Here is a 55,097-nt window from a genome sequence, read left to right as displayed (position 1 = left end):
TCACATGACTACAGAGATCATGTGTACCGATTTGTGTGAGATTTGGATGAAATCTGTGCGACTAACATAAGCAATGTGTTTTGCAGAAATCGGCCTCATGGTAATGTAATTTTTTTACATATATTATACATATATAAATATTTGAAGTTTTTCGGAAGACTTAGGTCAGGCTTTAGAAGGCGTTTTTAGAATCGGCCTTAGGCCTAAATAGGTTGGTGCAGTTGTTGTGAACCCCAGTGAGGCCAATTAAATGCCATGCAGACTAGGACACTGATTGATTCATTTGATTTCTGTTCATTTCAAATGATTCACTACAGCTGCAATGAACCTGGTGATTACTGAAGTTAGACAATGTGCACAGTGCACTGAGCTACCCAGCTGAGCTACTGACCTTGTTGGCGATAATTATTATATTAACCAATTGCTACCTTATACTACACAGAGAAAACTACGTTTAAAATAGTTTGTAGAACGTTGTCTGGACGTTGGCTGGTCCGGCCATTCTATCTTAGCATGGACCAGCTAGGTCATTGTTTGATTTTGGATTTCGTTAGATTAACTTCACGCCACACTCCTCACTCAGTTTCAGCCTGGGACCGAGGCTACCTTCACACAGGCCGGTTACATGCAGAACCTGCAGCTCTCACTATACTGAGTAGGCCTACGTACCCTACAACATCACTCTTCTCCGGCCATGCGTACCATGTAAGCCCTTGTTATGCTCTATATTGACTTGAATATTATTTGTATGCAACATGTTGATCTGTTATTGATCACTTTGCCATAATGTGGAGTACTTTGCCATAACATCCATATGTTCTAGTGCCTAATACCAGTGCTATTTGTACCGTTTATTCTGTTAGATTTTGATGAAAGTTACATAATTGACTTGCTTTGCAATGTGGCTTGTAGCCTGTATCTATCATTGATATCCTTGGCATTGCAATATTATTATTCATATGGTTTTATTGTCTGAATGCTATAGTTATGTATTCCATTTCTTATTGTTTCTAGAAAGTAGAAACCAAGGCTTAATGGAGAAATAAAAGTGTCATCTTGTTGAATATACCTTAGGTGTCACAGAACTTCTCTTTGACTGGAGAAACTTGGGTGGTCAGCTGAGCTCATAGCCAACAACCTACCAGCTAATATTTAATAGTGCAGTGTCTGAACAGCATCAGACCAAGAGTGCCAGATGTATCTTTGATGGATGCAGTCTGACATTTGTGTTAGCGTCGACATACAAATGTCTTCACCTTCACCTATCCCGTAACCCCGGAGGGTCGTTGGGGCACCACAGACGATCTTCTGACCAGCTCTCTCCATCCCTCTCTGTCCTCGGCAGCTCTCATTGCCTCGCTGAGTTTCAAGTGTGTCCATTCTCCGATGTTATCTTCCCATCTTTTCTTCTTCTTCTTCTCCTGCCACCTCGTACTGTGCCTTGCAGGATGGTCTTTGCAAGGCCTGAGGATCTGGTGATGTGTCCGTACCACCTCAGTTTACGCTTTATGACAGTGGTCAGAAGGTCATCATATGGGCAAATGTCACACTCGATAAACGACATTTCTGCAGACAGTCATGGTACAATAAGCTAGCTAACCTTCTAACACCCTAAATGTATTATCATAATGTTACTGTAGCATTCTCATAGCCTGGCATATGGCCAGACTAGTATCACTGCGTAGATATCGCCCCAGGGAGAACTTCAATGTTCACCAGTTGATAAACTATCATGTATATTCTTTATGTACCCAAACTGTAATAGAAACTATTTTACCATAGATCTAAGCTACTACTACTCCAGTCCTGAGCTTGAAATGTTAGAATTTACAAAATGCTGTCTGTACTCTATGTATCCCACATTGATCCAGGTATACAACTGAAAGTTAAAGGGAGTTCTAAACTTTAGCAGGTTTGGTGTTAATTGGTACTTTTCTATGTGTCTTGCAGATGAAAATCACAGTGATATATGGGACCTGGAGTGTTGCATCAGAGCTTATAGCTGGCCCTCTGAGGCAGGAAACTGTCACCACGGTACGCCAGTAAAAAGTGTCATCTGTATTCTGTATGTAAAGGTAAACTTGGACGAAGTGATGTGTACAAACATAAAGCTAGTGTTCATTGCTGTAACACCTAATAATGATGGGTAATGCTCTAAATCTAAACTCTGTAAACTGTGCTCTTATTCTCTCAGTACTTCTGAAGCGCCATGGCAACCGACACCGTTATCCAGACTCTCTCAGCTGTTGGTCTCCAACCGTCTCCTCCTGAGAAGCTCTTCAATGTACCCGTATCTGCAACCATCTCCTGTGAGAAACTCTTCAATGTATCTGCAACCATCTCCTGTGAGAAACGCTTCAATGTATCGGCAACCATGCGTACTATGTAAGCCCTTGTTATGCTCTATATTGACTTGAATATTATTTGTATTCAACATGTTGATCTGTTATTGATCACGTTGCCATAATGTGGAGTACTTTGCCATACTACATCCACATATGTTCTAGTGCCTAAATGCCAGTGCTATTTGTACAGTTTATTCTGTTACCAGATGTTGATGAAAGTTACATAATTGACTTGCTTTGCAATGTGGCTTGTAGCCTGTATCATTGACCCTTGCCATTGCAATATTATTATCTATATCCTCCTGTACGCATACCAATGCAACTAGTCAAAACTCCTTGCAACACAACCGTCCGAACCAATTCCTTGCAACTGCCATTGGGTATAATGATTGCAAGTGATGCAACGGTTTTGTTGCGACTAGTTGCATTGGTGTGGTTTGGACTTCAGCCTAAAGTTTATTTACAAACTTGAAACTAGCATCTTTCTAGGCAGGCATTGCCAGGGTGATCGCTCTGACAATACCAGGCTAGTATGTTTTTGTCTATATTTCCCCATTTCTATGCATGTAAGCAGTGTCATCCAGCGCCTCCTGTAGTAGTTCCTCTGATCCTCATCTCTGTGACCGCTGTTCGTTTCTCCTGTGTCTGGCTGCAGCCGTCTCTTCTGTTCCTGTGAGAAACTCTTTAATAGCCTTTTAATGGAAGTTTAACAAACTTGAAACTAGGTTAATTATTTAAGTGTCAATTTATGCCACCTCGTGGCCCATCTACATGGGATTATATCACACCTTTTTCATAGTTACAATATTCAAACACAACACAAATACCGACATAACATTGATATAAAACATATCGGCATAGTTAATATTGAACCAAGTTTTTCCTGACCCTCTAATAAAAAGGACCATTCAACACAAAATGATACTCCTTCTCTATTTAATTGAGCACACAATTGGCAGATTTGATCTTCTTCATCCAACCCAACATGACTAACTGTTTAAATATGAATCATGTCTATACATGATGGATTCATGTTCTCAGTTGCCACGACTGATTTCAGTCATTTGTATTCCATGGAGGTCTTCTATAGTGTGTCCTGCACCAATCTACAAGCACGTCGCAGTGAGACGTTTAGGACACAAGAAACACTTTCCTGGGGTTTTTATGTGTTTTTAGTTGGGTCAATGATGCCATGTTATGACCAAGCTTTGTCATGAAAATGTAGTCTTCACTTCCTTCCTGAACTACAAGTCCCACCTCTACGCAGCCTCCCCCGGGCCTTTCAAAGCATTTTTGGTCATTGTAGGAATTCAGCAATCCAGTCAAACTCTAACACACAGACTTCAATATTTTACTGGCCATGGGGTGCAAATTTAAAATTGTGCTACGGTATGATTCTTTTATGTACATTCTATGCAGTTATTCCTTTGACTAAACTGAAAAAGCAATACAATTTGAATCACAAAAATAAAATAAAATTGTGCTACGGTCATCTACTACAAATACTATTAACATTGAGTGACTGCGGTTTCTTCCAGCGGTGCACTTAAGTGTGTAGGATAGTGATACACAGCTAGTGTGTGTGGTGACTCATTTCACGCTGTTTCACAAATTGCGTATTAGGACTTGGCAACATTTTTCACTTCAGATTTTATTTGGCTTTAATCCATGTATGCCTTTTTTATTTTGTATACATCAGGAAGTGTCTCCTCTGATCCTCCTCTCATCCCTGAGACCTCTGCTGCTCTTGAGTCTCTCCTGTTGGACGACGGACACTTCTGCTTCTGCTGGACAAAAGTACTCAACCCCAATACTTGGAGTCAAAAGTGTATGTGGACAAATATTACTCGGCTACAAGAATACTTAAGTATTCAAAAGTACAAACACAAAGTGTGTTTTTGGTTTTGGGTGGGCCATATGGAAAAATATATCACTGTTTTTTTTTTTTCAAGCAGTCCCACGATATTATCACTGTTTTTAATGCATTACTTAACCGTACAACCCCTTTACTTTAGCATTTTTATGTGAGAACTTTGGGGAACTCGGATTAGGGAAAGGGTGATCCATCATATCAGATTTTTCTTTATCAGGCTCCCAGCCCAGCCTCCCTGGACTCCCAGCATCTTTTCACTTGCAGGATGTATATAGGGCTGCTGTCCCCACCTAGTGGCTGTATATGCATATTACAGGTTCTCTCGCCTTGAGCATACATATTACAGGCACACTTAACTTGTATACTACTATTACTTGTATTTGAAATATGTAGTGGTGGAAGACGTTTTTAACGGTTACGGTGGTAATTACAGGCCACATCATGTGTAAAGGTCCTAAAATGTTGGCATCAAAACAAACGCAATGCAAAAGTAGAACAGTAATGGGTCTTTTTTATTTTATTATATATTTGGGACTTTCTGCCTTGTTTGATAGAGATGGTAGACTGACAAGAAATGGGGGGGGGAGAGATGGGGAGTGACACGTCCGGGCCCATAATCATTTATTAGTCAATGTATGTTTTGAATTAATCAAGTAACTAGTAAGGCCTGGTATAAGTGGGGTGCAGAGACCCTCGGAGACCTGATGGGTTGCATTTGGAACACTCAAGAAACCCTAACTAAGAGTGTGTATGCATATCGGTATTCTAGTGTTTTCAAAGACACTAGAATACCGATATCAGAATGCACAAACAGTAGTTATTTTAGTACATTTCTTGTTAAATGTATTAACCTTTAGCAATACACATTTTTGTTAATTGGCTAATTAGTTACATAGGATATAGCAGTTTTTGGACAACAGTAATTTCACAATAATCCTCTGTAGCCACTAGCCAGTCACCCAAAATTCGAGAGGACCTGTGATGTCTTTTTATTTGTTTTTGGTCGTTAATGTCCACAGAGGTCTGCTCTGCCGGAAACCTTGCGAAAAGACGTTATGGCCATTTTTGTATACAACAACATAGACTGACACATATAAGGCAACATTTTCCAAATTTCATCATGTTTTAAGTAGCATGTGACATGTCAAACTAGGTTCATGAGTCTGAATCCATTCCAAGCATTAGTTATGCACAAAAACACTCATTGGTCTAAAAAAGGAACAGTGTCTATACATTAAATGTGCAATAAATTCAATTCTTATTTGAAAAAGATTACTCCTAAATCTCGAGGGTACATTCTAAATAAACTAATATTTAAACACCTGATCTTGTGGAAAAGTAAAATCGGTTTGGATAAAGCTAGCAGATGGCTTGTTCAGGAAATGTTACTTTTCGTGAGAAAATACGGATGTATTCCAGAAGAATACGGATGAAAACAGTCCTTAGTTTGAAACAATATGATGTCTTGAGTCCATATCTCTAATGGAGCGCATAAATTATTCAGAATGATGAAATGTCACAAACTACTTTATTTTGCCTTATATTGGTTGTCTATGGTGTGGTATACAGAAATGGCCATAACCTTTTTTCGCAATGTTTTCGGCAGAGTGAATGGATGAAACCCAAATAAATCTGGTTAATCTCTATTCCTTGAGCTTTTGGGCCTGTGGCTCCCCGGCTAACTACGAATTATTTCGTATATTTATTTATATATGTATATAAATATCTCTGCTGTCGGGAGGAAACCTCATAACTCCAAAATTATACATTTTTCAGGAAATTAAGAAAACCTCAAGCTTTTAAAACAAAGCAATACAGCGTCATCAAAGTTGGTGTTTTAACTTTATATATTGTCAATTACTTCCAAGAGAGGGGGAGAGGTGGTGCAGTCATCCCCAGCCGCTCGTTGGAGAGCGGCCACCGCGCATCTGCCCTAAAGTAGGATGCTCTCCTCGTGCTGGTCCGCCCCTTTCCCCTGGTACCACCCAAGGGCTCCATTCAGCTCTCTCTGCTCCAGAACGGAGCCTCATGGCACAGACACTCCTTTTCCTGCCCGAAAAGAGCAGATCTACAAGCTTGCCGTGGATAAGCACCGCTTATTTATAACACTTCTCCCTCACATGAGGCTCATGTAGCGGACAGATCAGACGCTGCTTAATAACCACAATTCAGACACATAGTTTCAGGGGTTCAACATTTTATTTGACATTATTGTGTTTCTCCACCTGGACTTTGAGCTTCAAAATGTTGGCGCCCGTGTCTTTGGTCCATGGGAGCTGGCCGTTTTGGGCCGTCAGTTGAGACTGGGGGAGTCCCGGAATATGGGGGTATGCAGAATAGCAGGCAGTGTAGGATGTCCACCGACTCAGTGGGAAGGTCATTGGGAATGGAGACCAAGGAGAATGCGATGCTGGCCCTGGGGATTTTTTTATTTGCGTGCCTCCACAGATTTTTGACAGCCTTAGACATAGCCACACCCGAATATTCCTGTTTAACATCAGGTCCGAAAGACTTTTCGGAGTTTCGCAAGGATTTCTAGATAAGATTATCGCCGCGTGGAGGACGACGCTCTCCTAAAAACGTCGATCTGGACCCTGTGGTCATAAAGCGTGGGAATGGTGTTGAGGTTTTCATCCTCCATTAATATGACGGGCCTGATGCCCTTGATACACCAGTCTCCATCGGGGGTGCCTGAACAGTCTGGCTAGTGGCGGACCTGGCGAAGTGTCTCCTAGTAAGGACTCCCCGGACATGTCCGAATCGCTGGTACTACCAGAGCTGTGGGTCGGCTGTGCCCGGCCCCAGAAGGAGGCAGGGATCATATTTTTTGTTACCATGACCGTATTGGCCGCCGCCCTGTGATTGAGTTTGATATGTGCTATTTGACAGGCCGAAGACCAAGAGGTTTCCAGGTCCTGGCATGGGAGGCTCACTAAAGTGTTCAGGAGGGTGGAAATTTGTTCGGCGTAATATACCTCCAGAGTCCGATAATGCGAGGTCATCCAATGCCGAGTTGCATCCTCGAGGTTCCGTTTAGTGGCGGTATCGGCATCCGAGGGGGTGACCGTCAGTGTGACCTGACACATTTTAGCTTCATGGTCGGCCGGGTAAAGGTGTGACGCCGGTAACCTCCTCAAAGCGGTGACCCGCTTTGAGGAGGGAAACCAGCGTCAGTGGAACGCTATGGAGAAGCAGGTGCCTCTTCAGATTAGTGAAACTGTGACCACACTGCTTACATATTTTTACCAGGTAAAGTTGACGTCTTTCAGCATGGGTAGCCGAGGACGTCGCGGATAGAGCTGGGAAAACTCCATTTCAAGAGCCTGGAACACTCCTCCGTAGACTAGCTGTAGTGTGTGTGTGCTGCGCCCCTTCCACATCAGACATGGGCTGTAGCTCAGCCTGCCCGGTGCCGATACGACCAGGCAGAGAAGCTAAGCTAGCCGAGGAGGTGACGGTCGCCGACAGAGCCGGGAACCCTCCAGTGCCTCCACCAAAATCCCGGAACGCTCTGGAACACGACGCAGTAGCCCCATGTCCTGCAGGCAAAACAGTTACAGCAAAACAGTTACAGCAGCCACATGGACAATCGCCTTCCCAAGCCGCGCTTCCCAATACCAAATTGCCTGCGAATTGGAAAGCCTGAGACATTAAACGGCAAGTCGAACCGACTGCCCGCCGGACTCCATTCCACGGCATCAGAATGATCTGACCGAAGTCAATCGGCTGAGATTGGAGGTTAATGTTGATGTTGAAGTTTAAGGTTAACCCGAAAGTTTGTCCCATTTTTATTCTCTTGTCTCTCCCGCTCTCTGACTCCTTGCTCTTGGGTACTCTAGGGTGCATTACCGCCACCAACTGGACTGGAGGGTAAAGAGCAAATTATGCATAAATGACAAATAAATGCTCTCTCCCCCCCCCCCCCCCCCCCAGTGGCGAAAGATAATACATCTGGGATGTCATTATTGTTTTAATTATGTATTAATACTTTTAACAACAGTTAAACCTTTTTGTGGAATTTAAATGCATTTTGTTCATCTTTCCAGCAAGAAATTGACATTGTTTTTCTAAGGGATAGAATAAAGAGCAAACAAAGTGAAAAAATAATTATATCCGATCTACAAGCTCACAATGCAATGATTTCCACATGGACAAAACAAAGTGGTGTTTTGTAATAAGGCCACAATGAATGGCCTGGTTCTATCGTTTTTATGTTAAATACATGCCAAGATGAATTAGAACGTGCTTACCCTGAGAAGTTATGTTACCCGAAGCATCCGAGTGACGAAGACAAGTTTGTTTACCGCATGGGTCTGGGCCTGCCTACAGGCTACAGGCACTGTTGTGTAATGTATACATTACAGGCCTACAGCCTGTAGTGTATGTACCGGTAAATGCTCAGGGCTGTGCGCATGGATGATCTACGTCTCCCGGAAGGTGTTCTGTTGGTAGGAGGAGACTGTGCCTTTATGCCACGTTGATGTGGAGAGAGCAGAGTGAGTGGGGACGTGGACGACGGTGGAATTCACTCCACTCAACTCTGTCTGCAGCAGAGCGAGAGAGCCACGCATCGCCGGGACCCGTAGTTCTTCAAGAGTCCCTTGTACAGTAGTAGATCTGGGCTGGGGGGGAGGGAAAATAAACCTTGCAGAGAGTGGAAGTTTAATTTCCAGTTTGCAAAAGCCCGTTTCATGCACGCGTTCATGTGAAGAGGGCGAAATCCAAGAGAAGGTAAGCGGATTAAGTTGTAATTTAAAATTAACGTGATTCTCGTAGTTTTTCCGGGGGCTGGTTGAATGGGTAGCTGTAGGCACAGCCAAAAGCCTTCCTCGCTGAACTGTACTTCCCCGGTGCAATGGTGTCGCACGCCGGAAAAATAGCCGATCTGCAAGCTCAGCGCACTTCGCGTCCGCGACGAACGGTGAGCTTGCAGATCGGCTATTTTCCCACCAGCTACAGATAAAATAGCCCTTTAGCATCGCGACCAACAACAAGGCACGACTTGACTGTCTGACACAGTGCCCCGTGTCTTCCTTTAGCGGCGAAGTGAGCGTTTGAATGGGAATGGCCACAATTATAAATGGTTGAAGTCAGATTATGACTGTGGTCTTGGATTCAAGGCATGATCCATTATAAATCCCATTTTTATTCTTAGCTCGCTAGCTAAAAGCTTGTGTGTAAACACAGACCGACCCTTTTAGGCACAGCAGAGCCTCCTGCACAAGTGCACATACTGTACTTTGCACACATTGTACTCTATGTACATTAGAATACTATTTTACTGAGAATGTAGACTACGACCCGGTCGCTTCATACTATTCGACCCCTTTTACCCTTTAAGTCTCATTTGCTGCTATAAAGGCTTTACTTGTCCTTTCTGAATTAATCCGTATGTTATTATAGCCAGTGTTCTGTATTGTCAACACAGTCTGCTGAGCATGTCACACCGATGTTTCACTGCATTCATTCGTATGAGGGACAAAAATAAAAGTAAACCCCTTCGAATTGACAGACGCCATGGCAAGCTTATTGACCTTTTGTTTGCACGTTTAAAAAAACGTACTTATAGCAGTTGACAGAGTATGCTAAAAATGACATTTTGTTTACATCGGTTTGACTTGTTATTGCATAATGTGACTTAATTGGTGTTCGCAGAAGGCCTGTCTAGAAGCTTTGTTAATTTATGAATTAGAATGGAAATATTTTACGTGTAGACAGGGGAGCTATTGAACTTATACCTACTGAAGTGCAAGCTGTTGTTACCAAGTAATACACATCCATGCTCCTTGGTTATGCAACGCAAGCCCATCCCTCATAATACATTGCATAATTACGCAAAACTCAGTATTTTACTTACCATTACATTTTATATTTTGACACATGCCTAGTAGGCCTATAGGCTATAGCCCCTTTGTACCTGATACATAGAGGAAATCTGACAAGGTGTGTAATTGTCATCAGCTACACCCATTTGGGCAGGTGTCATTTACACATGCATGAACCCTACTTTTGTCAAGGGAAAAAAAGCTAGCTTTATATTGGGGGACCCTGGGACATCGAAAAACAAAGTTAAGTATATTGTCGCTGGTGTAAACCGGTTTTGTTTATTCTAAAGAAAATAGTAAAACTATCTACAAGCTCAGTCACGACTAGCTTCGTCAGCTGTTATAAGCTTGTAGAGCTGCCAATGTCACTACTTTTGTTTGACACTTTGTGTGATGATCTTATGAAGTATGGAATTGGCATTCATTTAAGAAAAAACATAAATTGAAATATGACCATAAGAGGTTTCTGCCCCAAACGATATGGTTCAAGTGGTTAAAGAAGAAGTTTCTTGATGACAAATTTGTCAAGGAATTTCACCAATATCACTTTTATGTACATTACTTTGTTAAAGTAAAAATTGTTTCTAATGTTCCTTCTGAAATGTTGTGCTTTTTTTTCCCTTTTTTTGCTAGTCAGGATGAAACTGAAAGAGATCAGTCGCACAGCTATCCAGAGCTGGAGTCCAGCAAACCACCACCCAATTTACCTGGCAACAGGTATGAGTGTGATTGGTGTACACAACACAAGAGCACTACACATGTTGACACCTGCTGCTTTCAGTTTGTTACATTTCAGGCAGTTATGTGGTAGAACATTTAAACTCAAACTAGTCTTGTGTGCTACTCATACTTATCTGGATCACACAAGCCTAATTTCCAGAGACTTGGACTTGAGTCAGACTTTATTTACAAAGAAAGATTCCATACTTAAGTTGTGACTCGTCTTGGACACAAATGACTTGAGACCTGACTTAAGACTTAATCACGTCATGAACCCTGGCGTTTCATAATTAATAGGTGAACATTGGAAATTTTCATAGTAAAACGTATTATTCTGTCACTACAGGTCTGGGGTATTACATTCGTTTTTGAATTACAAGTACATGGTTTGGAAAATATAGCTTTGTGGCACTTTATACTAGACGCATGCACACACACTGGTCTCAGCTATGTAAGCATACACGTTATATATGATATTTGGACATGGTCCGTATTCACAGAGGAAAGACATGCGTCTTGGCTTGCAACTTGCTTATGAAGACTTCACTTGTGTGACCCGCTCATGAAGATTTGGACTTGCATCGAAACACAGCTTTGGTCATTTCCAATAAAACGGTCACACATTATAGAACAATTTCACCGCGTCATGCACTGACGCTGGTCTGACATTAACACATTTCAACGGCTGTCTTTCTTGCAGGAACATCAGCCAAGCAGTTGGATGCTTCCTTCAGCTCCAATGCCGCGTTGGAGATCTTTCAGCTGGATTTGGCCGAGCCATCTCTGGACATGAAATTATGTGGCACATTCCCCACCTCTCATAGGTACTTACTACTTACGTTGTGAGCTTGTAGATCGGCTATTTTCACTACTTTTTTATTTTCATTTGTTTTCTAATTTGTGGAATTTCTTAGATTTCTTCATGAAATTACTGAAAAATCATTGAATTGTGTTTTTAATTCATGAAAATCTTTCTTTGGAATGTTTTTTGAAAATGCTTTGAAATATTAATAATTGGAAACAAAATGTAGGAAACCAAAAATAAAGGCAGGGACCAATAAATATGTCAGTGACGCACAATAACAGACCACTGGTTCCAAAACACTGGGTCGGGACCCGAGTCACCCGACCCAGTGTTTTGGAACCAGTGGGTAGTCAATATACCAGTAAGACGCCCTGAGGGCGAGAAGCGACCCGGTCACGTGCACGCATCCGCCTGGGTGACGGCAGACTGCTGGTGGCGCTTTGGTATGGGGGATCAGATCAACATATGGAATGATTTCTGTACTGGCCATATATGGAGCGTGTCTTGAGTGTACAGGTTTAATGAGGTCAAATCAACATATGAAGGGCGAGTTCGGAAATGCGCCCTGAACGCACTGGTGAACTGGTTGTTTGTTTATTCAGTGCACTCAGTGCGTTGTCGTTCTAAAATCCAGTGCGCTGCGCACCGGGTGTGCCGAGTGCACGCACGTGAATGGTGTGTTGTAACTGGTCGTTCGTAAATAAGGCACACTGAACGCACTCTGTGACGTCACCGCCCACCACACTCAACAAACTGACCACATTCCCGGTGCGCATAGCCGAATGTGCCCGAAATGTCAGAACAGGAAGGACGGGGGTCAAAGGGTTTGAGGTCAGATGTAGAGTTGCTGGCCGGCTCCATATATGTCTTCTCCATGTATTGTTATCCAGGGTTAGATGAGGTCAGTGTCGTGATCTTCATATATGGAGATGGCCATATGGAGGCATGATGTCATGAGGCGTGACCATATATGGAGGCGTGATTAACGGACGGGAGATGCAGGTTTTCATGGTAAATGTGACCTACGGTCACAATTATGTCTCAGTGATTTGCCTCATAGCAAAAAGCCCCTGGATGTGAGCTCAACCGGTGCCTTTCTGTGTGGGTTATCCTCATGTTTACTTGGGTTTCCTCCAACAAAAGCACACATGTTAGGAATGTGCTCCTGCGACTAGAGCCTGTCACAATGAATCACCACCTGAATGCAATTATTTGAGATGATGGCTATTCTTTTTGAGTGGTGCAACCACTCCAAGGAACAGCAATGTCCGTGTTCACCTATGTGTTGGTTCACCTATGTATGTGTTGGTTAATGAGCACCAGTATATGACTATGAGTACCAGTAGGGGCACTGTTGTGCCAGAAACAGAGAGAGGGATAGTGCTGCACTGTTGCCTGCTAATGAGAGAGAGAGAGAGAGAGAGAGAGAGAGAGGTGGGGGGGAGTTGCACCACTTAGTTCACACAGGTGTGATCTTTTGCACAATCATCAGAATCGTCTTCATCGTTCCGTTAAAAAATGTCTCTTTTGAAAAACATTGGGAAATAGCAGATGTACAAGCGAGCCTGTCATTTCTGTCGTTTTGTTTACAAAGGCTAAAAGACAACCTTTATTTTTACCATATGTTCTGATCCATATGTTCAATTCCCAAAACACAAATCGTTAATCGCAATTATTTGTATCATGGCGTCAAGTAAAATGTAATGATTGTACCAACCCTACCTGCTAGTTGTTCTGAAAACCCTCTAAATGCTTGAGGAGGGTGCTTTGGAGGTGCAGCGATTTTCCGGCTGACACACTTGTCGGGCCCATCAAACCAAGCGTCTCATAGTAGAACTAAACATGTCAGCACAAGATGGAGCAGTGGTTCAGATGTTGTGCCAGGGACCCACATAAGAGATTTGTGAGATCTGGATATACAATGTATTGCAGTTCCTACAAAGTAAACGTTTTGTTTCTTTTGTGCTCCCTTCAGATATCACAAGCTGGTGTGGGGTCCCCATGGAATGGAATCGGAAGGTCTCCCATCCGGGGTCCTGATTGCAGGAGGCGAGAACGGTGACATCATACTGTACGACCCGGCCAAGATCATAGCTGGTCAAAGTGACGCTATCATTTCCCAGAGTGACAAGCACACAGGGCCAGTGCGAGCTCTCGACGTCAACCCATTCCAGGTACTGTAGGCCAGTCATTCTGGATTTTTAATTTCAAGGACCCCAAGTTTGATATGCTTCAGAGATTAGACTATGGTGTGGAACCCCACCTCTCCATTCCCCACTCAACACTTTAAAATCCTTAGTGTCTAGTTAACTCTGAGTGTACAAAGATATATTTATACACCCTCAGAGTTACAGACCTGTAATGGTCCATTTGGACCCCTGACCTGACGTTGAGAAACAATATTATATGCTCAATATTCATGAAATACTGGTTAAATGTACATTGTTTACTTGTATATTGTTTGCTTGAATATTACTGATTGGCATCCAAAACAATACAACCTTTTCTCCCCTGTGTTTGTAGACGAATCTGATAGCATCTGGTGGAAATGAATCTGAAATCTATATCTGGGACATGAATAACTTTGGATCTCCAATGACACCAGGACCTAAAACTCAGGTACAGTACAGAAAGGATCCATTGTTGAGTCTGTTGACCTGTGTGGACTCTGGAGCTGTCACAATCATGACTTTGTAGTCAACGATATATAATTTTGTCATACAAGTAATTGTGATGAATGATTTCATTGTTTTCTGCATTGAACATTGGACATTGGCTTTGTAAACAAAGGCAGGGCAGATATGGCAAAAACATAAATGCTTTTTTTCAAACCTTGATGTCTACCCTAAATGCCCAAAGCGCAAGGTTGAAGGTGATGATGACTGATTGAAATATGACGTTTATGGTAATTTCTTGGACTGTGGACGTTGCGAAGTAACACCCTGACTTGAGAGAGACTCACCGTTGCTCTGCTAGTCCGCACCACACTTGACACAAACACTGTTCAGGGCTCTGCCATGAGAATACTTGCACGTGGCCCCTGGTGCGAGTATTCGCAGTAACCCTGGGTTACTGACCCTGGGTTACTGACCCTGGGTTATTCTCAGTAACCCATGTTACTGCTGCCAGGGGCCCCCTGCAGGAGACACACGTTGTCAAGGCACACTGTTGCTCCCATAGCCATAAATAAAGTGGCTATGGGAGCGCCGTGTATCGACTTGAGGAAGTGCCCCGGAATTGCTGAAGGCATGCTATGCCACGCTGCCACTCAAGTGACTACTGGCCAATTACAGCATCTCTTTTCCGGGACTTGTCAGACCTGAACGTCCGCTCTGTGACGCGCGCAGAAGATTCTGCTAGTCTTGTGTTACCAGACGGTTGACTCTCGCAAAAGTTGTCTGGCTATGCGCCGAAGCTTGCCCTCATTGAGTACAGACACGCCAGAGCTGAAGGAGGCGTCTACCGTTATATGTCTATGGTTGCTCCCATCAGCACCACACTTGGCACAAACACTGTTCAGGGTTCTGCCATGAAAATAGTCCCACACACAAACCTAAGTTGCACACATATATGGCACTGCAGCAGTGATTTGAATATTAATATTGATGTTTTGTTGTCCGCGACTAATGGGCTGATGCCTACAGCGGCGACTAGTGGTCATAGTCATTGACCAATTGGTCAAACATCTATAATATTTTGGTGTGTGTGTGTGTTTGATCAGCCTCTGGAGGACATCAGCTGCATTGGGTGGAACAGACAGGTGGCTCACATCCTGGCCTCGGCCAGCCCCGGTGGACGAGCCTCTGTTTGGGACCTGCGCAAGAACGACCTCATCATCAAAGTCAGCGACCACAGCAACAGAGTAAGTGTTGGTCAACAGTTTTTTTTAACTCTTGTTGGCATAACCTCAGAAACAAAGAGTTTAAGACACAAGAAACCATATCTTAAAGCATGAATGGTTGTATTAATTTGAGCAACACAAGATTTACACTGGCACAAACTACCCTCAAGTGATTCCGGTTTGTCTTTAGTTTGAAAATACATCAAAAATGTATAATCCGTTCCTAATGGATAAAGCCTTGGCCTGGAAGAGAGGTCATCAGGTGGTCCCCAGCCTTGATAGAGTGTTTCAACCTGTGGCCAAAGGACTGCCACTCTCTTCCAGGCTTCCAGCTATTGTCTTTTCTCTTATGCCAGAGCCAACAGGAGGCTCTCTCTGCCTTGTGTGTTCTTGGGGAATGAGCAGGCACTGGGTTCTCTAGGACTATGGTTTGCTTCCTGCCTAAGGTCCTCCTACGTCTCACCAGATTGCCTCTGTTTTTTTGTGTGGCTTTTGTGCCTTTATTGATAGTTACAGTGAAGACGGACAGTAAAGAGGGAGGGGTGGAGACATGCAGCAAAGGTTGTCATGAACGGGACTCGAACACGCAATGTGCTGTCAAGCCAGAGCCAATATGTGGCATGCGCCTGGGCCACTAGGCCAGCGGGCGCCCCACCAGACTGCATCTGTGCAGTGTGCATCCGTCTGTCCTTGTCCACACTTGGCGTTACTCGGGTGTATTTTGTGGTTTGTTTAAGTCTTCTCTGCGTCTGTGTCACTGTCCTTGTTGTTACCGTTGAAAGTTGAATCTGTCCTATCGAGTCTGTCGTCCTCCTCTCCTCTCGGGAGACTCTGGGGGTATTGCTCATTTGTACTTTCTGTAGCTTAAAAACTAAAGGCTTGCCTTCTCACAACAAGTATTGTACAGTAACAACTAAAGTCTCTTTAATGTTCTGATTCTATTCATGAACCTAGCATAACAGCTCTACCTGTTTGTACTGACAGCAACATATGGTGGAGGTCTAGAGATCACACCTTACCTCTCTTCAATACAACTACACACTGGTTGCTCTGGGTGAATTCAATTACCGTATTATAATAATTACGACTCTATGCTTTAAGCATATGAGTAATACTCATACCTTCCTTGACAACAGCGCTTCTAAAACGTTATCATTTTCAAAGACCCCCTAGTTTGCCATGCCTTTTTAGACCATGGAGGGTACACATAACTCTGAGTGTACAAATCAATCAAATCAATCCTCACGTCTTTTTTTGCACACTCTCAGAGTTACAGACCTGTAAAAGTGTTTTCACACTGGTGCGTTTTTTTGGGACGAATATTGGAGAGAATTTTGAAGGACCTAAATTAAAATGTTCTTTTATGTCACTCACGTTTGCACACTGCCGCTGAATATTCCGTTTGTATAAAGTTTAAATTTTCCACAGCTAGTGAGGTGTTGGTGACAGGCTGACAGCTAGTGATGGCCTACTACTTTCTACTGTCTAGTGGGGTGTTGGTGACAGGCTGACAGCTAGTGATAGCCTACTACTTTCTACTGTCTAGTGGGGTGTTGGTGACAGGCTAACAGCTAGTGATAGCCTACTACTTTCTACTGTCTAGTGGGGTGTTGGTGACAGGCTGACAGCTAGTGATAGCCTACTACTTTCTACTGTCTAGTGGGGTGTTGGTGACAGGCTGACAGCTAGTGATAGCCTACTACTTTCGGATCCGCACAAAACGCAGCAAAAAAACTCACCACAGTGCAAGAGTTAATTTTAGAAGTGCTCCGATTGATCGGCCACCGATCGGCAATTTACCTGATCTGGAGAAAACGATCTTTTATACCATTCAAGTGGTATAAAAGTCAATTAGATATATAGTATAATAATATAGTTTTGCATCTTTGTGACAGGCCTAAACATTCTCTCCTTCCTCGCCACACAAAGGGACAGTTTTCATGTGGGTTTTGACATTCATTTTGGAAATAATAAAAATGTCCCCTTACGCACAAGATCAGTATCGGTATCGGCCGATTATGAGAAAACCAATCTGATATTTGGCAGCTTTAACCACATCTGTACATTGTACTATTTAGTTGCATGAAGAATGGGGTTGGTATTCTGAACTGGAGGAACCGGATTCAACATCGAGGAATTGGAATCGCCTCCATCATAACACAAACCAGTTTTATCACATTGTCAGAGCTGGTATTATATGTGAACTTCACCTCTGCTGTACAATTCCAATAGCCAGTGGTTCTCAAACACTTTACTTTCGCACTTTCACTTTTTTTTTGTTGTGAGATTTAATTTAGCTTTAATACATGAATACTTATGCCTGTTTGTTTGTGTCTGGGATTTGTTCAGATGCATTGCTCTGGGCTGGCGTGGAACCCGGAAGTGGCCACTCAGCTGGTCCTGGCCTCCGAGGATGACCGAATGCCTGTCATCCAGATGTGGGACTTGCGATTTGCCACCTCCCCTCTCAAGATCTTTGAGAACCACACGCGGTAATGCAGTTCACAGTGTTTGTGAGGAGCATGTACTGTACTGACTCTGTTGGCTTGATGTATGCTTTGTCGTGCACAATATTCTTAGAACTAGTAGAAATGTTTTGGAGATGCACGGTACTTGGGTATATAATCAAAGTAAAACTGATGGATTCATTAATTGAATACTTTATTAATACATTTGTTAACGGTACCGGTACGGTAGTACATCCTCAGTTGGCTTGTTTCAATTGTGGTCTATCTATTGTACTTTTTATTGGACTCATCAATAATATGGTACTATACAGTAACAATACATACTGGTGGAAAACTCAGTATTATCAACAGGTATATGTACAAAGAACGGAGGGGTGGGGAGGAAGACAATGCTATGGTTGGGATTAGGGTTGTCCCGATCCGATTACGTGATCGTAATCGTATCGTGAGCAAAAAAAACGTGATCGGGCATCACTGGTATCAATATTATGATGTCTGTGATTTGGGATATTATACTATTGTGATATGGCATAAATGTGTTCTATAAAAATATAAATATCGGATCGGGAAAACTTGGTATGGACAGATGTGTGCATTGTGATGTCGATGCTGAAACGCAGCATTAATTTACGAAATAAGTTGTGGAATATAAAGGGTTTCTGTGGTGGTGTTTCTCCAGGGGAGTCCTGTCCATCGCATGGAGTTTGGCGGACCCAGAGCTGCTCCTGAGTTGTGGGAAGGACAGCAGAATTCTGTGCTGGAATCCTAACACGGCTGAGGTAAATATTCAGACAATAGTTGCATCGACCACAGGTCCCTCATTCAATAACTCAGTGTGGACTACCAATAGCACATTCAGGTTCATTCGGTTCATTGAATTATGTCGTCTTTGTCGGGCAGAAACCTCTTATCTCCATATTCTAACCCTAACCCTTTTTTCGTAAATGAACACTACTTCTTGATCATCCTACAGCGTCACACAAAAGCGGAAAAAGTAGCAGATCTATAAGCTCGAAACGCTGCACTACTCGATATGAATGAGTTATGAAAAGCAACAGTTTTGGACATATGAGGTTTCCTTTCCTTCCGACAGAGACGATATACTATAGGTATTTTTTTCATTGCCATTCATTGTTTGCACCACGTGACTGACGTGGCATTGTTGTACTCTCCAGGTTATATACGAGCTCCCCGCCAGCACTCAGTGGTGCTTTGACATCCAGTGGTGTCCCAGGAACCCTGCCGTGCTGTCTGCCGCAGCCTTCGACGGTCACATCGGCGTCTACTCCATCATGGGGGGTAGTAACCATGCACAGAACCAGAGGGATGCTGACCAGGTAAGGCAGGAGTGTCAAGTAGTGCTGCACGATTCTTGCTCAAAATGTGAATCTCCTTTCCTCCACAAGAATAATAATAATAATAAATACCCGATTATGCGATTTGAGTGTGCGGAGCATCGCTTTTTCTTATTTAAACTTTTGTGACTCCAGCACCTCACCTAAGTCTATCGGCATATGAGAGGTGGCTTTTTACACTTTTTTGTCAGACGTGTTTGAACAAAAAAGACATTAAAGATGAATAATTAGTTTAAAAAAAAAAACCTTTTTTTACTATTTTGAAAACCATTTTAAAATTGTTCGACTGTGAGCTTGTGCCCCAGAAAGTGGTACAGTCGTAACTCAAGTCCTGTTCTCTCAGACTAGAGGGGTTTACCTGGTTAATAACTCATAACGCTGTATAAAGACTGTCTGGTTGTGTCTGATTCTCTCTGGTTTGTGGGCTGATGCGTTGCAGATCAGTAACTCATTCGGGAACATGGATCCGTTCGGGACGGGACAGACCCTGCCTCCCCTGCAGCTGCCCCAGACCTCTGCGCTCCCGGCTACCGTCAAGCCTCTGAAAAAGCCTCCCAAGTGGCTCCGCAGACCTGTGGGCGCCTCGTTTGCTGTACGTTGAGACAGAATTGTGATTGTGAGCTTACAGGCTTTCACTGTTTATTTTGTAGACCGCTTGCCTTATAATGACGCGTGCCCAAACATTTTAGGCAACCGTCGTGTTAAATGGTTTTAAACAAAGCCTTTTGGTTTCTTTCTCCGCTCTAGTTCGGTGGGAAGCTGGTGTCTCTGGAGAACGTGAAGGCTGCTACGCCTCAGCAGGCCGCTCCGCCCGTGGTACACGTCAGCCAGGTGGTGACGGAGACGGCCCTGTTGGAGCGCTCCAGAGCGCTGCAGGCCACGCTGTCCGCGGGGGACTACCTAAACTTCTGCCAGAGCAAGATCGACATGGCGCAAAACGACTTTGAGAAGACAGTCTGGTCGTTCCTGAAGGTATGACCGGTTTGCTGAAGCTGTGATAAAGGGGGGAAAAAACAGTTTCGATGTCACTGGTTTTCAAACTTCTTCACGTCAAGGACCACCAAAATTATATTGTATTTGGCCACCGTCCCGCATCTTAAAATATTTTGTTCCAGAGACTCCCATAAGGAAGGATATGTTAAAAATGTTTGCTTTAGAAGAATATATTCAAAGCTATTTGCGTGGCACAAAGTGACACGAAATCATACACAATATAGGATAAACAAGTGAAATTGGAAGTGATGAAAGAAAGAAGTGGAAGATTTATTTTCTGTTAAAGAGCTGGAGAGACGAGGAGATCCCGGGCGGTTACTGAAGAAACACTATAGTAATGATTACGACAAGAACATGGAGCTTTATCCTTTTAACAAAGACCTTTTGTCTTAACAAAATACTGTTATTTGTGTGACTTTTCTGTTTGCCAGGTTAACTTTGATAACGATGTCCGTGAAAAGTACATGGAGCTTTTGGGTTACAACAAAGAGGAACTTTCTTTAAAGGTGAGTTCTATGGTTTAGACAACAACCTTCAAAGGTTCCCATGTATTAGGCTTTTAAACCCTTTACTCCCAAACAATATGTCTAGAAATTGATTGGCGGAATTGCCATGCTCTGTAGAGCAGTGGTTCTCAAACCCGTGACCCAAAAGAGAAATGTTATGTCTCCCCGGGACCCAAACTAGTGAAAATAGCAGCTCTACAAGCTCACAAATTTACATGCTGTGAGCTTGTAAATTGTCTATTTTCGCTACTTGTTAAACATCTGTTTTCAAATTTATGATTTTTCGTTCATTTCTTCAAGAAATTACTGAAAAGAATCATTGAAATTGTTTTTTGGGAATGTTTTCAGAAAATGTTTTGAAATAATAATTACGAACAAAATGTGGGGAACAAAACAAAAAGGTACCTATACTAATTATTTCGTTCAACCCATAGCCATTTCGCTAGATTATTCAACAATGCCTTCCCACATGCAATTCAGCCACTAATAATGAATTAATTTACTTTAATTTCCATTTCTATTCACATTAGTGATATTGTGGGACTCTCTAACAGATTATTTTTTCTTCTTCGCAGATTTCAGCAGCACTGGAGGAAAAGACCACTCAGCCAGTGGAGGTAAGAGGTATCAGCTTGTCTGGGAGTTTAAAGACTTATTTATACTTGGTTGTGCAAGCTCACAACATGTCGATCATGTAAACCAGCTAGTTTCTAAATTTGTCTGTGTATTTATCACTCAATCTCCAGGCTTTACCCGTGGTAGAACTGACTGCTCCTCCAGCCAATCTGCAACTTCTAGAAGACTCTGGTCTTCTCCCAGCAGCAGTATTTGACCTGATTGCTCAAGCAAATGTCAAGCCAGAAGAGGCCCAGCTCACAGACAGCCCCCAAACAGGCTCTGACCTCGCAGAAGAGGAAGCGGTGTCCACAGATCCAGAGCCAAGCGCTGAGCTGATCCTCCCAGTGGAGGAGACGGACATCCCCTTGGAGGAGGTACAGCTCTTCTGTAACTCTAGGCCAGTGATTCACGCCCTTTGAATGTTATCGACGGATAATCACCAGTAGGTTAGGCTCGCCTAGAGCCTACTGGCTGCAATTAGGAAACGCGGAAGTGAAGTTACTGCCGCCTAAGCGAATACATTGTGAAACTGACTTACGTGGCCGGTTAAGACTGAGGTTAGGGTTAGTAATAGTCAGTAGGCTCAGACGAGCCTGCTGGCTCGATTGCGTTTGAGTGATAAGTAACCTACTGGTGATTCCCAACGTGTGGGCCGTGAGGCTATTGCAAGTGGGCCCCCAAATTATTGGCAATTTTATTGAATTATGAACTAAAACCTAATCGGAAAGAAAGTAGAGGGCAATTTCTGAATTTCTAAAGAAACTTTTAAGAAAAACTCCACTGATGTGCTGTGGCAGCTCAGGGGATAGTATTTATTTAGCGAATGCAAAGTCCTTAAGCCAAGCGGTTGCCTCCTGGTCTGCTGTATGGAGGGTGATTAATCCTCCTTCCAGTCTTTGGAGAGGACAAACTTCTATGATGTGCTCCATAGTTTGCTCCTCACCACACGGCACACGCACACAGTGGGCTTGGGCTACTGCCCCATTTGTGGAGGCTGGCCAAGCAGGGGCCATGTCCAGTCCTGAATCTATTGAGCGTAGACCACTGTCTCCTTGGGAGGGTGGTGCCAGGGACCTGTTGGTTGGGGTCTGACACCAGGTGTTTGTTTGGGACCTCATTGGACTCCCATTACCTTTTCCAAGCTGATTTGATGGTGAAGTCAGCTGATGGGGGGTTCCTCCAAATTGGTCATCTCGATGGGAGACGAGCAGTGGGTGGGTTGAAAATGTCTGCATGGATTGGTAGATGGGGAGAGTCTTTGACCTTTTGAAGCATCCTTTGAGAGACTGCTGCTCGCCGGATGTGTGGGGGTGCTTTGTTTGATAATACTGGGAGCCAGGGGAGTGGTGTGGAGCAGATAGTCCCGGTTATGGTTCTCATGGTGGTATTAAGCTGGGTGTCCACTTGGTGTGTGTGTGTGTGATGACCTAGACCAGACAGGGGCACAATATTCTGCTGCAGAGTATGACAGGGCCAGTGCTGAGGTGCGCAGTGTGGAGGCTGCCGCCCCCCATTTTGCACCAGCAAGTTTGCAGAGCAGATTGTTTCTGGACTTCACCTTAGCTGCCGTCCCTTTTAGGTGTTCCTTGAGTTCTGTCGAGGGTCACACCAAGGTAGGTTGGATAGGGTGCATGCTTCAGTTTGAGTCCGCTCAGGTAGATGTCTAGTTCTCTGGCTGCTTTAGCGTTGTGGAGATGGAATACACTGGAAACAGTTTTTGCTGGGCTCGGTATTAGGCGCCATGTTTTGCAGGGGATAGTAGAGTTAGGGTTATAGTGTGTGGAAAGCCGTTGACAGTAAAGAAATTTCTAAATTAGGCTTAATACATATGAATGCATGCTCGTTTAGACCTATTAGTAGTTAAACTCACTAAGCTGTGTTACTTTCATATTAGGCTCCGGACAGAATTCATTATTTGTTTTTGCCAATAATGCCTCTTGATCATAAACGTTGCCTACCCCTGATGTAACGCCAAATATCTTCAATAGTTGCTCCATTGATTAAAAACATTACAATGGATAAGTTTGTTCTTTTCCTTTTGTGGCGTTTCAGGAAGCGATTGCATCAATAGTAGAGGAGCCCAGCAGTGCAGAAGAGCCCCCAGCCCTGGTGGAAGAACCCGCAGAGATATCAGCCCTGGTGGAAGAACCCGCCGAGATATCAGCCCTGGTGGAAGAACCCGCAGAGATATCAGCCCCGGCGGAAGAACCCACCGAGATACCTGCCCTGGTGGAAGAACCCGCCGAGATACCTGCCCTGGTGGAAGAACCCGTTGCCATACCAGCCCCGGTCGAAGATCCCGCTGTCATACCAGCCCTGCTGGAAGAACCGCCTGAGGTACCAGTCCTGGAGGAAGAACGTGCCGAGATACCAGCCCTGGTTGAGGGAACTGCTGAGGTTCCGGCCTTAATTCAGGTCCCATCCCTGTTTGAAGGATCTGCTGCCTTCCCAGGCCTGATTGAGGGATCCGCTGCCTTCCCAGCCCCGATTGAGGGATTTGCTGCCTTCCCAGGCCTGATTGAGGGATCTGCTGCTTTCCCAGCCCTGATTGAGGGACCTGCCGAGGTTCCATTCTGGACTGAGGAACCCACTATGGTTCCAGTCTTTACTGAGGATCCTGCCATGATTCCTTTCTTGACTGAGGAGCCTGCTATGATTCCTTTCTTGACTGAGGAGCCTGCTATGATTCCTTTCTTGACTGAGGAGCCTGCTATGATTCCTTTCTTGACTGAGGAGCCTGCTATGATTCCTTTCTTAACTGAGGAGCCTGCTACGATTCCTTTCTTGACTGAGGAGCCTGCTATGATTCCTTTCTTGACTGAGGAGCCTGATATGATTCCTTTCTTGACTGAGGAGCCTGCTACGATTCCTTTCTTGACTGAGGAGCCTGCTATGATTCCTTTCTTGACTGAGGAGCCTGCTACGATTCCTTTCTTGACTGAGGAGCCTGCTATGATTCCTTTCTTGACTGAGGAGCCTGCTACGATTCCTTTCTTGACTGAGGAGCCTGCTATGATTCCGGACTTGGTTGATGGACCTGTGGAGGTTCCAGCCTTGGTTGATGAATCGTTACCTGTCATGGTTCCTGTCTTGACTGAAGAACCTGCCATGGTTCCTGTCTTGACTGAAGAACCTGCCATGGTTCCTGTCTTCACTGAGGAACCTGCCATGGTTCCTGTCTTCACTGAGGAACCTGCCATGATTCCGGAATTGGTTGAGGGACCTGTGGAGGTTCCGGCCTTGATTGAGGAACCTGTGGAGGTTCCAGCCCCGCCCCGCCCTACAGAATTGACCACCCCTCTCCGCATCAACCAAGGTAAATGATACGTAGCTTGCAGAGTTAGTTCAGTCAGGAATACTCGAGGTCTCGAGTGGGTTTTTGCTATGCTCAAGGAACAAATGTATTCGAGGGGTTAATGTGCTGCTTTACTATGTGGGCGTATATACAGTGTTGCAAGACCCACATGTAATTTGCTGATGTGGCAGTCAGCTGACCAATTGTGCCGAGCAGGGAGAAAAATGTAGAAGAGCCGAACGCCAAGATAATATATTATATTATGCACACTTGTATTCTCATTCTATAATAAATATTGGTTAAATCTATTCTTGAGTTATCTGACTGAACTGTCATTTTCCATGATACATAATTATTTTTACGAAATGTACATATTGCCATATTATCATAGGTGTGCTGTTTTTCAACCCAGAGCTTATTCAAGTGTTGATTCCTATAATGTGTAATTAATTGTGCACAGTAAAACCACAACCACCCAAATGTGTTCATAGTGGGGCAAACATACTGCCAAAGTTGCAGATCTACAGGATCACAACATTTTGTGAGCTTACAGATCGGCTACAGTATGTGTAAAGAGATTTGGTGTAGAGTGAAATACTAGCAGACCTAGTATAGAGCCCTGGGGTTCCCCGGTCAGCTAAGTATTATTTAACCAGTAAGACGCGCAAACGCGGGAAGCGAACGCAGCTCATACATATTTGGGTTTTTTTAAGATTTATTTTTAAGTTATTCTTTTTTTAAGTTAAGTTATTTTTAAGTTAAGTTTTTAACTTAGCCATAACCAAGGAGTCCCCAAAGCAGCTATACGTCCAAATATGGAGTGTGTTGCATCAATCACAAACAAATCACTCAGCTCCATATATGGGCACAAAGGGGGGACACACGGACACACAGACAGACAGACATGATCTGCTAGGTCTCATAGTAAGTGCTCACTGAGTTCGCAATCACTGCGTTCGCAATCAGTGGTTCTCAAACTTGCATACATGCTGTTTGCTGGGTGTCATGCATCTCCATCCACGTGCATGACATGCACATTGCTGCTAATATTTGTATAATCTGAACAGCTCTCACTGTCTCTTCATAAACAAGAAAGATTACGATGATAATGAATGCGGTTTCAATGCAGATGTGGACGATAACGAGTGTTTCAATGCAGATGTGGACGATAACGAATGTGTTTCAATGCAGATGTGGACGATAATGAGTGTTTCAATGCAGATGTGGACGATAATGAGTGTTTCAATGCAGATGTGGACGATAATCAATGTGTTTCGATGCAGATGTGGACGATAATGAGTGTTTCAATGCAGATGTGGACGATAACGAGTGTTTCAATGCAGATGTGGACGATAATCAATGTGTTTCAATGCAGATGTGGACGGGCTCATCACGCAGGCCCTGCTGACTGGAGACTTTGCGGGAGCGGTGGATCTGTGTCTCCACGACAACCGCATGGCGGACAGCATCATCCTGGCCATAGCGGGAGGCACAGAGCTGCTGGAGAAGACCCAGAGGAAGTACTTCACAAAGACCACCAGCAAACTGACCAAGGTGACCTGACCATAGAGCTGTGAATCTCAAAACCTTTTTTTATTTTAAGGACCCCCAGTTTGATATTGATATGCATTAGGCCCCACGTACCCCCCATAACTAAAGATGTAGGGCCTACCGATATTTTCCTTTCCAATAGAGCGTCGCAGTACCGTCCCCTTTCATGACGACGCCAGGCCCAGGAAATGAATCCGAATGCATTTTTTCCATAGACATTTCAAAACTTATTTATTCAAAATCCAATCCAATTTTATTTATAGAGCACATTTAAAACAACAAAGTTGACCAAAGTGCTGTACAATTAGGCAAAGCAGTAATAAAACATAATACAATACAGTAATAAAAACATATACAATAAAATCAAACACTCAGGAGTACACATTATTCACGGTTTAAAAGCCAGGGAATAGAAATGAGTTTTAAGATGCGTTTTAAAAACAGGTAGTGTTGGAGCCAGCCTGGCACGGCTAGGTAGCTGCTTCCACAGTTTAGGAGCAATGAGTGAAAAGGCTCGGTGCCCTCTTCTCTCACACCTTGCCCTGGGGATGACAAGGAGCATTCGATTGGCTGACCTCAGTGACCGGTCCTAGATGGAACATAGGGTTTTAGGAGATCGGAAACATAAACTGGCGCTGATCCATTTAAAGATTTAAAAACAAACAATAAAATCTTAAAATGGATTCTAAAACGTACTGGGAGCCAGTGGAGTGCAGCTAAAACGTTCATTAAAAAAATGTTCATTAAAGACCTTTTTTAAGCATCGTACGAAGCCAACTCTTGTCGTGACAAATCATGACAACACACAATATTTTGGACCAAACAAATAATTTAAAAAAAAAAAGAAAGTGTTGTAACCTGCCGTTTTCTTCTTCTTTCTAATTATTTGTTCAGCCCGAAAAATTGTGTTTGTTGTCATGATTTGTCACGACAGCAGTTGGCTTTGTCCGCGGCGTAAACGTCTTTAAATAAATACTTTCTGAAAAGTCTATGAGGAAAATTAACGGATTTCTTTTCCGGGTCTCTGGAGGGGGCGGGACTGCGACGCTCTACCGATTCCCATAACTTTTGTGGGGTCCAGTTGTCTCTGGGTTCCTTGAGGGGGGGTTCCAAATGGAGCCTTACAGCTCTGTAACTCAGGGTGTACAAATGGAAGTTATGAGGGTCCTTGAAATTAAAAAGTTTGAGAACCACTGATCTGGGAATAAATGCAAATGTAGTGCAGCTGCAGCTACAAGTTAGTAAAGTAATAATGTAAATCGTACAGCATTACTATAAAATGAAACATTGAAGCATTGAACATACAAAATAAATGATGACTGAATGACATACTGGACATTCATGAATGACATTCATTCCTATTTATTTCATTTCATTCATGGTTTTTCATGATTATATTCATTTTACCCTATACTTTTTTACATATTCCATAAATCATCAAGTGATAAATAACATGGTATCGTAACTGTCATACTCCGCGATACCAACAACAGCATTTTAGGCACTATCGGCATCTTTTCCGATACTGGAAGAACTCTTAATAACTAATGGCAGTTACTATGAAAATAATACAGAGCAATGTAATAACGTTATATCGTTATGATTGTCTTGCAGCTGATCAGTGCGGTGGTGCTGAAGGACTGGAATGACATCCTGCAGACATGTGACCTGAGGAGCTGGAAGGAGGCTCTGGCTGCTGTCATGACTTACTCTCACCCTGACGAGTTCTGCACCCTCTGTAGTGAGTATACTAACATGACCTATTACGCTTGCGGCTTAACCACTGCGTGCATTTCAAAGCACATCAACTACTTGCTCCATGTCACTATATATATGTGTCCGTCTCCTCAACTCAGACGTTCTTGGTGGAAGGCTAGAGACGGCAGCAGACAGCCAGCTGCAGATCCAAGCCTGTCTGTGTTACATCTGTGCCGGCAACGTGGAGAAACTGGTGTCCTGCTGGACCAAGGCACAGAACGGACACTGCCCGCTTTCTCTCCAGGTGTGTGCCACAGACCGTCCACCGCCAGGTGGACCTTGAGGGGGTCCCCCAGCAGAATGTGTTAATTTTAGCATCTAGATCAGTTTAGCCACTTGCAAAGTGCACTATGCAAAGGTTTTTTTAAATGGCCCGTCTACGAGCTTCGTTATCTGCTATTCAAACATTTTAACAACAATCGGGTGCACGGTTGCTGCTGGGGTAGTCTCGCATAGCCAGACAACTATTCCACAATCTTCGAATGCTATATAGAGTCTGGAACTACACCTCCCGAAAATCTGTTTGTCAGTTCAGTATTTCCATTTCGGCTAAGCAACAAGCTATACGTTTAGATGATTTATGTTTATATTAGGATAAATTTGCGTGACTGTAAAGACAAAATGGAAGTGTGGAAGTGGCTTCACTTCCGCTTTAAACTTGAAATAAAACAAGAATCCTATTAAATATAAAGTGAGTGAGTGCTGATGAATAAAGCACAACGCTGTGATCTTGGCCTCTGCAGGAGCTGGTTGAGAAGGTGGAGGTTCTGCGGCGTGCGGTGGAGCAGACACAGGGCTCCTGCTCGTCTGCCATGGGGGTCCCGCTGGGGGACACCATGAGCCGCTACGCCAGCCTGCTGGCCTCTCAGGGCAGCCTGACCACCGCCATCGCCTATCTGCCCGAAAACTCTGACCAGGTACGGAACGCGTCGTTCACATTGTTGCTGCTAACGAGGGCCAAATAACGTGATTTATGCTCTTCTATACGCCGGTGTCTAAAATGGCCAGTCTACAAGCTCAGATCGTTTTCAGCTTGTAGTTTGGCTACTTAATAAGTAATTTTGCTTATGAGCTGCTGAACTACACTGAGAGGCTTATTTCTATTTGTTATTTTGTCAAATTAATTGTTAATCATCTGCTCTGTGCAAAATGTTATAGTCTGTACTGTGAAAAATTGTTTTTAGATGTGAGAGGGTGTCAAACCTTTTCAAAGTATTCTAGTTCATATCAGAGTTGATGTGTTATATTTTAGAAATCTGTCTTCTAGTCTAGTGCAGTTAGTGTTTTCATAAATGGGTGTATGTCTACCCCTAGTGGTACACATAGGTACTACAGGAAGTATATGAGAAAGGTGGAACATAGACATTTTTATTCACTGTTATCTTTAATCATAACACTGACAAACGTGTGGACCTGCTGATCTTTAAAGTGTTAAATAAAAAGATATATAATTGAATAGAAAGAGCGTCGCAGTCCCGCTTCAGGCCCAGGAAATAATTCCCTTCATTTTCCCCATAGACATTTCAAAAAGTATTTATTTAAAGATCTGTAAGATCACATAATTAGAAAGGTGGTTACAACACTTTTATTTTTTCTTCTTTGTAATTATTTGTTCGGCCCAAAATATTGTGTTTGTTGTCATGATTTGTCACGATCCGAGTTGGCTTTGTTCGAGGCTTTAAATAAATATATTTTTAAATGTCTATGGGGAAAAGCATGGGGAATTATTTCCTGGGCCTGTCGTCGCCGTGTCACAGGTTACTCTGATGCATACCAAAAAATAAATAAAAAATATGCTCAAGTGGCAGGCAGGCATAAGTCTAGAAGTCTTGAATTGTCACTTCACTGTCACCCCCCGCCGGACCGCTCCGGACCCACAGATTGAGAACCACGCAATAACGCTAGACCATTCGTTGTGCTTTGTCTTTGCTGGTCCAATTGCAGTTATATTTCCCTCTCCCCTCCACTAGGTGGCGGTACAGCAGCTCCGTGAGCGCCTGAGCCGGGCTCTGGGACAACAACAACAGGCAGCAGTAGCTCCAGCGGCCCCAGCAGCAGCAGCCCAGCCCCAGAGTGCTCTGACCCAGCCGCCTGGCCCTCAGGCCCAGCCTTCTACTGCCCTTCATGCTGCTGCTGCTGCTGCCTTCCACCCAGGCCAACCCCAGGCCATGGTGCCCCAGCCTCCTGCAGCAGCCCCGCTACCCATGGCTGTACCTGCCTCCACCCCAGTGCCACCTCAGTATTACCAGCCAGTACGTTCCACTCACCCTCTCTCACCAACATGTTGTCGGGCGGAAATCCAGTATTGGTTATTATTTAGTCGCACGCTCTTGTTAATAATTGGTTAAATGTTTATAAAACCAGCAGACGCACTTAACCACTTACAAGTTCATGTGCTATACAGCTGAACATCTATGTTATTATGACATACACACTTACCTTGTTATAACAATATACTATTTGTCTTGTTATAATGCTTCACATGTGACAACTTATATATTGTTATAGAACGTAAAGCGATTCACCTCGTAATGCTATGCCTGCAAGTTTAACCTTGTAACAAGATAACTAGTGTTGTTATAAAAAGATAAGTTTGTATGTTGTAACATGAAAATATCATTGTCTTGTTTATTTGTTATATAGGGAAAAAAAACCTTTCAATACATTTGTCACATTATAACGGGATGTTAATTGGGGATGTTCCGCTATGCGTGTTGTGTTGTGTGAGTGCTACAGTGTTGTTCCTGCTTCCTGGTGATGTGATGTGATGAATGGATGGTTGACTTGTCTTCAGGGATGCAACTATCCATTATATTCTCAGCTATATTCTCAGATTATTCTATTGATGACTTTTCCATATCTTTTAATATTTTCTTTATTTTCTATATATCAACAAAATCGATAAATCACTTAATCTTTATTTTATACTTCATTACACAGGGGGATATTGTACAGATCTATTTTCACTGTTTCTTTTCTAAACCTTTCGCCTATAGTAACATTACCAAAATAGGGATTGATTTTTAATCGGGTATTTGATAAAATTACTTTTTTTATTCTTTTATTATAATCGATTGGTTAGATTAACTGTTGCAACCCAACGTGTGTGTGTGTGTGTGTGTGTGTGCGCGCGCGCGCGTGTGTGTGTCTATGTGTGTGTACGTACTTCAGGCCAGGTCTACCTCTACCGTTACCTCCTGGAGTAACCAAACCCCTACAGCCTTCCCCAGTGCCCCCCCTCCTCAAGTAGGCACTGGCCCAGACCCACAGGTATATACCCCCCCCTCTCCCCTCGCCACCCAAGTCCCTCTCCCTTCCACACAAACCATTCCCATGGGCCCACAGTACTGCTGAGGAATATGGCAAGTGGGCACCAATTCATTGGCAAAACACAACAGAGTTGATATTGATAATATGCCGTTAAAACCATAGCAATGTTGTGTGTTCTTGCAGGTGGAGCCCTCAAGCCCCGTGTATGGAATGCCAGCTCCCGCAGGAGCGGCCGCGCCTCCCCCCTCATCCACCGCTCCTCAATACATGTACTCTCAACAGTACCACCGTAAGTGTTGTGTACAATACATGTACTGTCACCTGTACCAGGAGGTCTGCCACACTGCACCTCTACAGAATCAGAGTAGATTACTTTCAGCCGTGTTCCTTGAAGAAAGGCAGAGTAGAACTGCTCTCCTGGTCAAACATACTCTTATCCACCCCGTCGCTCTTTTATCCGTTAACAAACGTCAAACATTTTCTTTTTGATAGTGAATGTTTGCCTCTGATCCTATCCTAATCCTTTGATCCTACGGTGCCTGTTTATTTTAGTAGTTCTCTTCTAAAGAGGAATTGTTTTAGTGTTTCTAACATGAGATGAGAGTGGATGTTATCTATCTAGTTTTCTGCACGTTTGCCTTGTTGCCTGAATCCTTTTATAATATATACATGAAACTTTTCTTTTCATGGACCAGATCTCAGCATGAAATACAACTGTCAATAATGCTTGATTTATATACTTAGTTGCGCGCCTGGTGCTGAAAATAAGGTCACAAATGTGTCACAGAACTATCACAAATGCATCACGGCACTTGTAGATTTGCTGTTTTCAGCACTCTGCACGCAACTAAGTAAATGTATAAATCGGGCTTAAATGTGCTGTAAGTGATATTGTTTTGGTTAAAACAATAGTTTTTTATTAAAACGTTAAATGTCTTTATTGTGATAGTAATCATTGCTCATTGATTGTAATCATTGTTCAGTAACGGGGTAACCGCCCTTCTCTCCAGCTCACCAATTCATCAGCTTAAATTTAATCGCTTTTTCAGAAAACTGTCAGGATGTAGAAGACATTTATAGAATCTGATCTCAGGTCAGAATGCGTTAAGGAGCGGGAGAGACGGCGAGACTCCCGTTACTGAACAAACCGAGTCTATAGCAATGATTACTGTCACGGTATAGAGCTATTTAACAAAAACAACATCACTCACTGGCAACTTTTAACGGCAACTGTTTATCTTGTGTGCACCTCAGCCTACGCCCAGGTCGGCCAGCTTCCACCCAGAGACGGGGGCCCACATATCTATCAGCCTCTCCAATACCCGCTCTCTGCCCAGGCCGTCTCTTCTTCTGCCATGCCCTGCTCTGCCCCGCAGCCCCCGGGCTTTCTGGCTCAGTACTCTCAGCCTCCATATTATCCCGGACCTCCTCCTTTGTCCTCCTCTTCCGCTCCCCCCTCGCACCACCCTCCTGTCCTTCCAACCTCATCCGCTCCTTCCTTTCCTGCTCCTCTGTCCTACACCTCCTCTGGGGGGTCTTTTCAACACGGTGGGCCCGGATCGCCTCCTGCAACGTACATGCCTCCTCCTCCACCGTTCGGAGCCTCAGGTACACACGGCAACGGCCTCCATCTCGAGCGAATCCCTCTGCCTTTCAGAGAACTGGGTGCACGGTGACGCAGTCGTTAGCGCTGTCGCCTCACAGCTAGAAGGTCCTGGGTTCGAGTCCTGCTGGGGATGACAGTGAAGTGACAATTTTAACACCAAGAAAATAACATTTGTCAAATAATAGTATGAAAATAGCTCATAACGCCAGAGCTCGTTGATCGGCTATGTTCACAATATCTATTTGTGGAACAGAGTCAAACTAAATGTACTCAACTCCCACAATTCCTCAGTTAAAGTATGATTATTTGGGGGGGTCATGGCCTGAAAAGCTGAGAACTACTGGCTTAGAGAGGGATGAAGCTGTTTGACAGCACGTATCATCTGTGTTGTGTAAATATATGGTTTAAGTTTGTTTAAAAATGTTGGATTCATGTTCATGGCCTTTGGGCTAGGGTTACTCGGTCTGCAATCTTTTCCCTCCACCAAATCTCTAAATAGCCGATCTAGAATCTCACAACGTGTCACGCTGCAACGTGTTGTGAGCTTGTGGATCGGCTGTTTTCAGGGACTGTTCCTCCCAGAATAGGGAAGTAACTCTGAGGGATCCCGGACCCCGGTTGAAGACCCCTGGCTTCTTAGACTCAATCAGTGGATTACCAAAGTGCTGAGAGAGGGGTGTCGTTTTGGTCCAAATGAGTGAGACCGTTGCCTTTGTTTTGTTTTGTCAAGACATGATGTGGAGAACCGGTGTCATCATAAATAATGTTTCAGACCTGAGAAAGAAATGAGAAGTTTGTTGCTGTGTAGTGAACAAAATACTAAAAACATTATAGCTAGCTGAGAACCTTCATTTCACGATGAGTCTCAACAGTTACCTGAAATATCATAATTTTAGCCATTATAGCTGTTTTTTAATCAAGATAGATTTGTTTTGTTACTGTTTCTATTCATAACAATAGTACACCACATAATAATTCTGGGTTAGTTTTAACTAGTGAGTTAGTTACTTACTTCGTAGAAATGAATGACTAAATGCTTCAAGATTATTTTTCTTTACACAGGCCCACAGAATGGTTGGAATGACCCTCCTGCCTTGAACAGAGCAGCAAAGAAGAAGGTTAGTCTGACTCTGAGCCAGACCATCTCATTAACCACGTAACCCTAGCTTTTGAGATTGCCACGGTGCAGCAGTTTCCGGCTGACACTGAAAACCTGACGCATGATTTTAAGTATACATTAGATTACTGCGGCTTCCTTTTGACTGGTCTGCCAAAAGTCAAAGTCCGGAATTCCAAATTTACTTGAGTAAAAGTACGAATGTATTGGCATGAAAATGTACTTGAAGTATTGAAAGTACTCAAGTCATAAAGCAGAATGTCCCAAAAATATAAATGTCATAATAATAGCTTTATGTGTTCCCCATCTCTTTTCCTGTCTTTTAGTTTTCTGCTCATTTTGATAAATTGTTATGCTTCCCTTTTTAGCACCCTTTTAGCATTTTATGTATGAAACAAATAAACATAGACAACACACTTCTCAAATGACTGTAGCGTTGACATGATGTCTCATCACTCAACAGGGTCTTCAGAATTACACTCCTCCGACACCCATCACTGCACCCATCATGACCCCACTGGGAGGAGAACCTCAGGTCAGGCCTGGCACAATCATTACATGTAGTCTCAGTCGGGCAGAAACCTTGGATCTTTTTGTTTTGTTTTGTAAATGAACTCCCTGCTTGATCACACACACACAAAACCATCAAAAGTATGCTTTCGAATTTGAATCCTGAAAAGTAACAGTTTTGGACATGTGTGGTAACTGTGGTTTCCACCCGACAGAGACGATAATCATAATTATCACAATATTACGTAATCGTCATAATTATGTTGCAGAAATAGCTGCTCTGCAAGCTCACAGTGAGTTGTAGAGTGGCTATTTCTGCAATTTTATTATTTATATAATAAATTATTATACGTTAGTAATTTGATTATTAGTCCCGGTCACTCAAGTAATTTCTTTGCATATTTAAGTTATTTGTCTCATCTGCCCTGTGCAAACGTCTGAAATGTGACTTTAATTTACATATTCCAATGCCAAAAATAATAATGAACACAATTAAATTGTGAATTAATGAATCGTCGACTGCAATTTTGTGAGCGTGACACAACCCCGTATTGCCACCAGGCTGTGCCAGTACCCTCCATACCCTCCCAGACCATGGTACAACAAGGCCCGCCCGGCGTGCAGGCTCCGTACTCAGGCATGCAGCAGCAACAGCAGCATCTCCCACATCATCCACCCATGAATCCAGCAATGCCCCCGACCAGTGTGGAAGGGGCCCCAGGAGCACCGATCGGTGATGTGATACAGGTAGGCGCCTATACGCATGGACAGAAATGCGCAAAGGATATAACCACCGTGTCTCTCCTCTCCGGAATAATCCTTATGCTTTCTTGCTATGCTATAAAGGAAAAGGAGTCCGTGTTGCAGAACTGGTGATTTAATAAACAAAATAATAATTCAAAAGGACAAACGTGATCACTGATCAGCCAGGGTTCTAATTCTGTATCCAATCTCCGTAGTGAACAAACAAAGTAATATCTCTCTTCCTCTCAATAATGCAACCGCTTCCCTGCACACCAGAACAGAAAGTAAACACAAGATATCCCATAATACTCCTCGTCCCAGCCTCAGCCCGCCAACACAGTTAAAGGAACAATCCCCCTATATATACCTTAGGGTTACAAGGTTGAACTGCTGAAACCAGTGGTTCTCAAACAGTTTTTCATGTTGAGGGTCACCCCCAAATTGATATGGCCACGCAGAACGCCAATCTGGACAGATGTTGTGCCAGGGAGGGACCCGTAGAAGAATTATACATCATGCTACTTATAACTGTATAATATGACAGTGGTTCCCAAACCTTTCAGCCTGTGACCCAAAACTGAAATTAGATATTCGCCCAGGACCCAAACTAGTGAAAGTAGCACTTCTAAAAAAATATTTGTTCTAAATCATGTCAAATTTCTTACATTTTTCTTCATGACATTACTGAAAAAAAAATCATTGGAATGTTTTTTGTAATTTAAAAAAATAATAATAATTAAAAACCACATGTAGGAAACACAAACGAAGGGGACCCATGACAAGGTGTCTGCCATCCACTGTTTGGGAAACGGTGCATTATGATATGACATGACATCTGGTAGACTGTAGGAGCCAACATGTCTCCGCTAGGCCTGATTGCTATTGTTGTTGTTACAGCCTGTCTGTTATGGTTCAGCTTGTCCGTGTAGCAGCTAGAGTGTAACTATGGTCTGAGCCTTGTGTCCAATGTCTGTCCATGCAGTCCAGCAATCTGTGTCAGACTGTGTGTCTAACGTACTTCTCCCCATGATATCATGTACATTAAAGCATAACCATCACCACCTAGAATATTGTCTCTGACTGACACATATTATTACCAGAGTTCCACGGCCCGTAACTTTTAATTAATTAATATTTTGAATGTAGCAGATCTACAAGCCCCCCAGCTTTGTGGAGCGGCTATTTCCGAAGGGCAGGGTTAAGTGTGTGTGTGTGTGTGTGTGTGTGTGTGTGTGTGTGTGTGTCTGTCTCACACAGCCCATGCAGTCCATCCCTGCTGAGAAGATCACCAAGAAGCCCATCCCAGAGGAGCATCAGGTCCTAAAGACCACCTTTGAAGGCCTCATCCACAAGTGCTTGGCTGCAGCCACCGATCCCGTAAGTCCAGGGATGTCTGTACAAATGTGTCCATGGCAAAGACCCAATTACTGAACGTCAATGTCAAAATCAGAGTTACAGACCTTCTATGGTCATTCAGGGCTATCTCTTTGTGTTTCTGGTAATATTATTTAATATTTGTAATATTATTTGTCCACTAATTTTGTATGTCCGTGGCAAAAATGTCTGTTTCACTATATGGTTGTTGTTGGGTGGAAACCATGTACAGTGTGTCCAAAATCCTTTCAGGAAACGGGGAGAAACAAAGCTTATTTTAGAGTTATTGATTTCTTCTGTTTGTTTATTTTACACTCCCAAGGACCCCTTTGATAATGAGTTTTAAGCTATGCTTTTACACACATCACATCAGAGTTTGTCTTCATCCCTCAGCAAACCAAGAGGAAGTTGGACGATGCCAGCAAACGACTGGAATCACTCTACGACAAACTCAGAGAGCAAACGGTGAGTATCTCCTTTGAAGCAGTGGTTCCCAAACGTTGTAATCTCAAGACGCCCCAAAATAATATGTATTTTGGCCGCGGAGCATCCAACTGTACAAGGTGCAGAGCTGCGAGCTTGTATATCTGCTATTTTTGAATAGCCAACGTATATAAAAATCCAGTGAGTTGTGATAATTTTAACCTATTAAGACCTGAGACCAGATTTTTACAAAATGTCTTCTTGAAGACCTGTTTCTATATCAGTGATTCTCAAACTATAGAGGGTATGCGCATGCTTAAAGTGAATGGCACATCGAGTGGCAAAGCAACATGCAAAGTGAGTTTAACATTGTTTAACGTTGTTTAATGCAATCAGATGGGACTTTTCTGTTTGGATGTATGGGCTGTCGAGGCCAGAAAGTAGTTTTTTGCGACACAAATGTTATGTATTGTATTGTATATATTCGTTGATCATATATAATCATGTTTAGAAGATTATCCCACAACATAATTATGTTTCTCGATTTACTTGATTGTTGATTAATCAAAAACGTTATCAGTAGAACGATAACTGGCTATAACTGTAACGGTGCTACATCGCATGATGGAGATCAATAGGGTGTTGAGACCATATCATTTTAGATTAGAAACATGACATACTGTTGCAAAGAAAAGTCTGTATCAAAATAGGTATGCTGTGATGTTTTTATGACTTTACTGCTCTATTTTCTCTTCAGCTCTCCCCAGCCATTCTAGGAGGACTTCACAACATGGCAAAACGCATTGAGTCTCGATCTTACGCAGACTGCCTCAATATTCACACCCACATAGTCAGTAGCAGCAACTTCAGCGAGATATCAGCCTTCATGCCGGTACTAAAGGTGGTGTTGACGCAAGCCAACAGACTTGGGGTCTGAATCGGCCCGAGATTCCTGATCCCTGAGTTCTGCTTAGCGTGCGGGTGTTGCCCACCGACAATAACCCATTCTGACCTGAGATCAGATTCTAAAACTGTCTTCTACATCCTGACAGTTTTCTGAAAAAGCTATGTTTCTATGTCAGTCGTTCTTCGATTTTTCAAAAAATAGCAGACCTACAAGCTCGTAGCTTGTAGATCTGCTATTTTTCAATAGCTAAAGCATAACATAATGCTAGCACCAAAAGGGGTTCGCGCCCAAAATGGATTAAGCGATCTACAAGCGTGTAGCACAGTGCAGTGTGAGGAGCTTGTAGATTGCCTATTTCTGGTGCTACGTATGAATCAGGATTAACTCTGACATGGATGATATGGATGTCAAGCCTTTGCAAATAATTGAGGGAAGTGTTTGTTGTTTTTATTTGTTTTAGTCTTTTTTTATGAATTGGGTAATTTCGTACAAACCTCCATTTGACTCACATGTTAGTTTATGTCTTACATTTGATAGATTCCTCCTTGTGCCATTAAATGCCAGTTTCTGATCATGGCTCTTGACACAACAAGCTATGTTTTCAGGATCCCATTCCGTTTCTAGCCAGTACGCCGACATGAATTCACTTCACTACGTCCTATTTAACAAATTAAAATTAAATCATAAATACACGATCTATCAAAGCTGAATCGGACACTAAATCTTGTCACGAGTTCTACACGCTTTTAAATGATATTTTTAATGATATTATTAAATAAGTTTAGATTTTTAAAATTTTAAAACGTGAGGGAGGGAGGACTGCCCATAATTCCGACATCCCATTCCTACCTAGCTTTGCGTGCGTAATAATGCGGTGCCGTCGGACTAATGACACAGCACCGAGGGAGGTATTTGAAATGTCTGCCTTCACTTCATTCTCATATTTCTTTTTATGACCCTTCTACTTCACTACAGTTATATACAGTATATCGTTGCTGTCAGGCAGAAACCTCTTATCTCCATATTTTAACTTTTTGTGGGGTTTTTTTCTTTCCATAAGTTAATGCCCTACTTGATGTACTACAGCGCCACTCAAAAGTGGCAGATTTACAAGCTTGTTCGTACTGTGTTTTGAGCTTGTAGATCTGCTACTTTTGAATTTTTATCCTGAGAAGTCACAGTTTTGGACATATGAGGTTTCCAACCGACGGAGACGACATGCAGTATATTGGAGCAAGGTCATTCCAGTCTGCAGTCTTCGTGCAAAACAATGCATTCCTATTTCTTTACCGTTATTTGTTTTCGTGCATTTATTTTCAGTATAATCATGACGGTGCATTTTTAACTTGCCATTTCAAACGGACTGTAGTTTCACACCGTTTTCGAGGTATGCATGAATGAAACACATGCTTGCAATCATTCTTCGTGGTAATGATGTAATTAGGAATACACTCAAATTCCACGGGAACTACTTTAGGAAAGGAGAGTGTACTCAGTTATTGTTCCATCTATGAGCAGGGCCGTAGTCTGAATTGTTCTCCTGTCTGCTAGAAGTTAACGGAGGAAAGAACACTTCTTTGTTTTCAATTGACTACATGCAATATTTTCAATAAATGATATTTATTTAAAAGATGCTCATTGTCTTTATTTTTTTAAGGCAGTTGCTTTGTGTATTGTGTGTGGGTAAATGCTGTGGCAAATTGCGCTTTGTTTTAAGTTGTGCTGTTTTCGGTCCAGGTTTACTGTGCCATGCTGTTGATGGATGATGTAGGAGTACTCTGAATGACTGCTGTGAAGAACTGGATGAGAACTGGAATTGTATTCCCATATCTGTCTGAGGAAATGCATGCGTTGTGCTTTGTAAAGTCATATAAAATGTATTGGTGGAGCAACATGGCTCAGAATGTCATGAGGGGGTCTCCATGAGTAGGGGATGTGAATAGGGTTTGGTTGTAGGGGGTCTCCATGAGTAGGGGATGTGAATAGGGTTTGGTTGTAGGGGGTCTCCATGAGTAGGGGATGTGAATAGGGTTTGGTTGTAGGGGGTCTCCATGAGTAGGGGATGTGAATAGGGTTTGGTTGTAGGGGTCTCCATGAGTAGGGGATTTGGTTGTAGGCGTTTTCAGATGCCGGAAGTCTATATGGTTATTTCCCTGTTTTTGGCTGACTTGAGCAGGTCTCATTCTTTGCACCAGGTGACTAGTGATTAGTCCAGCTATTGTAGCGTCCTATAGATATTTTAATTTCTCACACACACACACACGCCACACACGTCTACAGTGCACACATCTCTTCTGCAGCCTCTATGGTATCATAAAACAGTTTGAGCTCTGTGTTACGGTCCTATGTGGCCCAGTGGTGTTTTGGTCTGTGTATAATCCACTGTTAGTGTTTTCCAGTGCTGATGATGGATGGTGGGAGTGGCAGTAGAGATTGGAGGCGTGTCGTGGAGATTGTGACACACCTGGGCCAGTATAAAATCACCAACCAGTATAAAAGGAGAGAGAGAACAGCCCACCAGCTTTTTTGCCATTGTAACAAACACCACATGCTGCTGGGTCTGTTTTCCCAGTGAAACAATACTAGACAGACAAAGTCACTAGTCAGATAAAGTTGATAGTCAAAGTTACTTTAAGCAACTCAACTCCTATAAACCACTGTCCCAAGTATCCCAAACCATTTGCCTGCGTGCACTGCAATAGAAGCTATAGTACCATCAAACGCAGAAAGTGGAACTGGATAGGCCACACCCTTAGAAAGGACACAGATAACACCACAAGGCAGGCCCTGGACTACAACCCACAGGGGAAGAGGAAACAGGGTAGGCCAAGAAACACCTGGAGACGTTCTACTCTCCAGGATCTAAAGGACATTGGAATGAGCTAGCAGGAAGCAAAAGCGCAGGCCCAGAAGAGAGTGAGATGGAGAGCTCTGGTGGACGCCCTATGCCCCTCGACGGGGTAAAGAGGATTAAGTCAAGTCACTGCAATAGAAGGGAAGCTGTATATGGTAAGGGTGTGCTGCTATTTTCTTTTGTTGCCCCAGTTTTGCCCCATTGTTTCTAAGTATACAGGTAAAAATATAGTACAGGTAAAAAGACGGAGAGACGGCTTGGGATATCCGTGGATATACACCACCAACCAGGATGGGGTCGTCGGGTCGATTACAAGTGAAGGTCAAATTAATACAGACCGTGTAGTCCACGTCAAGAGTTGCACCCGATGAATCCACCCATCGAATGCACAGGAATAATGGAATTACTAGAAATATCTCCCATCGTATATGGGCTCAGACTGCATAACGTAATTCCAGCAGTCTGAGGAGCTGAGATTACTCAAATTACTCACCAAAGCCCATGTAATGCTGAAGCCACAGAGTAATAAGGATAGAGGCTAAAGCTCGGGTGAGAGTTTACATAGAATATTGTTCTGATTGGTGGCAGGACTTTTCTTGGACATATTCTGCTATGGCCTCATTTCGTCACTAGATGGCGGTCTTGTTTGATTGATTCTGGTTAATTTATAAGCAGCATAGACTTTGACACTGGTCATTATAATTCCTGGTTACAGGATCTGTTTGATGCTTATTGAAGCGGAGTTGACTACTTCTTGATTAGGTTTGATGGTCTTCAATGTTTGTCTCTCACTCAGCTAAGGGTCCTTGCCCTGACAAAGTAGGGATCGCCACTACTAGGCCCACTACACTGCACTAACCCTTCTCCATGCAACTTGATAAGAGGTTTGAGAATACTCCTCATGACATATTTCTCATGTTTTATATGGCTGTGGTGATGCTGCAGTTTGTATTGGCTTTATAGATTCGTTTGACAGTGCTATCTAAATTGTTGTCTCACTCACAAGTCACAACCCTATTACAGGCTAGTGAGGGATTGAGTATCACTGCTGTTTTATCACTAAATACAATTCAATTAATGTTGTCTGAATTCATACGAAACTTTGGGAGCCCACCTGTAATAACTAGATGACACTGAATGTTCACTTTTGATAGGTGCAATGTACACACACACACACACACACACACACACACACACACACGTGTGTGCTCTGTGCCCGTGGAATGTGTTTAGATAAATAAAACAGGTATACAGTGTACAATGCTGTATAATGTGGTTTGTCACGTACACGGATTTCTCTTTTTTTAATATATGTTCATTGGTAATGGGTTTCAACAATTTAGTACAGTTTGAACATACGTACCATTTTTTTCCCTCCCTCACCCCATCCCTCCCCCTAGCCGCAATTTGCAACTCTAGATTTTTTTTACAATTGGCTGAATCTAGAGTTGCAATAACCTCCATTGACTTCCTATGCATGGTTTTGGTTTTGCATTGGTTTGTGACCTCCTGGTCTTAAATTACGTTAAACTCACCAACATTGCAGCTGTAGTCCAAGCTTGAATTATCCTCTTTCGATCTGGTGTCGCTTGTTTATCATAAAAGTCCCCGTAAAAAAAGTTATGAGCTACTTTCTGTCCAAAATATTCCACAACTATTATTCCGAGCCGCCATCTTGGATTTTTTTCAACGTGCCATAAAACAAGACGTGAGGGGGAGCGCTTGTTTAATAGAATCTTACCTGCGCAGGTAAGACACCCAAAGAAGAGGCCGACACCCTAGGGATGGAGGGACACTATTAAACAAGCGCTCCCCCTCACGTCTTGTTTTATGGCACGTTGAAAAAATCCAAGATGGCGACTCGGAATAATAGTTGTGGAATATTTTGGACAGAAAGTAGCTCATAACTTTTTTTACGGGGACTTTTATGATAAACAAGCGACACCAGATCGAAAGAGGATAATTCAAGCTTGGACTACAGCTGCAATGTTGGTGAGTTTAACGTAATTTAAGACCAGGAGGTCACAAACCAATGCAAAACCAAAACCATGCATAGGAAGTCGATGGAGGTTATTGCAACTCTAGATTCAGCCAATTGTAAAAAAATCTAGAGTTGCAAATTGCGGCTACCCTCCCCCCAGTTATCGTCATCAAAACAATATAAAAAATAACATTAATAATTGAGTACAGACATACAAAAACAAACATACATACAGACATATGATATAAACAGTAGGATACACAAATAATAATTTAAGCACAGATAACAAAAACAATATAAATAACAAAAAATAAAATAAAATAAAACAAAATAAATACAATTATGAGTTGGGTTATTCGAGTTCAAGAGATAGTCAGTGACAAGTTATGTTGGAAAAGATTGTGTTCGGAACGTTGTCATACATCACCCTCTATACACAGTTCTATCATTATGAGAAATCAAAAACACACACACAGTATTGATTCAATTAGTCTGTCGGAAGTACTCTCAGATCCTCAAAGTACGTAATAAATGGTTGCCAGCTAGAAAAGAACCTTTCTGTTGAACCTCTAATTGTAAACTTTATTTTTTCCAATTTTAAAAATCCCATAATATCCTTAAGCCACATAGTTATAGAAGGGGAAGTTGGGGATTTCCATCCCAACAATATTCTACGTCTTGCTATCAGTGTGGCAAATCGTACACAGATTTCTTGAGTGTGGCAGAAGCAGAACCCTTAGGAATTATGATGGCAGTAGATGAAACCTTGACAATTAAAAGTGCTCAGGAAATAACTGAATATTCAATATGCCTTCCTGGTAAAATGTGAGAGGTTTGATAATAGAAACTAATAGCATATTAACACAATGGTCCTTTAGGAACGCAGTGGTATACTGTTCCTTTTGATCAACTCTCAGGACAATGACGGGAAATATTTATATTTAAAATATTGATGGTGTGGAATTATAGTAATTATAGAAATAAGCAACATGGGGACTCATCAAACAGAATTATGTGGGGAATATGTAGATATTTTTGTTGTTTGATCTCTTTTCCCACTCCCCCCTTCTTCTTCTTCCCTTACTTTTTTTCTAAGGAAATAACAATATTTATAAAACTAATTTCACTCACTTCCTTACTTTTTAAACCTGTGTGTGACAAAATAGCTGATTCAGAGCAGGAAATCACTACTGAGTCATATTATGGATGGAATTGTGCACATGACATGAATTTTAGCTTTCCATTGCAGATCAATTAAATGAAGTTTTCTTTCTGGGGCAACCCAAACCTACTGTACTCACCAGGGAGCAGGTTGGCGCCTCGCATGGTTTCTACGGCCGTCTGTGAATGTACAGTGAAACGAGACTGACGTGTGAATGGGTTGATGTAATGCACTGTGGCGCATTGATGTAATCAATGAAGTTGATTATGTGGGTGCTATACAAATGTAAAGTACATAAAACTATGGAAAATGGCACATGTTTGATACTTGCCCTGAGAGCACAACATCGGCAAGATAAAATATTTTATGCACACTTGTATTCTCATTCTATAATTTTGGTTAATTCTATTTGTGCGTTATCTGACTGAACTATACTTATAAGTGACTGTATAAGTCAAGCAAAACATCAGAATGTGCTCCTTTATTTTCTTATAGGCCTATAATGTGGCATCTTTTTTTATATTCTGTCGTGGCTATACAGTATGTAAAGTGCCCTATGCTTGAAAACCATTTAAGATGTGAGATATGGTTTATCTGTTCAAGACCACCATGGAATTACAGTGAGGAGCATGACTGTCTGACAGATAGAAAGATTAAGCTTAGCCCATACACACGCACACATGCACAGTACACGCAGCCTGGCCACACACACACACACACACACACACACACACACACACACACACACACACACACACACACACACACACACACACACACACAGTGGAGCATTCTTCCATGGCTGTCAGTGTGCGCACAAGTTGAGTTGTATTTCATGAGGAGGGTAGGCTGGTATGGTTGTCACATCACATCTGTTCCCCAGGAGCTGACATGTACAGTAGTGAGTGTATTTTTGGTTATCATTCCTCTGCTGTGGATGATCATAATAATGTACCATACAGTATGTACTCCCTGAGGGCGAGAGGCAACCTCGCCCTTTAGGGTCGGATGCGAGGCGGATGTGTGCACGCATCCGCCTGGGTGACGGCAAGCGGCAGACTGCTGGGCGAGTGCTGACGCTTTGGCATGGGGGGTCAGATCAACATATATGGAATGAATTCTGTACTGGCCATATATGGAGCGTGTCTTGAGTGTACAGGGTTTGATGAGGTCAGATCAACATATGCAATGTCGGAACAGGAAGGACGGATGGGGAAGGATCAACATATGCAATGTCAGAACAGGTCAGCTCCATATATGGAGATCTAAAGGTTTGAGGTCAGATCTAGAGTTGCCGGCTGGCTCCATATATGCAGATGTAGGTGATGATCCAGTCTTCTCCATGTATGGTTATCCAGGGTTCGATTATGTCAGTGTTGTGATCTTCGTATATGAAGATGGCCATATATGGTGGCATGACGTGTCATGAGGCGTGACCATATATGGAAGCGTATGTCATGCGGTGTGACTTTTATGTTTCCTGCTGCTGTTTTATTGTGCTTTTAAATACATTTATTGTGATACACTGTAACTGTATTCCCTTATTGTATCTGTTTTATTTTAGCTTATTTTCTCTTCTCAACATTTTAATTACTAATTATTTTTATTGTAGCAAAATGTCCTTTTATGATGTGTTCTTTCTCTTAATGCTCTTAGTGTTTTGTGTACAATCACTTTGAATTGCCTTGTTGTTGAAATGTCTGTTGAAACTTGCTTTTCCTTAAAGGGATTAACAACACATTAATCTATTACTAATTACAATCCAATACTATGATTGGGAAATGGGCCATTCTGGTCAATAAGTAGCCTACATTTACATTGTTGCTCAAGTAAAATAATTTTGAATGCACAACTTTACTTTTAAAACGGTATTTCTTCATTATTCTATTGCTTTTACTTAAAGTTTCATACTGCAGTAAAATCCTGCGGGTGTTAATTTATCCATTTGTAAGTGAGAGAGTGTACATTTGGTTCCATTACCGTCTCAAGAGTCAAGTTAAGTCTGGGGATTTTACTGTGTAGATATGTACATAGAACAGCTTTGTTCGACACAATGACTCAATAGAAGAGCAACGAGATAAAATACAACCACCCCAATTGTATGGGGTTATATTGTATTAAACTTTTAACATATACTCTACCATACCGATTGGACAAATTTGACAGCAGGAATTGCCTGTCATGATTTGACCCCCCAGTATTAGGATGTATTAGGATGTTGATATTCACTCATCAGCCAACACTCCCCACTGACTAACCCCCCCCCCCCCCCCCCCCCCCCCCCTTTGATTTACATCGACAGGGCATGTGAGCTCAAACCCACAATTCAACATTTTGGTTTTACGATGTTGATATACATTTTGTATTCATCCTTAGGACCCCCCCCCCAGAGAGGACGTATAGGGCCTTAGTCCTACTCCTTAGTAGGGCCTTAGTCCTACTCCTTAGTAGGGCCTTAGTCCTACTAGGAGAGAGACTGACACTGAATCATGAATCTAAATATAACATTTGTTTATTCCCCTTGTTGCAACGAAGAGATCAGTGGGCTGCTCAGCTGTGAAATAGACCTTAAACTACAGGCAATTACCTCCTAATGAGCGCTATGCATTCCCCCACAGACCTTCCACAACAATATTGGATTAATTAAAGTTTTAATCACCAAATCCCTCTAGGGAATTTGTATGCTAATGCTGATCTGATCCATGGGAGGGGGTGTTATAAAAAGTCAAGACTTTTTCTCTTTTTTTTTTAGACTGTTACCACAACCATGTCTTCTCATCAGTTTGAATTTGCATATTTACCTTAGTAGTGGACATACATCTAGCAGTACTAAGCACTGTAAGCAGTAGCAATATCACTTTTGTCAAATGTCAATTTTGGCACTTCTTCCTCAGTGACATCACTTCCTCCACAGTGACAAGTCCCGGAAAAGGCATGCTGTGATTGGCCAGTAGTCACTTTGAGTGGCAGCGTGCCGTGCCTCAAGCTCAATATGGCGGCCTCCTCAGAGTGCACAAATCTGCATTGTTAGGCAACTGTTTGCTGCGTGTGAGCTCTGGGCAGTCTACAGTATATGGTTGAGAGAACAGACGTTGGAAACACACATATGATGGAAGTGCCCACTGCCAGGAACTAGAAAGCTACCTAATTTCATCTGGTATCTATGACTCCCGGCCCAACATCCACGTGCTACCCCTCGATATGACATTGGAGGATGAGTTCAATCTACTAGTCATTGTTGTGGATGTAAATCCCATCTGGTGGGGACAGCAAGCTCAGCAGCGAGATGTAGAGTTCACCCTGTCCAAGTGTTTGGATGCTGTCATGGTAGTTGGTAACTCACACCTGGTCATGTCCAGGACAAACAAATTAGCTGTTATTGCCAGCCACTGTCAAGACAGTTACTTTCTGTATCCCAGTAAGAACTCTGGGGAAACTGCTGTTGCTGGGGATGGCTCTGCAGGACATGTTCCATCTTCAAGTGGGGATGGGAAGTATGAACTTCTAGCGGTTGCCAATAACCTTATTACTCAGGATATAAGGAATGTCATGTCGAGAGTTGAGGTAAAGGGACATTCAACTCATACGTTATTGACTGGATCCCTTGCGAAAGCTCTCTGCTATATTCACAGAGTCACAAAGGAACTGGAAGCTTCGCAAGAAATGAAATCAAGAATATTGGTGGTAAAAGTAGCTGGCGCAGCAGCAGAAGACTGTGCTCTCCAGTACACGAACTTCATGAATGTGGTTTTTGCTGCTCAAAAGCAGAATATCCTGATAGATGCCTGTGTGCTGGACTTAGACTCGAGTCTTCTTCAGCAAGCTTGTGACATGACTGGAGGCTTGTATGTAAAAGTACCACAGACGATTGCCCTAGCGCAATACCTCTTGTGGATATTTCTGCCCGATGCTGACCAACGCTCACAGCTGGTGGTGCCGCCGCCTGTAGACGTAGACTACAGACCTGCATGCTTTTGCCATCGCAACCTCGTTGAAATTGGCCATGTATGTTCAGTGTGTTTATCAATATTCTGCAAATTCAGTCCCATCTGCCCATGTTGCGAGGCTGCCTTTAAGCCAAAGCTGCCTTTCAAGTCAAAGAAGATCAAGCCATCCATCTGACATGTGCATTATTTTATATGTCTAGTTCTTATCCTACACACAAAGTCATGCACCACTCGGAAATAAAATAAAATCTGATATGCCTACATAAATTGAAACAAATACATTTGGTGCTTACAATGCATCCACATAATCATTCTGCTGTTTTGGGGTGTAATTGTCAATTTGATTATCAAATTATGAGAAAATATATAGTGTGTTAATGTTGAATTAATGTTAAATTGGTGGTGTGATAGATTCATTCATCTTTGTCAGACTGTGAGGTTCAAATCAAATGTCAGAAGCCAAAATGTGAAGATGTGAATGTTATTATAGCTTGCCATTCAGTTATATTTATTGAAGTAAGCTATGAAATAATAATACCTGGGACTTATATAGCGCTTTTCTAATACCCAAAGACGCTTTACATGTGTGGTGGCCGGGGTGGGGTGGGGTGGGGTGGGGGGGGGGGGGACATGAGAAAATTACAACTTTATTAGAAAACAAGTAAAATAAGAGTAAAAACCAATAAGAACAGTACAGGTGGGTTTTGAAGGTGGGGAGTGAGGGGGCATCCCGGATCTGTTTGGGGAGGGCATTCCAGAGGGTAGGGGCGGCCACGGAGAAGGCCCTGTCGCCCCAGGTTTTGAGCCTGATTCTCTTGGGGATCACCGGGAGGCCGGCATCGCTGGACCTGAGGGAGCGGGATGGTGCGTGTATACTGTGTACAGGCTGCACGCATAATATGCACACAGGTTGTGTGTAAGCGATTTCAAAACCTGTTGTTTTGAGGATCGTGAATTGTTATGCTGTGTGAAGCAGCCGGTCATAGCCTCATGCTCCTCTTAGCATCTCAGTTAAATAAATCACAACGATGGGGTTTTGAGGGCAGCACCTAATCCAGTCTATAACATCAGTCATACAGTATATTATATCAGAAGATGACATCACTAATATAACATCAGTCATCTCCATATTTGGTCAAAAACCAACAGATGCCAGTCAGAGTAAGAAATTAAAGATAGTAATCCTTTGGAAACATTCCCACATTGCTAATGGCGCTATGGCCTGAACATTTGACCTTACAGGATCATCTGACTGTCACTGTTTTCAGAAGGTGATCACGTAGCCTCTGTTACCTGGCTGTAAACCATGGGGAGCATAGTCGGTTCCAGAATGGCAGCTCCCGTCGGTCGCGCGGCTATTCAGGCTGTGCGGCCTCATACCCCTCTGATTACATTTCCCAGAAGGAACGGCTTCCCAAAACCAAATGCCCAAGAGGCGGTGAAGAAATTAGCGGTCGACTTCCCGTCACAGAGTTCTCCTAGTCCCCCTCCGGCCGCAGTGGAACCTCCATACTGGAGACCCCCGGGGCCTGTAACTCTGCCTCCTGGCACAACAGACACCCTGACCTCTATTCAGAGGCTCCCTCAGAGATACAGGAGGAGACCGGTGACGGTGGAAGAGATGGACTACATCCAGCGTGGTGGACCCGAGTGACATGCACATGCAGTATGGTGACCCAGAGAACACAAGCGAAGTCCCTCTCTAGTCCCTCGCAGGCAGGGGGAGAGGGGAGTTGCACCACTCAGTTCACACGGATGTGATTTTTTTTTTAATACAGTGAGCTTTTTGTGTTGTGGTCCGGCAGCCATCTAGCCTATGTCAGATGTGTTTCGCTTAAATTCTTAAACAATATATTTATTTGCAAACATACCATCACAGTACCACTGTACGTTGGTCTCTGCAACATTCTATTCTTTTGTTTTCTACCAATAGGATGTCCAGGCAGCTCTTCATGGAAGACGGAAGTAACTTACCCAGCGGTGTCTTTCAATTGGGCCTCCCAATGAGCCACCAAGAAGAAACAAGAATGACTCAGTCATAACTGCCAGGTGAATCGGTGTGTGTGCCACAGCCTCTGCCTCAGCTCACGGCTTCACGTTGCGGCGTTCAGGCTATGGCTTTTATGGGTAAGTCTCCCATTGGCCTAGTGTCTACGAAGGTCGACTTTACGGTTGCTAGTAGAGAAGTAGAAAATGTAGTCGAGACACTTTTGAAGCATCTGGCAAAATCACATTTGTTTGTGACACGGTTTAAAAGTTAGATCCCCCAAAAGGTGCCACCATGAGCCTAATCAGTATAAAGTAAATATTCTTTGTTTGAGTAGTCGGTGAGATCTTCAACGTATGGACAGCAAATTGTACATTGGTCCTCCTGTTGTCCATGTGAGTTAGGGATATTGGCGTCTGTGTCATCCATGGATCTGTTGACAGGCCTAGGGTACAGGTGGGTAGGTGAGTCTCAAAGTGGGTTCTTGAGGGGGTTACAGGCGGTCCTCAGCCAAATTTAGTTGATAGTATCAGAGATCTGTTAAACCATTTTAACCCAACCGTGTTAAATGAGGGGCGCTCTTATCATCGTACATCATCATACATCATCTCAGCCAATCACAATTTGCGTTCTCAGCTTCGTCTTCAATGTTTGTGTAAACTGGCCATTCATTATCGATGGCATTTAATGTTTGTGTTAGGACAAAGTTTGTGTTTACACTTACACACACTAAAAGCTGGACATATGGAGAAAATAGAATATTTTGAATATTTCTTTTAACATTTCAACAACAAATCTTATACGGGGGTCCCTGGCATACATACACTATTCAGATGGGGGTCTGTGGCCAAATAATGAATTTGGGGGTGCTTAAATTAAAAAGTTTGAGAACCACCAGTCATAGACTCTAGAGTGCTTGGTATAGTCTTTGATTAGCCTCCGAAAGCACTCCATTCCCACAGAGGACTCTAATGATGCCATTGCCAGTCATTCAGGTCAAAGCACTTTTTTGTTGAGTTGGGTGCAATCTGGGTACCCATCGAGAGACTAAGTAGCAGCTATATAGGGTGAGCTTTCCACACCATTCTAGCTAGGACTCTTAAACTTGTTCAATCTTATATTGAAGAATCAGAATGATTCTAGTAGGGAATGAAATCATGTTAAAGAAAAGTAAATGTAATGTAATGTCCATGGTGTTAACGCCATGAACATTAAAAGCATAAGTCTGAGATTGTTATCTCTGCAGTCCAGCACTTTATGGTAAATGCTGTGTAGAATCTCCCATGCTCAAAGTGTGTTCAGCATGCAAGCTGCCTGCGCTGTCTAAAGCATCTGAGTGAATTTGTGATGAGAAAAAGCTGGTAATTGTTCATTACATAATTCAACATATCAGTGTAGCTGATGAACTGTAGTGGTTTCCATGAGAATTACTGATGCTACCAATATTATGTGCTGGCTGACCATATGTTGCTTCCCCCCCCCCAACAAATCCAAAGAATGATATTGAAATTCGCCCCGAACAAATATTACCGTCCTACCTCCCTAGCTGCTCTCAAATGATCCTAAAGGGCTTAAATTGAGCAGTTATTATTTCATCAGTATATCGTAGTTCTTCTATACTTATTTACTGTGAGTCTGTGAAATTATTTGAGATACAGAAATGTGTCTCAAAGTAATGGAAGCTATACCGTAGCTGTAGCTGACCAGCTAGTGCATTAACCATAGCTATATAATCTGTTACATTTCATCTGGTGACCTGTGTTCCACCACCAGTCCTCACCCAATTGCTTCAATTTCGGGACCCCAAATGTATATCTTTAGCAAACAGCATGAAAAGGTAAAATTATGTATCTCATGTGTAGTTTGACTTGTCCCGACCCTGCCTGCTGCAATTTTGTAATTGGGTTCCAGAGAAGTATAGGAAGCAGTAGAGGAGAAAAAAGGAAGCGATCTCCATTATTCTCCACTGCACTGTCACTTTCAAACACTTTCAGTCTGTCATCTTCCACAGGGAAATTAGACAGGATAGAAAGAGTACAGGTTTTTTTCCCCCCTTAAACTATGGCAGTTTATATTTCAAAACTCTTACTAAAAAATTTAACATAGGCTTACACCTCTGTCTGTGTAGTTTGGAAGCCAAGACTATAACCCATGTTTTTTGAAATTTTGAAATTTCTTCAAATCCTCAAAAATGATGAAAAACGGCGTGCTGTAGTATGCCGTACGGTATGGGCTATAGCCCATGTTCAAAAATGATGAAAAATGAGGATAACATTTTTTTCAAAAATTCAAAAAACGATGGGCTATAACCCATGTTTTTTGAAATTTTGAATTTTCTTCAAATCCTCAAAAATGATGAAAAACGGCGTGCTATAGTATGCCGTACGGTACGGGCTATAGCCCATGTTCAAAAATAATGAAAAATGAGGATAACATTTTTTTCAAAAATTCAAAAAACAATGGGCTATAACCCATGTTTTTTGAAATTTTGAAATTTCTTCAAATCCTCAAAAATGATGAAAAACGGCGTGCTGTAGTATGCCGTACGGTAGGGGCTATAGCCCATGTTCAAAAATGATGAAAAATGAGGATACATTTTTTTTCAAAAATTAAAAAAACGATGGGCTATAACCCATGTTTTTTGAAATTTTGAAATTTTTTCAAATCCTCAAAAATGATGAAAAACGGCGTGCTATAGTATGCCGTACGGTAGGGGCTATAGCCCATGTTCAAAAATGAGGATAACATTTTTTTCAAAAATTCAAAAAACGATGGGCTATAACCCATGTTTTTTGAAATTTTGAAATTTCTTCAAATCCTCAAAAATGATGAAAAACGGCGTGCTATAGTATGCCGTACGGTAGGGGCTATAGCCCATGTTCAAAAATGATGAAAAATGAGGATAACATTTTTTTCAAAAATTAAAAAAACGATGGGCTATAACCCATGTTTTTTGAAATTTTGAATTTTCTTCAAATCCTCAAAAATGATGAAAAACGGCGTGCTATAGTATGCCGTACGGTAGGGGCTATAGCCCATGTTCAAAAATGATGAAAAATGAGGATAACATTTTTTTCAAAAATTCAAAAAACGATGGGCTATAACCCATGTTTTTTGAAATTTTGAATTTTCTTCAAATCCTCAAAAAGGATGAAAAACGGCGTGCTATAGTATGCCGTACGGTAGGGGCTATAGCCCATGTTCAAAAATGATGAAAAATGAGGATAACATTTTTTTCAAAAATTCAAAAAACGATGGGCTATAACCCATGTTTTTTGAAATTTTGAAATTTCTTCAAATCCTCAAAAATGATGAAAAACGGCGTGCTATAGTATGCCGTACGGTAGGGGCTATAGCCCATGTTCAAAAATGATTAAAAATGAGGATAACATTTTTTTCAAAAATTAAAAAACGATGGGCTATAACCCATGTTTTTTGAAATTTTGAATTTTCTTCAAATCCTCAAAAATGATGAAAAACGGCGTGATATAGTATGCCGTACGGTAGGGGCTATAGCCCATGTTCAAAAATGATGAAAAATGAGGATAACATTTTTTTCAAAAATTCAAAAAACGATGGGCTATAACCCATGTTTTTTGAAATTTTGAATTTTCTTCAAATCCTCAAAAATGATGAAAAACGGCGTGCTATAGTATGCCGTACGGTAGGGGCTATAGCCCATGTTCAAAAATGATGAAAAATGAGGATAACATTTTTTTCAAAAATTCAAAAAACGATGGGCTATAACCCATGTTTTTTGAAATTTTGAAATTTCTTCAAATCCTCAAAAATGATGAAAAACGGCGTGCTATAGTATGCCGTATGGTAGGGGCTATAGCCCATGTTCAAAAATGATGAAAAATGAGGATAACATTTTTTTCAAAAATTCAAAAAACAATGGGCTATAACCCATGTTTTTTGAAATTTTGAAATTTCTTCAAATCCTCAAAAATGATGAAAAACGGCGTGCTGTAGTATGCCGTACGGTAGGGGCTATAGCCCATGTTCAAAAATGATGAAAAATGAGGATAACATTTTTTTCAAAAATTAAAAAAACGATGGGCTATAACCCATGTTTTTTGAAATTTTGAATTTTCTTCAAATCCTCAAAAATGATGAAAAACGGCGTGCTATAGTATGCCGTACGGTAGGGGCTATAGCCCATGTTCAAAAATGATGAAAAATGAGGATAACATTTTTTTCAAAAATTCAAAAAACGATGGGCTATAACCCATGTTTTTTGAAATTTTGAAATTTCTTCAAATCCTCAAAAATGATGAAAAACGGCGTGCTATAGTATGCCGTACGGTAGGGGCTATAGCCCATGTTCAAAAATGATGAAAAATGAGGATAACATTTTTTTCAAAAATTAAAAAAACGATGGGCTATAACCCATGTTTTTTTAAATTTTGAATTTTCTTCAAATCCTCAAAAATGATGAAAAACGGCGTGCTATAGTATGCCGTACGGTAGGAGCTATAGCCCATGTTCAAAAATGATGAAAAATGAGGATAACATTTTTTTCAAAAATTCAAAGAACGATGGGCTATAACCCATGTTTTTTGAAATTTTGAATTTTCTTCAAATCCTCAAAAATGATGAAAAACGGCGTGCTATAGTATGCCGTACAGTAGGGGCTATAGCCCATGTTCAAAAATGATGAAAAATGAGGATAACATTTTTTTCAAAAATTAAAAAAACGATGGGCTATAACCCATGTTTTTTGAAATTTTGAAATTTCTTCAAATCCTCAAAAATGATGAAAAACGGCGTGCTGTAGTATGCCGTACGGTAGGGGCTATAGCCCATGTTCAAAAATGATGAAAAATGAGGATAACATTTTTTTTAAAAATTAAAAAAACGATGGGCTATAACCCATGTTTTTTGAAATTTTGAAATTTCTTCAAATCCTCAAAAATGATGAAAAACGGCGTGCTGTAGTATGCCGTACGGTAGGGGCTATAGCCCATGTTCAAAAATGATGAAAAATGAGGATAACATTTTTTTCAAAAATTAAAAAAACGATGGGCTATAACCCATGTTTTTTGAAATTTTGAATTTTCTTCAAATCCTCAAAAATGATGAAAAACGGCGTGCTATAGTATGCCGTACGGTAGGGGCTATAGCCCATGTTCAAAAATGATGAAAAATGAGGATAACATTTTTTTCAAAAATTCAAAAAACGATGGGCTATAACCCATGTTTTTTGAAATTTTGAAATTTCTTCAAATCCTCAAAAATGATGAAAAACGGCGTGCTATA

General features: G+C 42.3%; 3 protein-coding genes across 7 annotated transcripts; all 3 read left to right on the top strand.

The window, feature by feature from the left end:
- The first annotated feature begins 8,787 nt into the window (after positions 1 to 8,787).
- Positions 8,788 to 39,534, top strand: sec31a (SEC31 homolog A, COPII coat complex component). Of its 5 annotated transcripts, none has more exons than XM_080756400.1 (29): positions 8,788 to 8,949; positions 10,681 to 10,760; positions 11,464 to 11,587; positions 13,544 to 13,742; positions 14,092 to 14,187; positions 15,290 to 15,430; positions 17,759 to 17,901; positions 18,557 to 18,656; positions 19,053 to 19,214; positions 19,672 to 19,824; positions 19,980 to 20,204; positions 20,657 to 20,731; positions 21,307 to 21,348; positions 21,478 to 21,723; positions 23,402 to 24,665; positions 26,020 to 26,198; positions 27,810 to 27,936; positions 28,052 to 28,197; positions 28,697 to 28,870; positions 29,924 to 30,205; positions 31,125 to 31,223; positions 31,407 to 31,512; positions 32,478 to 32,831; positions 33,892 to 33,947; positions 34,410 to 34,481; positions 35,018 to 35,203; positions 36,458 to 36,577; positions 36,968 to 37,039; positions 37,755 to 39,534. In XM_080756400.1, the coding sequence occupies exons 2-29, from the start codon at positions 10,682 to 10,684 to the stop codon at positions 37,932 to 37,934; spliced, it is 5,202 nt and encodes a 1,733-aa protein (XP_080612526.1). In that variant the 5' UTR covers positions 8,788 to 8,949; position 10,681; the 3' UTR covers positions 37,935 to 39,534. The 5 variants fall into 5 exon arrangements, with proteins under 5 accessions (XP_080612526.1, XP_080612527.1, XP_080612525.1 ...); XM_080756401.1 differs by having other exon boundaries at positions 8,793 to 8,949; positions 10,677 to 10,760; positions 36,467 to 36,577; XM_080756399.1 differs by having other exon boundaries at positions 8,793 to 8,949; positions 10,677 to 10,760.
- A 7,568-nt stretch (positions 39,535 to 47,102) lies between these two features.
- LOC308309620 (general transcription factor IIH subunit 3-like) lies at positions 47,103 to 48,023 on the top strand (the record flags this gene model as incomplete). The annotated part of the gene is made up of 1 exon (XM_080755531.1): positions 47,103 to 48,023. The coding sequence occupies one exon, from the start codon at positions 47,103 to 47,105 to the stop codon at positions 48,021 to 48,023; it is 921 nt and encodes a 306-aa protein (XP_080611657.1).
- A 1,155-nt stretch (positions 48,024 to 49,178) lies between these two features.
- LOC308309619 (alpha-ketoglutarate dehydrogenase component 4-like) lies at positions 49,179 to 49,502 on the top strand (the record flags this gene model as incomplete). The annotated part of the gene is made up of 1 exon (XM_080755530.1): positions 49,179 to 49,502. The coding sequence occupies one exon, from the start codon at positions 49,179 to 49,181 to the stop codon at positions 49,500 to 49,502; it is 324 nt and encodes a 107-aa protein (XP_080611656.1).
- Between the last annotated feature and the right edge of the window lie 5,595 nt (positions 49,503 to 55,097).

Source organism: Protomyctophum bolini, assembly GCF_963924005.1.
Source record: "Protomyctophum bolini genome assembly, chromosome: 22".
NCBI lineage: Eukaryota > Metazoa > Chordata > Actinopteri > Myctophiformes > Myctophidae > Protomyctophum > Protomyctophum bolini.
Note: the sequence above shows the minus strand (reverse complement) of the source record. Positions and strands in the feature narration are given on the sequence as shown.

Excerpts from the sequence above, each read along its gene's own strand:
- sec31a (XM_080756400.1), top strand. The coding sequence starts at position 10,682 with ATGAAACTGAAAGAGATCAGTCGCACAGCTATCCAGAGCTGGAGTCCA. Across the intron at positions 14,188-15,289 it reads CACCAGGACCTAAAACTCAG|CCTCTGGAGGACATCAGCTG; the intron begins GTACAGTACAGA and ends GTGTTTGATCAG. Across the intron at positions 31,224-31,406 it reads GCACTGGCCCAGACCCACAG|GTGGAGCCCTCAAGCCCCGT; the intron begins GTATATACCCCC and ends GTGTTCTTGCAG.